This window comes from Larimichthys crocea, unplaced genomic scaffold, assembly GCF_000972845.2.
Source record: "Larimichthys crocea isolate SSNF unplaced genomic scaffold, L_crocea_2.0 scaffold131, whole genome shotgun sequence".
Lineage (NCBI taxonomy): Eukaryota > Metazoa > Chordata > Actinopteri > Sciaenidae > Larimichthys > Larimichthys crocea.
The window spans coordinates 24,476-89,245 of NW_020851796.1; the positions used below are offsets into that span (position 1 = coordinate 24,476).

The window sequence follows — 64,770 nt, forward strand, 5'->3', positions numbered from 1 at the left end:
AAGACCTTCTGCACTAACTGTGCAACCCCCAACTGACATTTGCAATTTGGCACCCCATGTTTGAGAGTGCAACACCACTGTGGTAAATATGGACAGCTCTACACGTGTTTGTCATGATTACATTACTTATGATTAGGGCTGCTCGATTATGGAAAAAATCAATATCACGATTATTTTGGTCAATATTGTCAAGTCAACAATTATTCAACTGATTAATTTTCAGTTTCACAATGCATTTATTCATCATTTCTCTCTCTCTCAAAAAACACTTTGTTATTGATTTTTTTTTTAATGCAAAATATTCAAATTGAAAATAAATTTTGGCTACAAATATGTACTTAACAGCTGTTTTGCAATGTATAAAGCATTAAATCAATAAAATAAATATACTTTATGGAACATTAAATAAGGCATAGAAAAACAAATGTATTCAAAATAAACTATGGATCCAGCTGCTCTGCAAATTCTCTATTTATAGAACAAAATAAATATAATAATAAGCTTAAGCATCAATAAGCAATAAGCATCTTCTTGAAACCCTCACCCTCGACTGTATTAATGGGTTGCATATCTTTAGCTAAGAAATATCCAATGGCAGCTGTTAGGCCCCGTTTACACGTACAGAGAGACATTTCCCTTCGTTCGTACCGATCTTTTACACGCAAATGGTGAATTCGCCTCTGAAAACGAATCGAGTTTTAGGCAGCAGATGCGCCAAAAGTGCGACCAATGTTTACCTTTCACTATGATGATGATCATAGAAGCAAGCCGCCCATAGGCTTGGCGTAGTTATAATGGCGCTCGATGGCGTGGTTGCGATGCAGGTTGATGTAAACGAAAACTTTTTTAAAAACGATGCTATGTGCACAATGTTATTTTGGAAAACGGAGGGAGGAAAATATTCATTTCTCACATACCCAGCTATGTGTAAACGTAGCCTAATGTCTTGTGCCTCTCCGAACTTGTCGGATAAGGAGTCGCATTAAACAACGTGTCTGTGATCGATGACTGAGTTTGCGTTGACGTCTTGCTGGTTGTGGCACTGGCTTTGTCTTTTTGTTTCTTTATTAATTCGTCGTGAGTGACTTTGTGCTTTTGTTTGAGATGGTTGAATAAATTTGTAGTGTTACCAAGAGGAGCAGCTATTACCTTGTAGCAAATCTTGCACATTATGTGCTGCTGCTTCTCGTCGGATTCTTCTCATTCGCTTTCACTCTCACTCACTGTTTTTGAACACCAAACGACACACCTCCTCACTCTTCAGCTGCGTGAGGGAGTATGGGCTATCCTGTCAGTCAGCTGGGCCGCGTGAAATGGAATGTATTGCGCATGCGCGTCTCTCGGAGATTGTGTAATGAAAAGTGGAAAATAAATCGTTTAAACTCGATTATATGATTTTTGAGATTGTTTGACAACAAAATCGAAATTTTGATCAAAATTCAATTAATTGCACAGCCCTACTTATGATCAAAAGCTAGCAAGACAGCAGCTTTTCTTATATCAAGCAAATACAAGAATATATATTATAATTAGGGCTGTCAATCGATTAAAAAAAATTAACTAATTAATCGCAAAAAATTCTGTAATTAATCGCGATTAATCTATCAATAAATGTATCAATAAATTAAATGCATTTTTCTGAGACTGAAGCTTATAATGAATATTTATTTATGTAAAATGATCAAATTAATGTAGAATAAACTCAGATAAAGTATATGAAATTCATTCATGTTATTGGCTTAAGGTGCACATATGCACAGTGCAAACAGAGGAAATATACTGAGGAGTGCCACACTCCTGTAGTGTAGACTGGGTGTTTTGCTTTGAGGTGATATGTTAAAGTCGTGTTACTTCTGTGGAATTTAAATTCGTCTTTGCAAACTGTGCAAATTGCCTTGTTTTTGTCCAACGAGCCATCGGGCAACTTTTTAAAATGAAATGTTCCCCCTAAAAGTCCTTATGCATCTTTACACCACAGACTCTCCTTTAGTTAGGATAGATCATAGACAAATATACATAGACTCTCCTTTAGTTAGGATAGATCATAGACATATATACATAGACTCTCCTTTATTAGGATAGATCATAGACATATATGCACAGACTCCTCCTTTAGTTAGGATAGATCATAGACATATATGCACAGACTCTCCTTTAGTTAGGATAGATCATAGAACCAATATACACAGACGCCTCACTGAGCAGGTTTGGTCCGTTGCTGCGATACGTTAACGTGTCGCCATATTGGATGTGCAGATCTGCCGTAAACAATACAAGCAGGGCCGGTTTAGCTATGGGCAAGTGGGGCGACCGCCCAGTCTGGCAGTCCTCCGTGAGGGCTTTAAGTTAATGCCTCTTATACACGCATTCACACACACACTAATATATCTGGGAAACAAAGCTCTACTTTGCCACATCCAAAATGGCGGCCGCCACCGGAAGTAAACAAAACCGCGTTAATTGCGTTAATTTTTTTTAACGCGTTAATTCTTTAAAATTAATCGACAAAATTAACGCGTTAATTTTGACAGCACTAATTTTAATTAATATATATTATTACTTACTTATGTCAATGACTAAAAAACAGTAATATTTACATTTATCCAGCAGCTTCATGCTCAGTTGCTCTCTTTTTCCTCTGTCATCCTCTTAGGGCAGCTATATCAACCCTAACCCCAAGTCCAGTTGAAGTGTCGTTATCATTAAACAAAATTTAATATCAGACAAAGATAACCTGAGTAAATGAAAAATGCAGTTTTTAAATGATGATTTCACATCTACCTGGTCCTATGTGAAAAAGTAATTGTGCCCCTTGTTCATGAATCATGAATTTACTGTGATTAACCAAATTTTTTGAAAAGCTTTTTTTTTTTCTTCAATTTCACTATCCAGATTACTGCCAGACCTGTTAAATATAGAAATCACTTAAATAGAAGCTGATCTCAAAAAGTAGCCCATCATGCCACGATGTAAAGAAATTCAAGAACAGATGAAAAACAAAGTCATTGACATCTATCAGTCTGGAAAGGTTACAAAGCCATTTCTAAGGCTTTGGGACTCCAGGTAGGTAGGTTTGGAGCTGTTTTCCTTAAATCAATGTAATCATCATTTTGTATTCACTCGGGTTATCTTTGATTGATATTAAAATTTGTTTGACTTTTTTACAGCACTACAGATGATGTGCGAGTTATGAACAGACGTACTTTCTCTACCCTCTTGGTATAATCCTTCCTTCTTTCTTTCTTCAGGACAGGTATGTATGTGCAGTAACCAGAGACGTCCTTGGCAATAGTGTTCCCTGCGCTGTTCTGCGAACCTCGTGAGTGCCAACATGTATACCTTCACTCAGATATTAAGATGTTATGTGTTAACTGTGAGGACCCTAACTAACTACACTCTGTCCTATATTCAGGGGTAATGTGGTAACTCAGGAGTGTGTAGAGAAATTGATCAAGAAGGACATGATTGATCCTGTGACTGGAGACAAACTGTCAGAGAAGGACATCATACCCCTGCAGAGGGTATGTGTTTACTTTTTATGGTGGAAATCAGTTCTCATAAGAATCAGGAATTATCTATGATATTGAATGTTTTCATAAATTGGAAAAATAGTTTGTTGTACATTGGATTTAATCATTTCTGGGGTGAGGAGGCTGACATAGGGAAGATTCAGACTGAATCAGGCATTGCTGTAAAAATGCAGGCTTTTCCATTAATTTGAATGTATATTGCATTTAGGCTGCACCGGTGGGGGCTGCAGGGCATGCAGTGGCCTCACACCTGTGGTACCAAAAAAGCAGATCAATCAGAGAAATTGTTCTTTTCTTTTTTGTTCGTTGCTGCTGTGGTCCTGCATAACATCCACTGCACATATTACCACTGTCATTATTGCTACCATTTTTCCATTACAGTTTATAGTTAGTTTATGATTTGCTGCTGCTGTGCATCTGTGTCTCTATCTCTATCACAGGTTCCACTGCTACTGTAATCATTTTATCATTCATTGTGATTCATTGTCATTTTGTCAGTCATTGTAATTCATTGTCATTTTGTCAGTCATTGTAATTGTACAGTATGTTTGTGTTGATTTGTTCTGTACACGTGACATCTATTGCACATCTGTCCGTCCTGGGAGAGGGATCCCTCCTCTGTGGTTCTTCCTGAGGTTTCTTCCACCTTTTTCCCGTTAAGGGTTTTTTGTGGGCAAGTTTTTCCTCACTCGAGCCGAGGGTCTAAGGACAGAGGGTGTCACTCCATGTGCAGATTGTAACGCCCTCCAAGGCAAAATGTGTTTTGTGACTTTGGGCTATACAATGAAATCTGATTTGATTTGATTCTGATTGTTTCATAGCAAGTTACATCCATCACAATTAAACACACCCACACCTCTGCACAGTCCTGTGTCTAATCACTGCAATGTCTGATTGGGTCTAAATAAGGCCTTAAGGTGTTATTGGTTTCTGCTACCACTTCCATTGCTTCCGGTGTTGACAAAATGTGGCAGCCATGCTGCTGAGGTTAGTGTCAGCAGCATGCAGATAGTGTGCTGTGAGTCAAAAAAGACATTGCCTGATGGCAGACACATTGGTCATGGCTTCCTGGCTGATTGCAAGCTGTAATCCACTGCTGTTTACTGCTGTGTGCTATATACTTATGTAGGAACACTACTAATTAATTTAGTCTCACAAACTTCTCCAAACTGTATTCTTACATAGTGTCATAGTGCTGTTGTGGTGCTGATGGTTTGTTATATGTTCTAACAGGGTGGAACTGGCTACGCTGCCTCCGGGGTTGACCTCCATGCCAAAGAGGCTCGTCCAGTGATGCAGGTGTGAGAAGATGTAGGACTGCACTGCAGTTTCACATTAACAGATTCCTCCCAGTGTGTCGATAACTTTCACATAATTTGATGCTCTTTGTTGTTTGATGGCATATTTTCATGTTACATTGCATTTTTTTGTTGAACTCGATTTTTTTTTCATTCATGTGAAATACAATTCTTTAAAAAAAATTATGTTTCACTGACTGTGATCAGACATAATTATTCTGTTCATTCTTTCAGCAGAGCTAGTTGTTGGAAAAAATACAGCTTTGACTTTTCTTTACTATTCACTAATAAAGATTTTGCATAAACATTATCTTAATGGTCTACATAAGAGAAGGATCAAATGATTGATCATGCAACATGTGAATGAAGATTAAATTAACAGGACCTGGTCTAGGTGATATTAAAGCCTTTCCAAATTTTATATCTAGACAAGATAAATGTGACCCGGTTTGGTTTTCTGCTGTATGTGATGACTCGGTCCAAACTTTAACATGTAAGCAGGTAGTTTTCCATTTTACTGTCTGCTTGTTACTGCGTGTCTTGTATGCATTTCTGTGACTCATTCTGCATTTTTGGCTGCATTCAGCAGTGATATTACAGTAAAGCACAGATGTTAGAGATCACATCCAGAGCATTTATAGTCACTAGTGGAAACCAGTTGCTGGCTGTTTTTATTATATGTAGCTTCAGAGATAAAACTGTGTCCACACCAATTCCAATGACTTTTTATCAGGTTTATATTGCCTAATTTGAATATAAGCTCTTTTGTTGGCCAGTTCTGCTTAAGAGGATGTCCCTAAATTTGTTCCAAGGTAGAAATATTTGTACATAATAAAAACATAATTCCTCCTGTGCTCTGGTAAAATTTTTCATAGCTCATCGTGGCCATCCACTGTCATGCCTCCATAGTCGGTAATGGTGCTGGTCTTGATGTAGTCCATCTTGTCAAGCAGCTCAGATAGAGTCAGACGGCCGTCCTGACAGGAGGACAGGAAGGGACATGAAAATAAATATACATATAATATACAGTACATCTGGCTTTTTTGTACATATCAGGGTGACAAGCAAAATAGATTAGTGCAGCAAAATAACTAAAAATTAAAAATCTGACCACAGAGGAACACTTTTATTCTGCTCCAAAATTAAAATACTTGGAACTACATCACTAGACCCAGTACTTTAGAAAATGTACACAGGTTACAAATAAAAAATAAAAACTCCCATACTTCCGTAGTAAAGTACAAACTAGTAAATCAGAGAATTGTTTACCTTTCAACATGTTTGAAGTACAGTCACATTTCTACAGGGTCTCTCCACAGAAAATTTACATTATCGGCTGCAGTTATTACATTTTCAAAGGATTTTTTTAATGCTACGCCAATAACATAATAACCAGCCAATAATAGTAATAAGTAATAAGTTATTAAATTATAAGCTCAAAAACTTTATTACCTTATTGGTATGTTATCACGTTATTCGCTTTATTACATTTAAAACTGCCAAAATTATTTTGTTATTGGCAGGTATTACAATATTGGATGTTACATTATTGGTTGCCACAAACGCCCTTGTTTTACCATCTACTTCTGACCATGAAGGAGACACTATGGTGACTACATAGGGTGGAACAGACCCCATCTAGAGCCAGTGTTTAGTTTGTCCATCCTGGGCTCTAATTTTCATTTCTGCCATATTCTGTAAACAGAGCCCCTTAAATCTGGCACACTGGACCTTTAATTAAACCCTAACTGGATAACATTCCTGAACATGGTAAATGGACTTAACTTAAAAAGCCCCTTTCTAGTCTTCCGACCACTCAAAGCGCTTTACAGTACATATCTCATTCACCCATTCAAACACTGATCGGCTGCCATGCACTGCACATTCACACACCGATGGCACAACCTTCGGGAGCAATTTGGGGTTCAGAATCTTGCCCAAGGACACTTCGACATGCAGACTGGATGGGATTGAACCGCTGATCTTCTGATTGGTGGACTCTACATCCGAGCCACAGCGTGCCAGTAAATTCACCAAAAAAAATGTGTGAAAAAGGAGAAATTGGCGGTTATAGACAAAGCTACTAGAAAGCAAAGTTCTGCATAGTCAGGCTTTTTTTTGTATTAGCTGGCTCAGCTAAACCTATCACAATCAACTTTCTTTGTTAACACAGATTTTCTTCATCAGGCTTGGTGCGCATTCTCATAAAAGGGGATATGTGGCATGACATTTGACTCTTTATCTCCACAAAATGCATACAGTTTAGTTAAATCAAGAGGAACATGACATATTACGGGAGAGTTATGAAGAAAAAGTCTTAGAGAAAAAAAACAGTACTGTGGCTGCAAATAAGGCAAAAGAGGAATGTGGGCAGATTTTTGTTAATTGGGCATGTACTCATGGTGTAGGATCTATCAGTCACAGATGTAGTGTTACTAATAAGGCAAATGAAATATATTATTTTTACACTGTTTACATGTTCTTTAACAATTGTATTACTCATACTGTTAATATTTCATATTGTTTAATTAAGAATGCATAATAAGTTTGCAATTACATAACAAGGACATTGCCAGACATTTTTCAATCAATCATTCAAAGTTACATTTATACCATTGTTGCTTTTGAATGACCTCTGTTATTTCTTCCCAAGTGATGAGGTTAAAACTAATTATGTGAAGCTTCCATTCAAAGTCGGCGGCGAAACAGAACCCCAAATTGCTCCTAAAGCAGTTGGCACCTTGCATGGCAGCTGATGCCATCAGTGTATGAATGTGTGTAAATGGGTGAATATATGTAGTGTAGATATGTAGTGTAAAAGTGTTTTGAGTGGTCGGTAGACTAGAAAGGTGCTATATAAGTACAGTCTGTTTACCAGTTATATTAAAGTCATTCCAAGTTTGTACAAATAAGCACTCCAAATTGATACATATAACATAAAAGCTTGGATGACCTGCACTTTTCTGATGTTAAACTCAAACAAAACCAAAAGTTAGTCAAAGTTAGTCATGGAGTTCCACAAGGTTCTGTATTTGGACTAATTCTATTCAGCTTATATATTATTCATATTAGGCAACATTATTATCACTCCATTAACTTTCATTGTTATGCAGATGATACCCAGTTGTATTTATTGATCAAGTCTGATGAAACCAATCAGTTAGCTGACCTTAATGTATGCCTTAAGAACATAAAAACTTGGATGACCTGCAATTTTCTGATGTTAAAATGAGAAAAACTGAAGTTCTTGAAAACAAACACCTCAGAAACTCTCTTTCTAAAGAATCTTGGAGTTATCTTTGATCAGGGTATACCCTTTAACATCCACATGAAACAAATTTCAAGGATAACCTTTTTTCACCTATGTAACATTCTGCATGCAAAAATCTGCCGTAAATAGTTGTAGAAAACTAGTCCACACATTTGTTACTTTTCTCTCTTTCTCTCTCTCCAGTGTACACATTCATGTCCCATGAATACATGTTACTAACTCAACTTCATCCTCTCCATTTCTGCTTTCTCCTCTTATTAGGCCTGTCCTATTATATGAACATTATATATTTTTTATTGATGTTATAACATACATTAATTATTTCTAACTACTCATCCAGGTTGTGAAAGTGTATCTGTAGGGCATAGATGTTGATTTACTGTAGCCAGAGCCAGGAAGTCAGTTCCATTCTGTCACAATATGTTTTTAATCATAATCTTTGTTTTCCAGTGCTTACTGAACCCGAACAGAGCATGCTTTTAATATTTTGCCAACCCATTTTCATTTTTGGGGCCCTCTGCAGTCAGTCAGTCAGTGGTTAGGGTGAACAGGTCAACAAACTGTGATTTGTTAGTCCATTCTATTTTCAGCTAATATTCAGTGCTCCAATTGCTCCAAGACTAACCTTCTATTTCTTTTCTGAAGTTCTACGAACAGCTTTGCTTAAGCAACATGCTGTAAATTCTAGCTTGTTAGAGGCTTTATTGTGAAAATTATTGGCGCTACTGAAATGTAGAGTTAAATGAAGTTCTGATTTGACTGGATCTTTGTATCTTTCTTCCCTTTCAATTAATTATAAAAATCAGTTTGAACCATTGTGAAGGGTTTTGTTCTCCATGTACATTACTTCCTCTATTAAAACCTCTATTTGTAAAGAGGACTTTTACAAAGCAAAAACATGAAAAACATTTTAAACTATAGACTGTAACAAATAAACTTAGGCACTTATTTTTTTAAGATTATTTTGAGGCTTTTTGATCTTACCTTCATTGACAGCTAAGACTGACAGGAAGGTGAGAAGAAAGGGGGGATGACATGCAGCAAAGGACCACAGATTGGAATCGTACCTTGGGCCACTCCAGCAAGGCCTGACTCTGTACGTGGGTTTCAGTATCATTTTATAGCAAATACAAAATAATCAAGGTGATGTTTTTAACTTTTATATGTGTAAAACTAACTAACTAACTAACTGTAAAACTACCTAATTCTGTTAGGTCACAAATATAACTTGAGCCCAACACCTTCAAACTACATATAACGTCTTATTGTAGGCAGGAAGTTGTAACAGAAATCTAAAAGAAACCAGCAATACACCACCTAAACAAGTACAGAGGTTCACTGTTGTATTGATAATATTTATCTGAATTACAATTAATTACAATATATTACAGCAATGTACAAGTGATTAGTGCAAAAAGAAAACTTGTAGAAAAAACAAGATTTTATTTAATATTCAAACTCCAAAAAGTCAGTAACACAGCCCTTCAGTCACAAACTCAGCCTTTAGTCTGCAAATTGTGCACATATTTTGACAGCAAATGTTCACAAATGTTTACATGCCTTCTGACATATGTAACCATGTGTTTCTCAGATAAAAACTCCTGATGTTGGCTGTTTTTTATTATATAAGAACAACTGCATACCCATGTGTACATTAGTACCTCTTACCTCATAGACAAAGAGCATTGTTTCAGCTGGATGCCAGTGCATATTGGACATTACCACACATTGTAACTTTGATATTTTGGAAGCCAACATCAATATCTTTATCCGTGAGGACATACATCTCTGTTCAAAATCAAAAACATGTGTAATGAAACAAAGAGAGAATGCTGTGTGTGTAGCATTATCAGTATTATCTGCATTATTTGCATACACAGTATGTGAGTGCATGCTTAATTTGAATGGATTAGCCCTTCTGTGTGGATGTGGCTATGTGGGTGTGTATCTGCATGTGCAGGGTCCATGATAGTCAGAACCTTACTTCACTGACTTTACTGAGTCCCATTCTGTATCCCAAAACACCACCGTAACTGAATTCTCCATAGTACTGAAATATACTCCCAAACAAGCTTCTAACAGCTCATCAAAGTTCATCGTGTCTCTTTGTTAAATCTTCACCATAATTGGTTGCCTGGCTGCCCACAAACATGTTCCAGTTGGCCAGAATCTCCTTCTTGGTTATTTTCCCGTCCTCCAGTTTGGTCACCAGATTCCATCCAACATTGGTTTATTGGTTTATGATTGAAAGCCGTGTGTGAAGGGGGGGGGGGGGGGGGTTGGCACACAGAGAGAAGCTTGTTAATAATTAATAATGAGATATCCCACAATTATCCCACAGTTATCCCACAATTACACCAATTAAAAGCAAACCAAAAGGGATGGACTGCCAAGTTAGTGCCTGTCTGTTAGTACTACATTATTATACTGCTGTGCAGCAATGTGCATAATGTGGCTAACTCATGTGTTTTAAGACAACAGTGGACCTTTATGGCACAAAGTAAAAGATAGACAATACTTGCCCCTGGCGCAACTGTCAAATCGCAACTTATTGCAACTTTCACTTCCTCCCGCAAAAAATTTTAAAAAGCACCGCAACTTTTACCACAATTTTTTTGAAAACCTCATGCAACATCAGGCATTTTAGGCCGCAACTATCTCAAAAAAGGCCCGCGAAATCCTGGTGGGACTGGTTAAAGATAGCACATGTGTAGCAGCCAATAATGTAATAACTTATTACATTATTAGCAAAATATTATTACCTTATTGGCTCAAAAACATTATATTACTGGCATGCTATTACATTATTGGCTTTATTACATTTAAACCAGCCAAAATTTTTACATTCTTGGCAGGTATTACATTATTGGACGTTATTACTTCATTGGTTGCTACACACGTGTATAGCAGAGGGTTTGAGCAGTGGCAGGTCTACCTTGTCAGTGTCCGTCTCATGGATCAAGTGTTTGGCTTCATTGTCAGCATGGTCAACCTCTCCTGGCAGAATCCAGTGGGATACCTCACCAGTATCTAGGTAGCCGTCCTGCATAACACACAACTGTATTACTGAGGGACTGTAAGAACAGAGACACAATAATAGATCCAGCTGAAAGCTGAGGAAGAACCAGCAGTCAATGATTACAGGAAAGTAAACCCCAATCATGACTTTTGCCTGTTTGCTGTTGAGATTGCTTTCTCTGTGAGACACAGTGTCACCAGCTGCTTCTTCAACAATGAGCTTCACCTGGAGTTTTTCTAGAGTTCACATGCAAAAACATGGACACCTCTACATGGTAAAAGGTAAATGGACTGTACTTAGCGCCTTTCTAGTCTTTTCTACATGTCAGTTCCACAAAATTTAAGAGATTTCTCTGTATTATGGTGGAATCTACCTGGTGGGTTCTAATAGAAGACTTTTGATTACAAGATATCTTGGTTTATGCTTCAAAAATGCTATGCTGGACTATGGTTTAAAAATGCATAAACTGATTTTTTTTCTTCTTTTTTTGGCCGCTTGGGGGCAGCAAAAACCAGTTGTGAACACAATATTGGCACCACCTTTTAAATTGATATGGTGAACTTGAGTTGTTTGTTTCCACCTGATGAATACAAATCCTTTGTACACTGTCTTGTAGCTCTAGTTTAGTCTCTACAAACTCCTGCAGGAAATATCCGCTTTTTAGCTTTTAAATGCCCAGTTCATTAATCACCACACAGATGTTAGCTATGTGTGTCTCCCCATGCCCAAGTTCTCACTCTAACCTGGGACTGAAACTGAAATCTATGTTGTTGAGAAAGTAATTGATAAAACATTCTGATTCTGAATAGCTGAGCACCTTTTACCTTGTTGGCATCTCTGAACTCAGAAAAATGTTTCCTCTCTGTCTTAACCCAGTCAGGCTCACTCTCCCCGTTCTCCGGTGTATACATGTCACCTGTGGAGCAGCAGTACACACACATTTAGCACACATCACCTCCAGATTAAGAGTGTTAAAAGATAAAATTTGAGTCACATACCAATGTATTCATCTATGTCGATCTTGCCATCCCTGTTCTTATCAATGTCTTCCAAAGTTTCCTAAGCAACAAAATGAATTTTTAAAAAAATGAAAAAATGCATTTAAACATGTCCACCAGAACACAGCAAGCAGTACATAAGTACAAGCAGTATAAATACACATTTACAGTTCATTAACCACATGATATATTATGTGGTGACAGATGCTTTGTACTTTTATGCAGCTATGTTATGACTGTTCAACAACTGAAGCTGTGATCTGATTTTCTACCTGTGTCTGCGGCAGAACCAACAGAAAGATATGTGTAAACTCTATCATGAATTAAGCTGCATTTAACAGTTCACAGAATAAATGCAGATTTCGTAATCTGTGTGCATGATTTTCCAGTCTGTTTACATGGATTCTACGTGAATATTTTTTTCTACCATTTGCCCTGTGGGACACTCTCTGCCAAGATGGAAACCAGACTAAAAGGTGCTCTCAGACAGTAATGGTTTCTGTAGCCTAGCACTGGTGTTACTATATTTTCATTGGCAGCATGGTGCAATGCAGCTATGGTGGCTACCTCTGATTTGAGCAGCCTGTACACCACAGGTAGACAGTTACTTGTTGTTGGAGGTTGGAAGTATTTTAAAGCGAACAGGACATTGACACAATGGCAATGCTAACATACCTGCAGGTAGTAGTATAAGCACAACGTACCTTAGCAGGTATGATATTTACCATCTTAATTTAGTATCAGCATGCTAACATTTATTAATCATTAGTAAAGGCTAAGTATAACAGGGGCTGATGTCAGGACCAAATTGATGGATTGAGCAATGGCATTGCAGAACTGCGTAGCTAAAATACTTGTCTAATATCTAATACTAATATCTTAAATTCCTGGTGGTAAGAAAGTAGATTCTACCTGCACAACCAAATCTCTCATGTAATCAAACTCCTCAGGGTGAAGGAAGGCAGTGAACTCCTCACGTGTGGCAATACCATCACCATCTCTGTCAGCTGTCTTGAAGCGTCTTTCATCCCTTGTGAGCATGGACTTATAGGTGGCCTTGTCTTCAACATCATCAAACTCCTCATCTGAAAATAAAGCTTTAATATTCAGCACTACATTCATTCTAGTGTTCATTATAGACAGTTCCTGATATATTTCCAGACAGCCATCTGTTGAAAGAGATACACATCTATTCCTAAAAAGGGTTTGAGGGTTTTGTGTTCACTTTATTATTATTAAGTCCATGACAAGCGAGCATGCTAGTGAAGATCATACTAAAGATCCAGACAACAAATAAATTGATTTTGGTGATTTTGTTTTAATAACTTTTTCCAGTTGAGCCTGAATGTTCATTCTTGACCTTGGGATAAGCATGAATGACCAAATAATCTGAACTCAGTGTTGTCTGTTCAATAATGAGTGTAGTTTTAAAAATGTCAGGAGGAGATGCCAAAAGGAAACCTCCAAGTCAATTCATTTGTTTTGATGGCTGACACAGCAGCACTAAAATCAGTGTCTAATGTCACATAGAAGGAGGTAGTAAATAAAATAAAACTGTGAACGAAGAAATAAATGAAGAACTAGTGAAAGAAATTACCCAGATAGTAGCCGTAGGTGGTGTTTTTGTACTCCTCCCAGGCTATCTTGCCGTCTTGGTTCTTGTCATAATCATTCCAATGTTTGTTTACATTCTCCTCAATGTACCTCCTCTGCCGGTGTTTGATCCAATGGTGCAGCTCTGTATGAGTGACGTAGCCATCCTTGTCAGTGTCAATGCGGTCCACAATCTTTCTGTGGGGAGAGATGGGGTTAGGGTTACTGATAAGGCTTACTGAAATGAAACCGTTTCCTCAATCCTTTTGGGAAGAGACCCTCAAATTCTACACATAGTAATAACATATGTAGTCCAAAATCAAATCAAATAAAAAACTGATGAATTAATACAAACAAATAAGTACACAACTACAAGTTTTAGAAGCAGCATTTTTTTTTTTATAACTGTTGCTAAGGCAGATTGGGGCAACTGTGTATAGTTTATAAAGAGTATGCCCAGGGTCAGTGACACCTACGCCAATTTGTCTTTGCTCTCCTCAGGGGTCAGCTGGTCAAAGGTCTTGGCCTCCTCTTTGCCCAGGAAGGCCTCATGGTCATACTGAAAGCCGTGAGCATCATTGTGGATGTGATCACTCAGATCAGCATTGTGATGGATGCGCTTCTCCTGAGCGGGAACAGCAAAGGCAACAGCAGCCAGGATGTAGAAGGATGCCAGTGACTTCAGCAGCATCATGACTGACTGTTGGGGCATTAGCTGGAAACAAATTGCAGAGGTGAGCATGGTGAGCAAAGCAGAAGGGATTAGAACTTTAACGTAAAAGACTGCAGCGCCCCCCAGAGGTCTCAAAGTGAGGTAATACAGAAAGAAATGTCTCCTTCTCTCCTTCTGACTGTACATTCAGCTTGTCCAATAGTCTTCTGAAGAGATTAAATGGTTTGTGCATTTAGTAATATAAGTTTAAACATGTTTGGTATTTTCATTTACTCAAATGGCAATCAGAACTTTACCAAGATATTTGAAACTTTATACGACTTCAACTTGTTCAAGTACAGCACACCCTGTTCAATTCAACTTGGCACAAATCATTTTTTGTATATTATTCTTATGTCATAATTTTGCACCTATCCATACTGCTGCACGTTGTAGAACGTTGTCTTTCTTTCTTTCTTTCTTTCTTTCTTTCTTTCTTTCTTTCTTCTTTCTTTCTTTCTTTCTTTCTTTCTTTCTTTCTTTCTTTCTTTAACCCCTCGTGTATGCTCCCTGGAATAATTTGACACTGACTATTACTAAGACTTAGTCTTAGTTCTATGAAAGAACAGCATGAGATAAATGGAAAGATGTTGGACATGTAATACAAATATTTGCACCATCTCAGCACAGGTGCACACATTTGTTTGAGTGAGACAGTGACTCTCTGCGGGGGAGATAGAAAAGATACAATCACAGTACACAGTCAATCACTATGAACCCCAAGACTACTTTACTGTTATAGGACGCTTGTCATCAATTCACAGAGATACTGTTACAGTGCGAGTGAGCATATAAGTGTTATTTCAGCCGAGCCCAGCAGTCTAAATCAATCCCATTATTAAACATACTTTCAGACCGTTTCCTCCATGTTTCTATACGTTTCTTTACCTAAGCTTCATACGGGGATAACAGTTGAGTCTCTAAAGCTTGAACAAACGTTATACGCCAGTGTTATTCTAATACTTTATTTTGAAATAAAGAACTCACCAGTTTCTCGGCGGTTTCTCGCGACACCTCCCTTTGTAGTATGTGAACACGAGAGAAGTCCGCGTTGGCACTCTGTACCTTTAAATAACAATGTCAGAGAGGTGGGCCTTGTTGTTCAGCTAACCAATCACCAACGCCCTAATGGGTATTCTAACCAATAAAAGGTTGTAGTAGTAGGAGAGACAACGCTACAATGCTTTCTGATAAATTCTTATTGGCTGCTAACCGCCACGTTGTCACGCAATAGCGCATAGCGCACCACTTTGACGGGAACAATTATTTATGGTCACATTACACGTCCGCCCTGTGAGGATTCACTCCGATTCAAATTCAGATGTGTTGTTGCACACACACACGTACACATACACACATTAAGCGCATCTAAGCAGGTCAGAGTACACCTCGGGCTGCCAATAGAAACACTGACGCACTTTTTCTTGGAAATTGACGCATACTCTTCTTCTCCTTCCGGCTTTTCCCTTCAGGGGTCGCCACCGCGAATCAGTTGCCTCCATCTAAAGGCCAACTAAAGGCCAACTCACACCGGGCGCGGATCAGAAGCGGCTCTCCGCGCCACGGCGCGAGCTTTCCGCAGGATTTCTATTTTTTCCGCGAGCCGCGGCTAAACCTCGTAAATTTCAACAGAGCACTGCGCACCAGACAGGAAATCAGACACAGAATCAACATAATAAACTTCCGCCCCCCTTCAAAATAAAACACAATACGCAGTTCATGTAGCTTTTTACAACTTCACATCAACGTGACGTCATGACCGGTGGCACCAGGTGATCAAAGATCGATCAAAGGGTCTCAACGAGAGACTAATTGTTGAAGTGGAACAACACACAATCCTTTATGACACAACAGATGCTTTTTATAATCTCCTCCACGTCGGGGAAAGTCAGCTGTTTGTTGTTTTCTTTATACACAGTTTATCGCGGGGTCTCGGGTATGTCCAGGATTCTCGCGTGATCTCGTGATCTCGCGTGAATACGGCTGGCTCGCTCCGCTTCCGTTCCGCGGCTGATCTGCGTCCGGTGTGAGTTGACGCCGGGCAAAGTACCGTTCCGCTTCCGTTCCGCGTTCGGTGTGAGTCCCATGTAACCCTGTCTTCTGCATCCTCTCCTCTCACACCAACTACCTTCATGTCCTCTTTCACTGCATCCATAAACCTCATCTTTGGTCTTCCTCTAGGCCTCATGTCTGGCAGTTCAAAACTCAGCATCCTTCTACCAATATATTCACTCTCTCTCCTCTGGACATGTCCGAACCATCTCAGCAGTGTTGGGCAAGCTACTTGTAAAATGTAGTGAGCAGGGATGTAGTGGTGGGTAAACGCACGTAAACGCCGTTTACCCACCTCCAGATTTTTGGAAATAGCGTTTACGAACCTCTAAATATAGTTTACGCACCTCTAAATACAGTTTGCGCACGTTCAATCATAGTTTATCCACCTCTACATACAGTTTACGCACGCATGTCTCTTGTTTTATAAACTACAGATATTAATAACGCTTTCCCGTTATTTTTCAATTGCCTACAACTAGTAGATCCTGCAAGCATGAGTTCTTGTGGGTTTTATCACTGCGTAGCCTATACGCGTAGTAATTCGCCCTCTTGCGGGAGCCAGCAGACTGCGAGATTTCATCCACACGTTTACATTAGCTTCGCTACCAACTACAGTGCTTCTATCCACAAGACAGAGCACCTTGCATGTTACTGATTACGTACGTGTGTGAAGTTATGGTGAAATGGATATTAGGCGATTTCTAAAGCGTCGAGGCAGCAATCTTCCAGCTGAGACCAGCAAAATATCTCGACACAGTGAGTCCAAAAAGAATCCTAAACTTCACGTTTTTAGGATAAACTCCCCATCGTTTTGGTTTGTGGACCATGCCACTAACTAACGTTAGGTTGTTAACTCGTGCCAACAAATTAGCCTACCTTTCTGGCAGACAATGGCGTTGTTAGTGCAGTCTAAAGTTTTTGGTAATTATCATATCAACATAAATTCAGTATTTGTAGCGCATTATAAGACAAATAGTTGCCATTTCATGTTAATCTCGAAGTCATTATGACAGCATGCTAACTTCATGTCACGGATATACTGTAATAGGCCTATAGAGAACTTAGCCTAAAGTAACGTTAGGCAAGTCACTCCTCCCCGCCCTTCTCGGTGTGTGGGTGTGTGTTTATTTTTTATTTGTTTTTTTAAGAAGGCTATAGCATTCAGATTGGGCAGAAATACTTGTCCACATGTGTACTTAGCCGTTTTAATTTAATTTTACAGATAGGGGTGGAGAGACAGACACTGTTGCGGGGCCAGGAGAAACAGCAGGAGGAGAGACAGAAGGAGGAGATAGTGAGACGAGGAAAATAGGGCAAAGAGAGGATGAAGAAGCAGCCTCAACTACAAGAGAAGAAAAGGGAAGAAAAGAGAGAAGGCAAATAGATGGAGCATCAGATAGGCCTTTAAGCAAAACTTTGATAGAGGAAACTGAGGGAGAAGCAGGAGAAACAGAGAGAGGAGAAAATGATGGAAGAGAAACAGAAATAGACGGAACAGAAGGAAGAGAAAGTGAGGGAGGAGAACTTGACAGAGAAGATGCAGAGACAGACGAAATGGAGGCAGAGGAAACTGAGACAGTATCAGAAAGCATAAGATGCCATCCACACATCTGGACTGAAAAACAACATAAGCAATTTAAAGAAGACAATACTTGGCTTGTTGTCCGTGGTGAATATCTTGGCTGTGAAACATGTAATCATGTCAAGTCCCTTGGAGTGTTTAAAGAAGCAGGAATGTCTCTTTCAAATGAATGGTCTCAAACAAAAGTGACATACAGCCACAATGGCAATCGGCAGTATCAGCTATCATGCTTGAGAAGCAAAATTTACAAACACTCATACACACACAATCCTATGTGTCAGAAAAGTTGTTTCATAAAATACACATCGTAGCCTCCTTGCGTCATGCTTGCGTCGACTATGAATTGGCCCTTACAACGTCGTGGTCCCCCGATCCCAAAATGTATAGTTTACCCACCTCTTTTTTTACCACTACATCCCTGGTAGTGAGCTAAGCTGTCAGTTACTCAACAATAAATTAAGCTTCACTACACACAAGCTACCACCTCTAGAAATATAGCAAGCTAAGTTACACAAATGTGTCAAAAGTAGTTTAGCTACTTCATGTTGTATCAACCTAATGTCAGATCAATTTAACATGAGTCAGATACACTGGTTAAAACATTTATTTAAGATCAGCCATTGATCCCACACAGTGTAGACATTGCTTTATGGGCAATAAAATAAAAGCTAAAATGATTACTGCTAGAAATAATAATAAAAAAAAAGGTATTGGCCTAGTACAGCACTCTAGGAAACAAAAAACTGTATGTTGAACCAAATTAAAAGTACCGTGTAGTGTTATACACATCTAGACATGGCTTCAAGTTACAAATGAACTTTGTGTTTAAGAAATGTAAAATGTGTTTACAAAAAACGTAACTAATTTTACATCAACTGTTAACACCATGGGGTAATGGCACATGGATCGGCCCTTATTGTTCTAACAAGAGGTGTTTGTTCACACGGCACAAAAGAAGCTTTTCAAAAGTGGCATCAGAAAGGCGGTTCCTCTTTGGTCTGAAAATGTCTTTCCCTACGCTAAAGAGTCTTTCACAGGCTGCACTTGCTGGGACTCCCGTGTTGAACTTCAGAAAGACTTTTTTCATTAGTGGCAGATTTTGGAATGCATTTACAAGTTTGGTTTCAGATGACTGCAAGTAGGAGTCTACTTCGTTCAGGTCTATGGCTGATCTCAGTGACAGGAAGTACCCCGTCACCTCATCACCATCATCAGCTGGGTTGTCATCTTCGGTTTGCCTGTGACCTGAAGACTGGGTTTCAAGCAGGTGTACTTCTGCTTTCAGATCCGACACAACTTGAGCTTTCTTGTCACTGGGAATGTAGGTCAGTCTGAAGCTGGCCCTCCCGCTTCATCTCTTCCATCTTTTCAAGTAGAATCGAGATGGTTGGCACCAACACTCCCGAGAAGCCCATTCGGTCAGACTGTAAGACATCCAGGGCCTTGGCCAAAGGCATCATAACCTTGGAGTACAGTGAAAGAAAAAATATTTACTTCACATCACATATTGTTAAATTATTTTTTGTCATACAACTTAGTTGTTATCATTATGATCATGATTATTATTATTATTATTATCTCCGGCAAGGAGGTTATGTTCTCTATCACGTTTGTCTGTTTGTTTGTCTGCAAGATAACTCAAAAAGTACTGCACAGATTTGGATGAAATTTTCAGACAACGTGGGTACTGGGACAAAGAACAGATGATTAAAACAGATGTTTTTCTAGTTACTTTATCCCATATTAAATTCAGACTATTATGATAGTTTGTTGTCATTATGATCACATGCTATTGCACATTTGTCATATTTACCTTCACATACTCCTGTATGAATGTGAATTCTGTTGATTTGAATCGTGCGACCTGCAGCTTCTCACATACTTCATAGAATTCTTGCTGTTTTGTGAGGATACAAGTATTCAAGCGCTCCATGGCATGGTAAGTGGAGTTCCACCTGGTTACATTGGGCACTATCAGCTGACAGCCAAGCTTTTCTTGAATGGTGTCAGAGGCCTGGGTGCTCCTGTGTTGCTTGTTCCAAAGACCCTGACATTTGGCAAGTGTTGATCTCGATATTCTCTTAAATGGCTCTGACTGGGTCAATGCATGCTCAATGTCTCTTGTGGCAACAAGATTGAGAGTGTGACAGGCACAGCGCTGGTGAGGAGGGAGGCTGTAATCTTCCTGTGTTTCCTCCAGGATGTCTGTGAGATTGATGAAGACAGGAGGATCCTCCTCATCCTCATCGTCTTCCTCCTCCTCCTCTCTGTTGTCCTCGATACTCCTCTGAACTTCTGCGAACATACTAAATGCCTTTATAAAATTAGAACCATTATCTGTGGTTGTCAGAGTCAGCTTGTCTTTAATGTTGAATTCTCTGTGAATTCCTTCAAGCATCTCGGCCAAAACATCAAAAGTGTGCCTCCCTACAATTCTACGACAGGCTATTGCCCCAGAGCGGATGTTCAGGGAGTCCTCATCTATCCAGTGGATACTGACACCAAGGAAGCTCCTATTATTTGATGACCAGGCATCTGTGGTGGTGCATAGGTGACTCTGTTTAGACAGTACATCAGTCAAAGCACTCTTCATGGAAGAGTATTCCTTGTCAAGAAGTCGCCCTAATGTTCGCCTTGACATCAAATGCCTTGAGGGCAGAATTTCACCAAATAATTGCCTATATTCAGGTCTGTCCACAGTGTGGAGGGGGTGCATTCCTTGAACTATGAAGTTAAGAATCAGCTTATCTAAACGTTCCTGAGATATGATGTGTACGCCCCCCCTGAAAAACTGTGACACACTGGGTTGTAAGTCATTTTCTTCATCATCCACAGGTAACGATGGACATCTTCGTTTGGCCTGAGCACGCTCCTTGTCCAGGCAATCCATTTTATTTGGGTGGACCCTCTACAGAAGAAATAATAAATTCATAATTATTTTTGTGGTCCCCAACTCCTTAAAAGTAGCTGTTGTCTGTGTAAATAAGCCTTAAAACAGATTTGTGTAAACTTCCTGTCTGGTAAGCTAGGCCATGAAATGACAATATCCAAGTTATACTGCTCTCTAATGAGAGTTGATATTATTAGCACTCATCAGATATGACTGTAGCTATGGAAAATAAAGAGGCCAATAAAGTTATAGCTGAAATATTTTTCTCAACAAATTTAGTTGACACTTGTCTTGATAGGGGTCCGTGTACCTTCCGTTTATTGAGAGGCGAAAACACAAGTTAAATCACTAAGTAATTATGTTGGTAGGCTTACACGATTAAAACACTATGTTTTTGGTCTTTTGACCTACACGCTTTTGATTAAAAAATGATCATAAATAATGTAAAAAATAATGATAATAAATAAATGATTTCACTTGCATACTGCAGGATGGAAATGAATGATTATTCACCTGAATGTGGGTTCGTAGGTTTGTGTTCGATGTCTTGGATGTGGACAACAGTTTTGTTTTTGGCTGGCAGAGCAAACATTTAAACACGTATTTTTTATCTGAAACTTCGGTAAGTCTCATATATTTGTTAAGATAAGGCCACGGTGATGTAAGGTCAGTTGACTCTTGGCGGTCACGTTCTCCTCCCGTCTCCTCCTCTTCCATCCTCTGTATTGTCTATTGTGTGTGTGTGTGCATAGGAAAGAAATGTGTGTCGTTCTGCGAGCTCAGTTCCACTGCCGTAGGCTGCGCATGCGCATGATTCAATAGGCAGACACAGACAGTGGAGGCAGAATGGAAGGTCGTGCATGAACATGACTAACAACCTGAAACTTTATTTCACTGTAATTGTTGTTTCAACAACATAGGCATAACAAACACGTTTTCTGTTCTCAGTCATATCCTGGTATTTGTAGCTTTTGCGGACGCTACGTCGCTACTTGATCAAAAAAACAACTTAACTACAGGAAAGTTACTTGATTCATAAAGCAGCGACGCTACGGCCAAGCTACTGGAAAATGTAGTTTAACTAATAGCTTCGCTACATGTAGCGGCGCTACTGCCCATCACTGCATCTCAGTCTGGCCTCTCTGACTTTATCTCCAAAACCTCTAACATGTGCTGTCCCTCTGATGTACTCATTCCTGATCCTATCCATCCTGGTCCCTCCCAAAGAGAACCTCAGCATCTTCATCTCTGCTACCTCCAGCTCTGCCTCCTGTCTTTTCCTCAGTGGCACTGTCTTTAGACCAAACAACATCGCTGGTCTCACCACAGTTTTGTACACCTTTCCTTTCATTTTAGCTGAAACTCTTCTATCACACATCACACCTGACACTTTTCTCCACCCGTTCCAACCTGCCTGCGCACGCTTCTTCACCTCTTTTCCACACTCTCCATTGCTCTGGACTGTTGTCCCTAAATACTTAAAATGCTCCACCTTCTTTATCTCTTCTCCCTGTAACCTCACTCTTCCACTTGCGTCCCTCTCATTCACACACATGTACTCAGTCTTGCTGCGGCTAACCTTCATTCCTCTCCTTTCCAGGGCGAACCTCCACCTCTCTAGCTTCTCCTCTACCTGTTCCCTGCTCTCACTACAGATCACAATGTCATCTGCAAACATCATAGTCCATGGAGATTCCTGTCTAACCTCGTCTGTCAGCCTGTCCATCACCATAGCGAACAAGAAGGGGCTCAGAGCTGATCCCTGATGCAGTCCCACCTCCACCTTGAACTCCTCTGTCACACCTACAGCACACCTCACCACTGTCTTACAGCCCTCATACATGTCCTGCACCGCTCTAACATACTTCTCTGTCACTCCAGACTTCCTCATACAATACCACAGTTCCTCTCTGGGCACCCTGTCACAAGCTTTCTCCAGATCTACAAAGACACAATGCAGCTCCCTCTGACCTTCTCTGTACTTCTCTATCAACATCCTCAAAGCAAATACTGCATCTGTAGTAGTCTTTTTTGGCATTAAACCATACTGCTTACAAATGCTCACTTCTGCCCTTAGTCTAGCTTCAACTACTCTTTCCCATAACTTCATTGTATGGCTCATCAGCTTTATTCCTCTGTAGTTGCGGCAATTGACGCATAATATTAAGTAAAAAGAAAACACATAAGTGGTCAATCATGTACATAGATATTAACTAAGGTATAGGGCTGTTTTTATTTGAATCAGACTCAGATTTATTGCCAAGTAGGTTTGCACTTACAAGGAATTTGACTTGTAGTTGGTGCAGAATAAACATAAACAAAAAAATATAGGAAGATAAAAAATCAAGTGTTAAAAAAACAATATAAATATATATAAACAATGTGTTCTAAAACGAAACTGTTTTGTAGAAATGTGCAAGTATATGAGTGGTAAAAAGAGTGAGAGTTCACAGTATAGTTACAGAATATTATAAATGTGTAGGTACACAAGTGGTCCCAAATAAATAAAGGCTACGCGTTAATGTAACACAGTAGTCTGTAGATGCCATGTTAATGTAGCATGTATTTGGATGGGGAGAGGAAGAGAGTCAGTGTCAGAGGGGGCCCTGGGCCGTGTTGATAAGGCTAGCAGCGGATGGGAAGAAACTGTTCTTGTGGTGTGAGGTTCTAATCCTGATGGACCGCAGCCTCCTGCTAAAGGGGAGTGTCTCAAAGAGTTTGTTTCCAGGGTGGGAGGGATCAGCCACAATCTTTCCTTCTGCTTCTCCTGAAGCAGAGCTGGGATGATGGTGTTGAAGGTAGAGCTGAAATCCACAATCCTGGTGCAGGTTTCTGTGGAGTCCAGGTGCTGGAAATGAAGGGCCATGTTAACTGCATCGTCTACAGAGCTGTTGGCTCTGTAGGGACACTGCAGGGGGTCCAGGAGGGGGTCAGTTATGTCTTTGAGGTGTGAAAGCACAAGGTGCTCAAAGGACTTCATAACATCAGAGGTCAGGGCGACAGGTCTGAAGTCATTAAGTCCTGTGGTCCTTGGCTTCTTGGTAACAGGAATGATTGTTGAGGTCTTGAAGCAGGCTGGCACATGACATGTCTCCAGTGAGGTGTTGAAAATGTCTGTGAACACTGGTGCAGTGGGTTCTGTCTTCTGAAGAGCTTGTTGACGTCCCTCTCTTGGAGAGAGTCATTATTGAGGTGTGTGAGTTGGAGGGCCAATAGTAACATTTTCAAAATGGAGAAATTAACAATAAAAGTTACATACAAATGCACTGACTTATCTCTATAAATTTTGTTTTCATTGTCACAATTATCTTTTTTTTTTTTTTAAATGGCAATGTTCTTTCACATCTGAAGTCAGATAACAAAGAATTAATTGTATGGAATACGTTAAACTTGCATTAGGTTGATACAAATCTTAAGATCATGTTAATTTTTAAACATGACTAACATGACATGAGTAATGCAAAGTCTATTAACATTTAAGATCACGGTATTGGTTGAAGATGCAGTTACATCTACTTTTACTGAAAACTCTCTCTCTCTCCCGCTCTCTCTCTCTACCTCCATCACCATCACCACCACCATCTGTAAACATACATTAATCTCATTAATGCATGTTACTAACTAAACTTCTTCCCTGGAGTTTCTGTGCTCTCTCATCCAGCAGGTTCTCATGGATCGTGGCTGCTGCTGTGATCCTGCACGACGTCCACTACATATATTGTTACTGTCATTATTGCTACCATATCTCCATTACAGTTTATAGTTAGGTTATGTTTAAGGTCTAAGGACAGAGGTTGTCACTCCCTGTACAGATTGTAAAGCCCTCTGAGGCAAATGTACTTTGTGACTTTGGGCTATACAAATTAAATCTGATTTGATTTGATTTGATTAAGTTGATCTTGTCTTTCACAAGATTATTCAGAAAGTAATATTTTGTGTCACATCTACAGATATATAACACCAGTCTTTAGAAATTAACATTTAGTGCATTCAAATGCTTTATTATGTCAACCAAAAAGCCAAATCTTCCAGCCAGTATCTGACAGTCCTAGCAGGCCATAAATAATATAAAAATTAAGCTTTGGGCCGCATGAAATCTGACTGCGGGCTGTGACTGGCTCTGGGCCTCTTTCGTGAAGTTAGCGACACCGGCGACATCGAGTCTTTTTTGAAACTGCTGGCTAAGGATAAGCGTAAATACAGTAAGATTGTTATTCACGTCGGCGGTAATGACACCCGGTTACGCAAATCGGAGGTCACTGAAATTAATGTTTCATCGTGTGTGAATACGCCAAAACGATGTCGGACTCCGTAGTTTTCTCTGGTCCCCTCCCCAATGTGACCAGTGATGACATGTTTAGCCGCATGTCGTCATTTCCCCGCTGGCTGTCGTGGTGGTGTCCAGCAAACGATGTGGGCTTCATAGAAAATTGGACACCTTTCTGGGGAAAACCTGGTCTGATTAGGAGAGACGGCATCCACCCCACTTTGGATGGAGCAGCTCTCATATCTAGAAATATGGCCAAGTTTATTAGCTGACCAAAACCATGTCGACAACCCAGAGTTGAGACCAGGAAGCAGAGCTGCAGTCTTACACGCTTCTCTGCGCCTCCATTAGAGCAGCTGCCCACCCAGTCCTTTAGTATAGAGACTGCGTCTGTCCCCCGTCCACCTACATTATTTAAAGATAAAACAAACAGAAGAGGAGTTCATCATAAAAACTTAATAAAAATTAAATCAACATCTCCAACAGTCCAAAATAAGAGAATTAAATGTGGACTATTGAATATCAGGTCTTTGTCATCTAAAGCTGTCTTAGTCAATGAAATAATATCTGATTATGATATTGATTTGTTTTGCCTCACTGAAACCTGGCTGCAGGAGGATGAATATGTTAGTTTAAATGAATCCACTCCTCCCAGTCATTATAATACTCATGTTCCTCGAAGTACTGGTCGAGGTGGTGGAGTTGGAGCCATGTTTGACTCAAGTCTATTAATAAATCCTAAACCTAAACTAAATTATAATTCATTTGAAAGCCTTGTTCTTAGCCTCACTCACCCAACCTGGAAAACTTCGCAGCCAATTTTATTTGTTACAGTATATCGAGCTCCAGGTCCTTATTCTGAATTTTTATCTGAATTTGCTGAATTTGCATCAGGCTTGATCCTTAAAACAGATAAAGTAATTATTGTAGGTGATTTTAACATTCATGTGGACAACCACAATGATAGTCTTAGTACTGCTTTTATCTTTCTATTAGACTCAATTGGCTTTTGTCAAAGTGTAAATAAACCGACTCATTGTCTGAACCACACTCTTGATCTTGTTCTTTCATATGGCATTGAAATTGATAATATAATAGTCTTCCCACAGAATCCTCTTCTGTCTGACCATTTTTTAATAACTTTTGAGTTCATACTACCGGATTATAAGCCTTGGAAGAAGCTTCTACAGCAGATGTTTATCTGATAGTGCTGTAGCCAAATTTAAGGAAGTGATTCCTTCAGCATTGAATTCAATGCCATGTCTAACTGTAACAGAGGACTTGTCTACTTCCTTTAGCCCCTCACAAATAGATCATCTTGTTGATAGTACTACAGGCTCATTACGGACAACTCTAGACTCTATTGCACCTCTGAAAAAGAAGATAATTAAACAAAGAAGACTAGCACCATGGTATAGCCAGCAGACTCGTAAATTAAAGCAAGAGGCACGTAAATCTGAACGCAAATGGCGTGCCACTAAACTGGAAGAATCTCATCTAGTCTGGCAAGATAATCTCAAAACATACAGGAAGGCTCTCCATAATGCCAGAGCAGCCTATTACTCTTCTTTAATTGAGGAGAATAAGAACAACCCCAGGTTTCTCTTCAGCACTGTAGCCAGGCTAACAGAGAATCACAGCTCTACTGAACCATCTATTCCTTTAGGTCTAAGTAGCAATGACTTCACGAGCTTCTTTAATGATAAGATTATAACTATTAGAGACAAAATCCATCACCTCTTGCCCTCAACAGGCATTGATCTGCATTCTGATACAGCAAGTTTTGAAACAGCTGTAAAACCTGTTATGTATTTAGACTGTTTTTCTCCCATCGACCTTCATCAAATAACTTTAATCATTTCTGCAGCTAAGCCGTCAACCTGTCTCTTAGACTCCATCCCAACCAGGCTGCTCAAGGATGTTTTACCTGTAGCTAGTAATTCGTTATTGGATATGATTAATCTGTCTTTATTATCAGGATATGTACCACAGTCCTTTAAGGTAGCTGTAATTAAACCTCTTCTTAAAAAGCCCACTCTAGACCCAGAGGTCTTAGCCAACTACAGACTGATATCAAACCTTCCCTTTCTGTCTAAGATACTTGAGAAAGCTGTAGCTAATCAGCTGTGTGATTTTCTCCATAACAATAGTCTATTTGAGGATTTCCAGTCAGGATTTAGAGTGCATCATAGCACAGAGACCGCATTAGTCAAAGTTACAAATGACATCCTAATGGCATCAGACAAAGGACTCATCTCTGTACTTGTCCTGTTAGATCTTAGTGCTGCATTTGACACCATTGACCATCAAATTCTTTTACAGAGACTAGAACATCAAATTGGCATCAAAGGAACCGCCCTAAGCTGGTTTGAATCGTATTTTTTAGATCGATCTCAGTTTGTTCACGTCAGTGATGAATCCTCCATGCAGACCAAAGTTTGTCATGGAGTCCCACAAGGTTCTGTACTTGGACCACTTCTATTCAGTTTATATCTGCTTCCTTTAGGGAACATTATTAGGAATCACTCTATCAATTTTCATTGTTATGCTGACGACACCCAATTATATTTATCGATCAAGCCTGATGCAACCAATCAGTTAACTAAACTCCAAACATGCCTTAAGGATATAAAAAGATGACCTACAATTTTTTGATGTTAAATTCAGACAAAACTGAAGTTCTTGTAATTGGACCCAAACACCTCAGAAACTCTCTTTCTAGAGACTTAGTTACTTTAGATGGGATCACCCTGGCCTCCAGCTCCACTGTAAAGAATCTTGGAGTTGTTTTTGATCAGGATTTGTCCTTTAACGTCCACATAAAACAAATTTCGAGGACTGCATTCTTCCACTTACCTAACATCGCTAAAATCAGACGCATTGTCTCTCAGGCGGATGCAGAAAAACTAGTCCACGCATTTGTTACTTAAAGGCTAGACTATTGTAACTCTTTGTTATCAGGCTGCTCTAATAAGTCTCTTAGGACTTTGCAGTTAATTCAGAATGCTGCTGCACGTGTTCTGACAGGAACCAAGATCAGAGATCACATCTCTCCCATTTTGGCTTCCTTGCATTGGCTACCTGTTAAATCTAGAATAGAATTTAAAATTCTTCTTCTTACTTACAAAGCTCTTCATGGTCAGGCACCATCGTATCTAAAAGAGCTCATAATACCCCTCTAGAACACTGCGCTCTCAGGACGCTGGGTTCCTTGTGGTTCCTATAGTTTCCAAAAGTAGATTGGGAGCTAGAGCTTTCAGCTATCAGGCTCCTCTTCTGTGGAACAAACTACCTTTCTGGGTTCGGGAGGCAGACATGGTCAACACCTTTAAGAATAGACTTAAGACTTTCCTTTTTGATAAAGCCTATAGTTAGGGCTGGCTCAGGTCATCCCTTAGTTATTCTGCCATAGGATTAGACTGCCGGGGGACTCCACCCCCCACCCAGGGTTATGCCTAGCCAGGCACGGTATTGGTTGAAGATGCACACATCTCCCTTACCGAAAACCCTCTCTCTCTCTCTCTCTCTCTCTCTCTCTCTCTCTCTCTCTCCCCCCCTCTCTCTCTCTCCATCTCTCTATCTCTCCATCTCTCCATCTGTGGACATGTCTCATTAATGCATGTTACTAACCAAACTTCCCTGGAGTTTCTGTGCTCTGTCGTCCAGCAGGTTCTCGTGGATCGTGGCTGCTGCTGTGATCCTGCACGACGCCCACTACATATATTATTACTGTCATTATTACTACCATATCTGTTACTGTAATCATTTTTATCATTCATTGATTCATTGTCATTTTGTCAGTCATTGTAATTGTACAATATGTTTGTGTTAATTTGTCCTGTACACGTGACATCCATTGCACGTCTGTCCGTCCTGGGAGAGGGATCCCTCCTCTGTGGCTCTTCCTGAGGTTTCTTCCACATTTTTTCCCTGTTAAAAAGAGTTTTTGTGGGCAAGTTTTTCCTCACTGGAACCGAGGGTCTAAGGACAGAGGGTGTCACTCCCTGTACAGATTGTAAAGCCCTTTGAGGCAAATGTACTTTGTGCCTTTGGGCTATACAAATAAAATTGATTTGATTTGATTTGATTTGATTTCATTCAGACACAGGAACCATGGAGCTTTAATTTATAGAGCTACAGAAAGATGGTTCCCTCATACAGAGTCTCAACACTCTCCTGGTTCCACCGACCTCCCTGCTGCCAGCCAACACCGGTCAACCTCCAAATTCCTCCATCAATCAGTGGCCCCACTTTCTACCTTCATCCCTAAGGCTACCCTCCATCCTTCTACCATTATCCCTTCATTCCTTTATCCCTCATCCCTTCATCCCTCCTAAAGCACTTCATCTTGGGTCACCCTTATCCATAACATGCAATAAACCTGTCCAAACTTAAACTTGTTATTGACTTGTCTACTGTATTACTACAACAAAGATTGTATTTTCCAGTTAAAGTCTTATAATTAAAATATTTATTAAATGCCTTTCTCCATCTATTCTTTGTAATAAAATTACTTTTTTAAAAATTTTAATAGAATATAATAATTTTTTATTATTATTTTAATTTTATAGGTGGAATGGGTGCCTGCTGCTTTTACTGTCAGGTTACGGGACGTCAAGAGAGCCGTCTTCGACCAGATGGGATAGTCTAGCAACAATAACTGTCACGGTTCAGAGTTACCAAGCTGGAACCCAACTGACAAACTCAGTTGACTTGATAAGACCAGCAATCATCACTGTGTGATCATCTTTGTGTCAAACTTCTTTTGTTCTTGGTTATCAAATCAGGAGGAATGTGCTTGAATAGCTGCTAACTTAGAGGTAGATTGCTTATTTTTCAAACATGATGTCCTTGCACCTTGCTCCATTGCACCTGCATAGTTTTTACAATTTTAACTATATGCAATCACCAGTAACTCTATCCAAACTATGTGGGTGAAATTAATTATTTTGGTTATCGAAAATGATCACACGCCATTTGTAAAAGTTTTTGGCCAGGTGTCAGTTTTGAGCATCCGCACACACTGGGCAAGCAAGTAAAAGGTGGCTGCTTTCTTTCTAAATAAAATTTGTGTTGCTTACTTTGCAGATTTCCACTGGTCTTATATCAATTCCTTGTCTTACTTGGCCTACGCAGTGCACGTCTCCTTGTTGGTTTCCCCTTATTAGTGGTTTCTTTGCAGCAGTTCAACCATGAAGGCCTGATTCACACTCTCTTCTGAACAGTTGATGTTGAGATATGTCTGCTACTTGCATTTATGTGGGTTAAAACACTGCCCTGGTGCAATGTAACTGATGTTTTCAAAATGTATTAAGAATGCAAGAAATACCAAAAGTTACCTTTTGACAAGAAACACCTTTGAACTAAAAATTGTTCTACTCAGTGAATTCAACTGCATGTGCAAAGCTGTCATCAAAGCAAAATGGACTTTAAAGAATTATTTCATTCTATATATTCCCCCTCCTCACCACAATAAGATCCAACATTTCACTCTGATGAGTTTTTGTCAATGTGAGTAGGAATTTGTTGTTGGCATGTAGGTTAGAATTTTTTTATGCAGTTTATCAAATATTAGAGATTTAGATTAGATTATTTAAACCATTTATGGTACTTTCACTCCAGTTAGAACTTTTGTATTCACAATAGCTGGAATATTTAAACCATGGCACTCTATAAATATTAGTATTAGTATCAGAAGTAGTATTAGTTATTTAAGGTGATCCAATGTGTGTTTAACTTTTTGCCCTTCCCTCTCACAGTCCAAGACATGAACCTGAACAGGTTAACTGGTTACTCTAAATTGTCCGTAGGTGTGAATGTTTGTTTGTCTCTATGTGCCCGGTGATGAACTAGTGACTTGTCCAGGGTGTACCCACCTCTCGCCCAATGTCAGCTGGAATAGGATCCAGCTCTGCCATGACATTAGTGAGGATAAGTGGTTACAGATCATGTATGTATGTAATAGCATAATTCAAGTATAACAATGTGATAGAGAGTGTCTATTGTGTTTTCTTAATTTTAATTGGAGAGTAGCCAGGATGCAAGTATTTCATTGTTGCAGAATGCACTGATTGCATATGACAATGATTAATTTTTTTTTATCACTCAATAATAATGAATTAGTTACAAAGTTCTTCACAGGCCAGGAAATTATTGGCAAGCACCATCGAAAGAGTAAGAATCCTCTAGGTCAGGTACTTTTAAAATCTTGTAGTATGTAAATGGACTGTACACATAGCGCCTTTCTAGTCTTCCGACCACACAAAGTGCTTTCACACTACATATCTCATTCACCCATTCACACACTGATGGCACAGCCTTTGGGAGCAATTTGGGGTTCAGCGGTGGCGTCACTAGGCCTATTTTAGGGGGGCTGAAGCCCCCCTAAAATATTCTCAAGCCCCCCTAAATAATTTGGTGGTGTTTTATTATTATTTTTATTTATTCAATTTTTTTTTTCACAAAAAAATGCCTATTTATGCAATACAAAGTGGCCAGAATATGAGTTTAAACCAATAATCATATAAACTGTCATTATTCACTTAAATATGATCATAAATCTCATTTCATCGGGTACAGTAGAGAGAGCCCCTTCAGTGGGTCATTATACAATCCATTCCACTTTTTCATATAGAGAACGCCCACATCACTGAAATTCCAGTCCATGTTTTCCATTCACTGCCGCTTGCGTGTTTACCTCTGAAGTACACAGAGCCGAACCTCACAGCGGCAAGAGCAGAGCGCGAACGCATGGGTGAAGGATGGACATTAGAGCCTTTTTCAAGAAAGTAAGCATTCATCACTGCAGGTAGTAACACTTAGCTAACAGCTAACAGATATTTTTCATATATTGTTAATTTGTGCTTTGATTTCTAAATTCACACTTCCTTTGTTCCATACTACATCATTGCTATTTGCATTAAAACTTGTCAAAAGACCAATATGAAAAGGTGTCAAGGATATCCTTCTTTGCAATTATGCTATTGTCTACTGACGATTTATAACAACTTGTATTTTAGGTTACACCATATTTTATAAGAAAATCTATCAAAGACAAAGCCGGTGCAGGACACACACACACACACACACACACACACACACACACACACAAAGATGGAGAGAAACATGGTTATTGCAAAGCAGTAGTGGACATATTAAAAAGTAATGTAAAGTGAAAAGGTATATTGCAAATAATGGGCAAGACATATGGGGGTTGAGACCAAGTTTTCATTCCTGGTTTAATGGCTCCACATTGGTGCAGATTTCTAGTTTTCTGGCAGGTGGAGGGGAAAATAGGATGGGTGAAAGAGGGGCAGGGGAGTTAACCATCGTGATGGCCTGGTTTATGAAGATGTTGGTAAGTCTAGGGTGGTGGTTAGAGAACAGTCTTCTCCTGTATAATGTTTCCATGATGATGAGTTATGAAACACTTGCCCTCTTCATTTTGTGCAGGTATGTATGGCACCTGCAATTGTTTTTATTTGTATTTTAGCACAATTTAACTGGTGTTGTTTAGCTGGTAAAGCAGCTGAAGGTGTATGGAGGCGTCATCGTCTTAGATTAATCAATTGATTGACAAAGCTTTAATTGGTGCTCTGAAAAAATCTTCGGCGCGCGCATTGCGCGCAATAACTTTTCTCCTCTATGGGCTAAGCCACCCCAGTTTCTTAAACCTAGTGATGTCCCTGGGGTTCAGTATCTTGCCCGAGGACACTTTGACATGCAGACTGGAGAGCAGCGGATTGAACCGCTGATCATCTAATTAGTGGACGACCTGCTCTACCTCCGAGCCACAGCCGCCATTCTCTACCAGCAATTCATTCATTCATTTTGTCACTACTGTTCCCAAAATTACCTTTCACACTCAAGAAATAAGAACTCTACTAAGTTACTCAAAACTAGATTTATTTATCACAGTACATAGACAACAGTTAGAAACATCTAAAATTACATCAATAATCGTCTATGTTAGATCACAAGTGCAAATGGTTAATGTTCAATTGTTTAAAGGTCATTACAGATACTAACAAGTACTGACTGACAGACTGGCACTGTTGTCATCACCATTGTATTGCTCAACCCAAACACCTACAACTGAACCCTACTTACTTCACATTTACAGACAGACTTAGCTGGAACAGATTTACAAATAAAAATGGCATTTACAAAGTATTTTATAAGGTTTGTGCTGTGAAGTTGCTGTCTCATTTCGTACATGGCACTGTTAGATGGTTCCCCAGGTAAAAAAGCATTATATTATGGGATTACACATAACTTTTTTGCTGCTGACGTGATGCAGAAACATTGTGTGGATGGACTTCTTTTGATCAAATCTTTGTGAAACATGAAAATAAAATGAACATGTTTTTAGACATGGGACAACTGATATGAAGCTGTTGTTCAAAAGCAAAGTAAATGTGTTCAGAATTTTTGTTGAATTAACGTTACCAACACATGCTCTTATTTGAGGCAGTAAAAACAAAAACAAAAAAAGCACATTTAAGCACATTTTCATAATCCATTTAAGATTTTTTTTTAATATTTCAAGCTGTAGTCATTTTCTTTTAAGAGCAACACAACAGTCAGAATCATTACATTTCTAATGGACGGCATTACATGACATGCAGGCTGGTATCTTAGCTCTACTGTGTGTTCCTACAGAGAGTCATCACTAACACAATTCTGCCTGCCTTCTTAAAATAAGAACACATACTAACTATAATCACTTCAGTGACTGAGAGTCAGGTAGTGGGTTGATGTTGGCACGAGCAATAAAAGAAACTGTACATAAGACTTTGTTCTGAGCCATTAAGAGGTCAACAAGGAGTTTTATTTACAGCTATCTCATGCTGTCCATATGTTAAAGGAACAGACCCTTTTTTATTCTGAGCACAGACCACTAAACCTGAGACAGTAAAGGGTGTGTAACAGAATCTGGTGAATTTGACATAATGGACAATCTGTCATGACTTCTGCTATTCAAGTTGATCTATCTATCTATCTATCTATCTATCTAATATATATATATATATATAATTATATACATATATATATATTTATCTATATGCGTCATCATTGCAGTCATTTCAATAGATTTTACAAAAACATAAAAATTCCATTAAATTGTTTTTTCAGGTGTTTCAGGTATATCATCATTATTTCTGACTAAGGAGATAAAGGTCACTGCCTGGAGTTTTCCTTCTTCCATTCTGGATTGACAAAAGCTCATATTTTGTCAGTCAGGTTCCTTCGGGGTTGAGATTTATTTGTGCTGGTTCAACACATCATTGAAGATGTTAAGGAAGAGGTGAACATGGTACTCCTTAAAAACCAGTGCTGGACGGAAACGGATTGATCGATCCCCACAGCCTCCCAGGAGGACACCTGTCAAAGTCAAACACTGTTACTAGATATCCACACACTTCAATGATAATCAATTATCTGTCTTCCACATTCATGTGAATGTTAATGGTTAAAATACCAATTTTTATAATTTTTATTTTTACATTTTTTTTAATGTGTGTATGTGGACCAGAATTACTAAGAACTTGATGAGATTAACAAAGAATTCTGTAGTGACATTGAAATTGACAGAGATACAGGCCTTTATACACTGCAGTTTTTGCATGTGACACACCTGGCATATACAGGTTTGCTATATTTTGAGGAAAAAGCAGGATTCTTAAACATATTAATATTACTAATATAATATGAAAAAGGGTGGTTCTGTGCTTGTGCACAGGGAAACAGCAGAAATTTAATTGAGTGTGAAGGCGCACACTATATGTTATCCACCGCGCTTATTATTATTGAGTGTGCATGTAAGGCGCACACTATATGTTATCCACCGCGCTTATTATTCTTACGCATTTTTTTTGGCTCGCTAATCCTCCCAGAGTTTTTGTCGCACATACACAAAACTGGTATCAAAACATGTGGCTCGGCCGGGAATCGATTGCTATGACTTTTCTAACATGTGGCTCGGCCGGGAATCGATTGCTATGACTTTTCTAAGAGTTTCGATTTTGCCAAAAATCGCCAAAAACGCCCAAAAATGAATGGGTGTGCATTGTGAGAACTTTCGAGAACTAGAGTGGAGAGGAGAGACAACAATCAGTGAAATCAGTGAAAAAATAAAATGTATTCGACTATCGTGGCCTCAAATGCACCACTACAGACACGATTTATACATAGAAACGTAGGAAAATTTGTCGTCTTACTCACATTCGCCTGCTAAAGCTGTCAGATATATCGTTTTGGTGTGAGATGCAAAGATGCGGCAGCAGCACCCACCAAGAGCCTCATACACTCCCATGTTAAAAAGGCGGGAAATTTTCTGGAGTAAAGCAGAAGTAACGTTTCTCTGAATTGCTCCCAAGGGCACATTTCTTCATTTATCGACACAAAACGACTATGTAGACGTTCAGGAAGGGCACAGCCTGCTTCAGGTTAAGCCGGTTCAATGATTGGAAATATGGTTTTTGCCTGAGATCCTTCCGTTCGAGGGAAGGTCTCAGCATTTTCTCTCAGTCTCTGTCAGGATTTCCAACTGACATTCTAACAGGTGCAGATTAGCTGCTGCTGATTAGGGCCTGGTTGCTTGGCAACCTCAGCCTGCTTGAAGGAGTAGAGGGGGGAGAAGCCGAGCGGTGGCCATCTTAGCAGTTTTGGCACTTAATTAGAACTTGTCTGTCTAAAACGACAGACAGAGACAGCAGAGCAGTAAAGACATGCTATTTGCTAACATTAACGACCAACTAACATGCTAATGCTAAAATGCTAATGTTAATTTGCATTAGCCACTAAGAATCAAATACATGCTAATGGTAACATGCTAATGGAAATTGCTAGCGCATCAGCGCTAACATGATAATGCTAACATGTTAATGATAATTGCTAGCGCATCACCGCTAACATGCTAATGTTAACATGATAATGGTTACATGCTAATGTTAATTGCTAGCGCATCAGCGCACCAGTACTAACATGCTAATGTTAACTTACTAATGCTAACATGCTAATGTTAATTGCTAACGCGTCAGCGCTAACATGTTCATGCTAAAATGCTAATGTTAATTTGCATTAGCCATTAAGAATCAAATACATGCTAATGGTAACATGTTAATGGTAACATGCTAATGCTAACATGTTAATGCTAACATGCTAATGGTAATTGCTAGCGCATCAGCGCTAACATGCTAATGTTAACATGTTAATGTTAACATGCTAATGCTGCTCCTGTGTCAAAATAAACATGTTAAAAATGACTATTTGAGGTGTGCTTTTTTACTACAGCCCACTCGTCACTCTCAAAATTTCTGCGGGAATTTTCTAGTACTGAATTTGCTGTGCAGTGTCAGTAATATTGTATGGGGGCGACGGGGCCAGAGTCAGGCACACTCAAAATTTCTTTAGAAATTTTCTAGTATTCTGTAAACTACTCAACAGTGTCAATGATGTATGGGGGAGAGTCACGGACCAGAGTCACGCACACTCAAAATTTCTTTAGAAATTTTCTAGTTTCTAATAATGTGACACGTAGCATGAAGAATTTGCTGCCACCAAGATGATGAGGATCAGATGCAGGTGGATCCAGACTGTCACTTGCTTCCAGAGGAGGAAAATAAAGGTATTGGACCGGCACGTCTATCCACCTGACAAACGTTTGCTTTCTGGTCAACAAGATGGATGAACTGCTGCTCCTCAACGCAACACAAACAGACTTCAACAGATCTGCTGCCTTGTGTTGCCACCGAAACCTGGCTTACTGAGCACATCTCTCTGTGCATTCAGGTGCTGACGTGCTGACGTACTATGGTAAGCGTATTCTGTCACTTCCGGTTATCGGTGACGGTGCTCTCTGCTCTGCTCACTTAAACAGATTTTCTCACACCAGTGAGTATCTCTACACTATCCTTAGGAGGTAAAGGAGGTTAGCACCATGGTATAGCCAGAGGATTTGCATATTAATGCAAGAGGCACGTAAATCTGAACACAAATGGCGTGCCACTAAACTGGAAGAATCTTGCTTAGTCTGGCAAGATAATCTTAAAACATACAGGAAGGCTCTTTGTAATGCCACAGCAGCCTATCACTCTTCATTAATAGAGGAAAATAAGAACAACCTCAGGTTTCTCTTCAGCACTGTTGCCAGGCTAACAGAGAATCACAGCTCTACTAAAGCATCTATTCCTTTAGGTCTAAGTAGCAATGACTTCATGAGCTTCTTTAATAATAAAATTACAACTATTAAAGACAAAATCCATCACCTCTTGCCCTCAACGGGCACTGATCTGCATTCTTACACAGCAAGTTTGGAAACAGCTGTTAATCCTAATATATATTTAGACTCTTTTTCCCCCATTGACCTTCATCAAATAACTTTAATCATTTCTGCAGCTAAGCCGTCAACCTGTCTCTTAGACCCTATCCCAACCAGGCTGCTCAAGGATGTTTTACCTCTAGTTAGTCATTCTTTATTGGATATGATTAATCTGTCTTTATTATCAGGATATGTACCACAGTCCTTTAAGGTAGCTGTAATTAAACCTCTTCTTAAAAAGCCCACTCTAGACCCAGAGGTCTTAGCCAACTACAGACCAATATCAAACCTTCCCTTTCTGTCTAAGATACTTAAGAAAGCTGTAGCCAATCAGCTGTGTGACTTTCTCTATAACAATAGTCTATTTAAAGATTTTCAGTCAGGATTTAGAGTGCATCATAGCACAGAGACCGCATTAGTCAAAGTTACAAATGACCTCCTAATGGCATCAGACAAAGGACTCATCTCTGTACTTGTCCTGTTAGATCTTAGTGCCGCATTTGACACCATTGACCATCAAATTCTTTTACAGAGACTGGAACATCAAATTGGCATCAAAGGAACCGCCCTAAGCTGGTTTAAGTCGTATTTCTTAGATCGATCTCAGTTTGTTCACATCAGTGATGAATCCTCTATGCATACCAAAGTTTGTCACAGAGTTCCACAAGGTTCTGTACTAGGACCACTTCTATTCAGTTTATATATGCTTCCTTTAGGGAACATTATTAGGAATCACTCCATTAATTTTCATTGTTATGCCGATGACACCCAATTATATTTATCGATCAAGCCTGATGAAAGATTGGGAGCCAGAGTTTTCAGCTATCAAGCTCCTCTTCTGTGAAACAAACTATCATTTTGGGTTCTGGAGGCAGACACGGTTAACACCTTTAAGAGTAGACTGAAGACTTTCCTTTTTGATAGAGCTCATATAGTTAGGGCTGGCTCAGGTCATCCCTTAGTTATGCTGCCATAGGACTAAACTGCCGGAGGACTATCTCTCTCTCTCCCTCTCTCCCAGAAGGAGATTGTGGACTTCTTCTGGGGCATCATGTACGAATACTTGCATGGATTTTCACGTGAAACTTGGCGTACGCCAAAACCCGGAAACTGTCATACGCACAAAAAAATTCAGATGTATCAAAGTGTGCGTACGCATGGATCCAAGCACGTTTCTTTTGTACATCCCAATCAACGTGGAATTGAGTGCACATGCAACTCCTCCCTGTCCACGCCCCCATTTACATATGCAAATCTTAAATAGGCCCTGGACCTGAGATTCACCTCTTTGTCCGATCAGATAACGCAATGAACAAAGGAAAGAAAGGAATTTCACAGAGTCTAAGCTAGAGATTCTAGTGAATGAAGTTGAGATTATGTTTGGTACCCTGTCAACAGGGATAAATATGACCAAAAAAAGACGTGAGTGGGAGTGTGTGTGTGAGGTGTAAATGCCGTGGGATCCGAGCAGCGCACACACACAGGGAGACAATCAGGGGCTTGTTAGAAAGTTCTGTAGCTCTAATTTCACCAGCAGAAAATAAAGAAAACCGAAAACATGATATTTGAATGCACACATGCCCAAATGTGCATTGCGCTGGTTTACATACGGGACAATTAAACGAATAGAAGCCGCCCATCACGCACCGTACCAGCCTCCAGCCTGTTCCCAACCATGCTGTTAGTCATAATGAATGAGGCATGCATTGAACCAGGCCACCTTGCCACAATGTTAGTTAGTTAGTTAGCTGCATTTGCGCATCACATATGAGTTGAACATTGATGGAATGAAAATGTTTCCTTTAAACATGAACAAATTCATCCTGTGGTTTTATAGCAATGTGTGTGCAGTCAGCTCTGATTACATTAGGGAAAACGGCTCTCGCTGCAAATTGCGCTTTAATGTCGGCCTGTTCAACAGCATTGTATGGGAATTTGATGTACCTGGAAGACATTCGGATGATTCCGTACCACAGAGCTGGCATAGCTCAGCTCAGGGTTGACTGGCACACTACTGACCGATCAGCCAGCTCCCGCTGGAATGCCCCTGTTGCCAGGAACCCCAGCGTAGTCAGCACAACCCCTGGCTCCTCGGCACCCTAGAGTGCTCCCGTTGCGCTCAAGGGCCACGTCATGTCCTCTGATGTGCACATCACTCTGATGACTACTTGTTTTCACATTATTAACAGTTTCCCAGCGTCACCTCTAAGTGTTGCCAAAGGAACAATAGCTGTGGAAACGTGCGTATGACAGCTATGAAGTTGGCGTGGGGCACGCACATTTCTACGATCATTTCACGTTTGATACATCTGAACGTGAGTGTGGGAAAGGACGTACGCCACTTTTTTGTGCGTACGCAAGCTTTGTACATGAGGCCCCTGGTCTGGGCAGCACTGGACACAGGCTTCTGTCCTGCATCTGCCAGTGCAGGAGGGTGGACAGGGACTGTGTATAGACTCTCAGATCACAGCACTCAGACTGCAGACAGACACAAGACATAGCCTGTCTCCTGCTCAGGAAGGCTGAACGACTCGGCTACGACAAGCAGCTGTTCCTAGTCCAGCCTCAGTCTGTGGATACAACATCGTTCTACTGGTCGGTGCTACAGGCCTGGCAGACTCTAACATCTAAACGGAAGACTGGGACCACACCAGGGATGTGGGTCTTCGAAGAGCCGCTCTCATTACCTCTAAGATCCTGTCGTCTGCCAGCCTAAGAGTCAGACTGAGAGAATATGGACTAGTCAATTTGGGTCATCTCATGAAGACGTCTGTCCCTCATCTTGCAAATATGCTGAATGTGAGTACGTCCTTTATTCCCTGGCTGTGTCTCCAGCTGTGGGACAATGGCAGCCAGAAGAGGATAACCTGCTGAGTCTGAAGACCCCAGACAGATTTTGACACTCTGGGGAAGAAAGACCTCTACTTCCTCAGCGTTAAGGTCTTAAACTTACGCTCCCTGGCAAGGGTGAAGGTGTCCAGGTGGACTGAGGTCTTTGGCGTGGGATCCTCCCCAAAGGGCTGTTGGCAGTCCCTGTACAAACCTCCTGTCAACAAATGACAGGAGACCTCCAGTGGAGGATTGTACATGGGGCCATAGCTACAAACAGGTATCTGGTGCACCTTGATCCAAAGACAGGGAGACAGTCTTCCATCTCTTTGTCCAGTGTCCCAGATTAGAGGCTTTTTTCAGGCATCTACAGAGGTGGTTTCAGGGCTTAGGTGAGGTGTTTTCTTTTAGTCTTTTTATTTTTGGACCACGTTATTGCCATAGAAAGAAGGTTGTCCACCAGCTAATAAACTTTGTCTCAGGGACAGCTAAGTTGACTATCTGAAAGACCAGAAAGAACAGGGTCAGAGGTCAGGGGTCAGAGGATGTGGTGTCCATGGTGACCGGGCTGCTGGCAGCTCGTCTCAGGGTAGAGTTCAGTTTTTATAAACTGACTGGACGAACATAGGAGTTTGTAAAGATGTAGGATGTGATGCCTCACCTCTGAGGCAAATGTACTTTGTGACTTTGGGCTATACAGATAAAATTGACTTGATTTGATTTGATTTGAATGATGTTCTGTGTTCAGTTAGAGGGAACTCACTGGTACTGAACTTTTCTCTTTATTTATTTATTTATTTATTTATTTATTTATTTATTTATTCCAACTCCACTGAAGGGACCGTGTAGCGGAGCTTACGAGGAAAATGATGGGAGGCGATTTTTGCATATTATACAACAGCATATTTGCTGAAAAAACACTCTCAGTATAGAGCCCTAGAATAGTGAATGCCTTTTCCCTATTGCTTTTTCACATTCCCGGGACTTGCATCCATAATCTACATTCTACTTCACATATTTAATAGAGCTGAGCCAGATACTCGGCTGAAGCGAGTATCCAGTACAGATAAAGCATTTTTAAGTACGAGTATTATACGAGTAATACGAGTCAATATCTGTGCTTGGATTGAATGGAAATCCTCATTGGGTAGCTGACTGTGTCTGCCTGTCAGGGATTTTTTTTTCTTTTTTAAACCGTCAGCTGGCTCTAACCAGTTTTTTTACTTCATGCACGCAGTGTCTGAAACTTTCTTGCTGTATTTCATTTAAAAAATAATGGTAGTAGTGGTATAAATATTACAAATCAATTAAGCAACCCCTAAATAAGAGAAAAAGAATGAATGGTAATGCACTTCATACCTTTGTCTCTGGCCTTGAGCAGAATGCTGTTGCGTGTTGCATCATCACAGATATCAATGGCACAGAAGGTCCCTTGACCTCGAGCCCGGCTCAATATGCCTGGGTACTGAGCCTGGGGACCAGAAGTTAAACTCACATATTTGATGTCTCATAGTGGTAAATGGCAAATGGACTGCACTTATATAGTGCATTGCTAGTCTATAGATTGTACAGTATTAATGGCGTCTTCACAAATCTGTATGTTATCCATCCATCCTAATATTGTCCTGTATTGTTTTAAATTAAATATGAGGTTTCAATGTTGCACATAATCACATTTGTTTTCTATTTATATTTTAGACAGCATGCCAATCTTTTTTTCTATATATTATACATTTATATTGTACATTTATTCTAAATCACGCCATGTCTATTCTTAACTGCTTATCGACCTTTAACAATATTCTTAGTTTTCAGTTCTTATCAATTGATGTGCAGAAAAAATAATCAGTGGAGACCAGAATAACAATATGTTTCTATTATCAATGTAACAAAATATAGGCAGTTTAAGTTGATGGTTAAATCAATTAAACCCAACTCAATTATCTCCAGAAAGCTAATGTAAATTTCTAGATAAAATAAATAATATTCTTTACATTAAATGACTGACTAACGTTTCAAAAAAAATGTATGATGCTGACAGGTACCATTGATAAAGAGGTGACGGGTTTGATATGGGCTTGTTCTGGAATGGGGGCTGCCTATCAAGATGTTGTTGTTGAATGTTAAGATACTGTATGTGGCTAATGTTAAACAGGCTACAAAAAGTTTTAGTTGCTTTCTGTTGCAGTTTAGGTTGCTCATCACAATTTACTGCAACATACACGCTATGACGGTATGCTCCATATATGTGTATGTGTAGTTAAGCAACTATGCCTTTATGGCCTGTAAAATACAGAGAAGCTAGGCTGCTTGTGACCATAAATTATACCAAAAACTACCTGTAGCGCATAAAGGCCATTTAGCAAGGCTTTCCCAGAACGGGTCACCTCCTCCAGAAGGTTTTCTCTGCGAATCACATTGAGAACCTCGGCCAGGAGCAAGTTCTTTGATGGGTCACCCATCCATGTGTTAAAGATCCGGTATGGCTGAATAAAAATTATACAGAGAGACACAAGCACACCTATAAGTGAAAAATGACCTTGATCTTATAAACAGCTTACTGAAATGGTGACAGTCAAATGACAAAACACTCCAGTACCCTAAAATTTTAAGTTTTGAAAGACATTACTGTGGTCATGCATGATAAATCGTTTATATTGGACCATGTAATTATATCCCATATAAAACTTTATTAATATCACCAATGAATTCCATTCCAATCGCAAACCTGATCAGCCTGTAACTCATCCTTGTGAAAGTAGCCACCAGTCAGAAGCTTCTTGCTGAAGGAGACGATGTCAGCAGGGTCATCCATGCCCCAGTGCTCATGGGCCCAAAACTTTCCTGTGCTCCCTCCACCTGTCTGCACTTCATCCACGTGGAAAGCACAGCCATGCTGGGGAGACAAAAGGTAAAGACACTGAGATATAGTGACCAAGGTAGGACATATCATGAATGCATCTTTGTCAGGAAAGAAAAGGAAACAACTAATGACCACTACATGTACATTTAATTATTTTAAGAAATACATATATTAATTATATTATTATATATTAATAATTATTTTAAGAAATACAAATAGTGTTTGACCAGAAAACAAAAAGATTACTTGATGTGACTTCTTCCATAACAATAGTTTCAAATGACCTTCTAATTGCATTCTCTTTCTAGATCTTAGTGCTGCACTTGATACCACTGACCATCACATCCTATTACAGAGACTTGAACATCTAATTGGCATTAAAGGAACTGCACAAGATTGTTCTCAGTTTGTACATGTTAATAATGAATTCAAAATGCAAGTTGAAGTTCCACAAGGTTCTGTGCTTGGACCAGCTCCAAAAATAAAATAAACTAATAATAAAATACTGAAGTTCTTTGGTCCCAAACACCTCCAAAACTCTTTATCTAGGGAGATAGTTATTCTAGATGGGATCACCCTGTCCTTCAGCTCCACCATAAAGGATCTCTGAGTTATCTTTGATCAGGATATTTCCTTGAATGTTCACATTAAACAAAATGCCTTTTTTCACCTAGGTAACATTGCAAAAATCAGGCATATCGGTGATGGCGGCGCACGCAGTTGCAGCGGCTCAGTGTCTTACTAGTCAGTGGCGCGTTTTGTTGTTTTTGTACTTGTTATGTCTTGTTTTGTTCTCATCGTGTCGGGCGGATAACACCTACAGCCGACACAAACTACTGCATATCGGAATCGGCCAGGGGGGGAGTGTAACCAGCGAGTTTCCCCGATTGCACAGAATCCCGGCGGAAATAGCGAGGAGTCCCGGCTCTCCGTGGATCACCATCCCACGGGGGAGGAGGCGGAGGCGGAGGCGGCGTAGAGAGAGGAAGCAGAAGCGAGGCTGCAGGGCCGGCCCGCTAACTAGGCTACGGAGGCGGCCACTGAGACCACCGCTCCCCAGCATATACCTCTCGAACACCAGATCTCTGGCGAACAAGATGGATGAGCTGAGGCTACAGACTGTCGTGAACAACTACGTCAAGGATGCATGCATTCTGGTCATCACTGAGACCTGGCTCCAACACACCATCCCGGACTCTGCTATTGAGCTAGCAGGCTACACTACACAGCGACATGATCGAACAGTGAACTCCGGTAAGACCAGAGGAGGGGGGCTCTGTGTGTACGTGAACAACAGCTGGTGTACCGACACAGTGATCATGGAGAGTCACTGTTCACCAGACGTGGAATATCTGACTGTTAAATGCAGGCCCATTTACCTTCCGAGAGAGTTCACTGTAGTTCTAATAACAGCTGTGTATATCCCACCGGACGCTAATGCTAACTCAGCTATCGGATTTTTGCATACAAACATTAGCAACAAGCAGGGCATGTACCCGGACGCTGTGCAGATTCTAGCAGGGGATTACAATCATGCGGATTTAAAAGCAGCACTCCCCAGTTTCCACCAGCATGTTAAGTGTGCTACTAGGGGAGACAACACTCTGGACAAGGTGTACTCGAACATCAAACGGGGCTACAGGGCCAGGCCACTACCAAACCTGGGCCAGTCCGACCATCTGTCCTTGCTTTTAATCCCTGCATATGCCCCCCTCAAGAAAACTGCCCCCAACTGCCCCCACTAAGACTGTTACCATATGGCCAGAGGGGGCCTCCCAGCAGCTACAGGACTGCTTTGCTACGACCAACTGGGAGGTTTTTGAACATCAGGACCTGGAATTGTTCACGGACAGTGTACTGTGCTATATCAAGAACTGCATAGACACTGTCACAGTGGTAAAACACAGCCGGGTCTACCCCAACCAGAAGCCCTGGATGACCCGGGAGATCAAGAAGCTACTGAGGGAGAGAAACACGGCCTTCAGGTCCGGCAACCGGGACCTCTACAGCACAGCCCGAGCCAACCTGAAGAGAGGCATCAAAGAGGCCAAAGCAGACTACAGGAGGAGGATCGAGAACCACCTGGACAGTAACAACAGCCGGCAGGTGTGGCAGGGCGTCCAGCAGCTCACCAACTACAAGACCAACCGTGGAGCTGCTGAAGGTGATCTTGCATTGGCAGAGGAGCTGAACATCTTCTTTGCTCGGTTCGAGGTCACAGCACCAGAGGCAGCACAGCTACACCACACAGCCCACAGCAGCACAACCCTCACTCTTGAGGAACAGGAAGTGAGGCGCACCCTGCGGGCGGTGAATCCAAGGAAGGCGGCTGGTCCGGATGGCGTCCCAGGACGGGTGCTGAGGGAGTGTGCAGACCAGCTGGCTGGAGTCTTCACGAGGATCTTCAACCAATCCCTGGCCCAGTCCTCTGTTCCACCCTGCCTGAAGTCCTCCACCGTAGTCCCTCTGCCCAAAAAGCCACACATCACCAGCCTCAACGACTACAGACCAGTGGCACTCACTCCAGTGGTCATGAAATGCTTCGAGAAACTGGTTCGCAGTCACATCACAGCAGCCCTGCCCCCCAGCCATGACTCCAACCAGTTTGCCTACAGAGCGAACAGATCCACGGGAGACGCAGTGGCAACAGCACTCCATGCTGCACTTTCACACCTGGAGCAGCAGGGGAGCTATGTGCGGATGCTCTTTGTGGACTACAGCTCGTCATTCAACACCATCCTGCCACACAAGCTGGCGGTCAAGCTGAGGGACCTCGGGCTCCCTGAGGCCACATGCAGGTGGATCAGCAGCTTTCTCTCTGGACGCAGACAGAGAGTCAGAGTGGGTCACCATACATCCACGGCCCTTAGCCTCAGCACTGGCTCCCCCCAGGGCTGTGTGTTGAGTCCCCTGCTTTACTCCCTCTACACACATGACTGCACCCCTGTCCATCACAGCAACACCATTGTGAAGTTTGCAGACGACACCACAGTGGTGGGGCTCATCTCCGGGGGGGATGAGTCCGCCTATAGAGAAGAGGTGGAGCGGCTGTTGGCTTGGTGCACAGCCAACAACCTTCTTCTCAACACTGCAAAAACAAAAGAACTCATTATAGACTACAGGAGGAAGAAGACTGTGGTCCCACCGCTGCTCATCAACGGGGACAGTGTGGAGAGGGTGGCAGACTTCTGCTACCTGGGAGTCCACATACAGGACAGTCTTTCCTGGAGCGTGAACACCTCGGAGCTACTAAAGAAGGCCCAGCAGAGACTGTACTTCCTGAGAATACTCAGGAGGAATAACATCACACAAAGACTGCTGGTGTCCTTCTACCGTGCCTCCATTGAAAGCATACTCACCTACTGCGTATGCATTTGGTACACCAGCAGTACAGTGGCTCAGAGAAAAACGCTCCAGAGGGTCATCAACAACGCCCAAAGGACTGTCGGCTGCCCTCTCCCAGCACTGGAAGACCTACACAGATCCCATTGTCTCAAGAAAGCCCACAACATCATAAAGGACACTTCACACCCTGGTCACCCCCTGTTTAAAATGCTGCCCTCAGGCAGACGATACAGAGCCATTGGTGCTAGAACAAATAGACTCAAACACAGTTTTTATCCAACTGCAATAGCCACTGTGAATGCTGCTAAAAAATGATGTGCACAATGTTTTAATGTTTTATGTTATGGGTGTATGCTCCCTTTAGCATATTTAGTATTTATTTTGATTTTAGCATATGTTTAATTTTATTTATTTTAGTACATTTTAATGTCTCAGGTATTTTTATTCTTATTTATTCTAGTTATTTTAACAGTCACTAGTCATTTTAATGGCTAGAAGCACTTTCAATCTCGTTGTACCTGTGACAATGACAATAAAGATCTATTCTATTCTATTCTATTCTATTCTATTCTTCTCAAATAGATATAGAAAAACTAGTTCATGCATTTTTTTTACTTATTATACTTATTTTTTAATTATTTAATTATCAGGGTGTCCTAATAATATTAAGACTCTGCAGTTGATCCAGAACGCTGCGGCATGTGTATTGACAGGAACCAAGATCAGAGATCATATTTCTCCCATTTGGGCTTCTCTACATTGGATACCTGTAAAATTGAAAAAATACTTCTCCTTCCCTACAAAACTCTTCATGGTCAGCTGACATCATAAATGTTCATGGTACCCTATTACCCCACTAGAATGCTCTCAGAATACAGGGTACCTTGTGGTTAACAGCCTCAAGCTCTTCTCCTGTGGAACCAGTTCCCAGTTTGGGTCTGCAGGCAGACACTCTCTCTACATATAACAGTAGTCTTATGATGTTCCTTTTTCATAGAGCTAGTCAGGTTCAGGTGAGTTCTGAACCATCCCTTAGTTATACTGCTATAAGCTCGGATTGGTCGTCCATCATGAACTGGGTTGGTTCTACTCAAGGTTTCTACCCGTTAAAGGATGTTTTACCTTTCCCTGGGTCTCTATAAATAAAATTATCTATAAATATTACGTCTATACCTTCTTTATATGGAAAAGATCTATTACAATATAACACAATACTAAATGAAAGATAATGCAACAAAATTGCAAGATTGTTACAGTGATAACTGGATTAAACCATAGCAGTAGCAAGTACAATCACATTATAATATATAGACCATGTAACAATGAATTGAAGATGTTAACTTTACTACTTAAGTTTTTTGAAAAGACCAATGTAATTGGTAAACCCGCCTTTTTGCACCTGCATTGCATTCTGCAACCATCTTCCAGCAGGCTGGTGACTGTATGCAGTGCAAGACATGTTGATCACATTCACTGAATTACACATTCTCCCTACTTAGAGATACCATGGTCCAGTGGTGATACTGGCAACAGGGGAAACCACTTGATAACATATAAAAATATGTACAGTAAAATGTGCACCCCAAAATAAATATTTTTTTATACATTTACATCAGAAACATATGAGTGATGAAAAAACTTGATGCATTTCATGTTAACATTCCAAGTTAAAATTTTTAAAGGATCTGTTGCCATAGTAATGACTGTTACCTTGCGTGCAATGTTGCGGAGGCTTCTGAAGAAGTCTGGGGAGGCATGATTATCACCACCTTCAGCCTGGATTGGTTCAATTACAATCCCTGCCACTGGCTTCCCCTTCTGCCTCCACTTCACAATCAGATCCTCCACCTAGGAAAGCAAATATACACACTTTTCAATTTTGCCATTTTTTTTTCTGAATACTATATAGTATAAAGATAAATGTAACACTCAAATATCCCAATACATAAACAATGTAATGTGCACCACTTCCTGTGTGATGTGTATCTTATAACGCACAAACATGATTCACGGCACTGGAATTAACTTAGTTAAGTAAATACTGACATTGATATAATTGGTCAAACAACCTTTGCATATTGCTATAAATTGTATACCTGGAACTGTTGGTTAAAAATAGAAAACGCTTCATACATAATTTTGGATTGTGTGAACTTCAAATGGGCATTTCGGTTTATAGCTTTAAAGATTTTTGCTAACACTACAATAACCATCATTAATAGATGGTAATGGAACTAAAGTTATTTTAACGTTAAACAATGACATGGTGATCAATTAGTATTTAACCATTAATAAAGTATGATAAACATCAGTTGGAACTTCACAATAACCTCTGCCAGATAACATAATCAAGTCGAGTTAAAAGTATTGATTAACCATTATACAACAAGTAGGTTCGAACAAGCAATTTTATTAGTCAGCTATACATTTTATTGGTCAGCATATATATATATATATATACAGACCCTTTCCAAAAAATTTGAATATCATAGAAAAGTTTACTTATTTCCATATTTCAATTAAAAAGGTTAAACTTTCATAGATTATAGATTCAGGGCCCACAATTCAAACAATTTCAAGTATTTATTTGTTTATTTTTACATAATTTGGGCTTCCAGCTCAAAAAATCCATGAAAACAGGAATTAAAAAAATTTGAATACTGTGAAGAAATCACCACTTACTTCTCAGTTTTTGCTGAAAAAAAGAAAGAAATTAGGATCACATCAAATCAGTCAAAATATGGTACTTTCTAAACGATATGTCAATGTTCAATACTTTGTTGAGAATCCCTTTGCCTTAATCACTGCCTCGATGCGCCGTGGCATTGAGGCAATCAGCCTGTGGCATTGTGGGAGTTATGGAAGCCCAGATTTCCTTGATGCTTGCTGTCAGCTCTTCTTTGTTTTTGGGTCTGGTGGCCCTCATTTTCCTCTTGATAATACCCCATTGACCCGAAGAAACACGACAGTTGTAGCCCATCTCCCGGATGTGTCTGATTGTGGTGGTCTTTGAAGCTGTGACTCCCGCCTCATTCCACTCTTTCTGGATCTCTGCCAGATTCTTGAATCTTCTCTGTTTTATAATCTGCTGAAGTCCACGGTCATCTCTTATGCTGGTGCATCTTTTCCTGACACATTTTGCCCTTCCACTAGACTTTCCATTGATATGCTTGGACACAGCACTCTGTGAACAGCCAGCCTCCTTAGCTATGAACTTTTGTGGCTTACCCATCCTATGGAGGGTATCAATGATGGTCTTCTGGCCAGTGGTCAAGTCTGTCAGGTGCTTTGAGTTTAGTAGATGATTAATGTGTGACACTTAGTTAAAAACATTAATGCCCTGCAAAATTTGGGCTGATTTCTTCACAGTATTCTAATTTTTTGAATTCCTGTTTTCGTGGGTTTTTTGAGCTGGAAGCCCAAATTATGTAAAAATAAACAAATAAATACTTGAAACTGTTTGAAGTGTGGGCCCTGAATCTATAATCTATGAAAGTTTGACCTTTTTAATGCAATTATGGAAATAAGTAAACTTTTCTATGATATTCAAATTTTTTGGAAAGGGTCTGTATAGTATAATATATTATAGATATATATTATATATATATATATATAGATATATATATAAATATATATATAAATAAATGTTATATATAACATATAAATATATAAATGTTTAAATTTATGGAGTGAACCTTGAATATATTGAATGAAGTCTGAATGTATTGAATGAAACCTTGAATATATTACATGAAACTTTGAATATATTACATGAAACTTTGAATATATTAAATGAAACTTGACTGACGTCAGACTTCACGGCATCTTGTATAACGTGTGGATGCTATAGCTAAAAGTGAGTCAGTCCGCTCACAATCTCGTTGCAGCAAATATTAAACTATGAGGACATCATTAACACTGTGTGCACGGGCCAAAATTCCGACGATACCCCTCACCAATACTGTTTTCCTGACAAGGAAGTTCGCTCCCTTTTTAATTGTGGCAAACATAAAACAGGCCAGGCAGCTGCTTATCAGGCCAACCTCAGCATGCCTTCAACCTCACAGGAGTGCCCCACAACACCCAGTGTACAATCTCCACCCGTACACAAGAAGGTCCCAAGACACTGTATGGTTAGCTTAAATAACGTTTTCAGGTGATGAAGGTAAAACACAGTGAATGGCCGTGCGTAATGGCACTGCTCTCTGACGCGGCACTTCTCCAGGATTGGAGGAGATGCTGTGACTACAGGGATTTCATGAACTGAAAGAGAAGCTCTTCATATATTTAGATACAATAAGAATCATCCACATTCACAGACCTCAGGGTGAATATTTAGTTTAGTATTGAACGTATTTTATGATCCGCAACACATTGTCAGCACTGGGCATGTTACTCACACAGCGGACTATGGACAGACAGACAAATGCATAATGACATTATGGCGAAACTTTATGCCTGTTGTAGGCCTGCCACGGTTAAAAATTGAGCGACCTTCTTCGTCAGAAGTATCGGTAGGATTTTGGCATGCATTCGCCAGTGTATTTACCATGTCCTCATTGCTTAATATCGCTGCAACTAGATTGCAGGCGGCCTGACTCATTGTCATTCGCTTTTACAGACTGTTACACAAGATGGCTGCAGGCACTGCCGTGAAGTCTGACGTCAGTGAAGTTTCATTCCATATATTCAGACTTCATTCAATATATTCAGACTTCATTCAATATATTCAAGGTTCACTCCATATATTCAAAGTTTAATTCAATATATTCAAGGTTTCATTCCATATATTCAAGGTTCACTCCATATATTCAAAGTTTACTTTAATTTAATTTTTAAATTTTAATTTATATATATATATAAATTATGTCATTTCCCATCTCTCTTTCCCTGCATTCCTGTCAGTCTTCAGCTGTCTCCATCAAATAAAGCTTGAAAAGTGTAATGAAGTAATATATCTGATTTTAAAATTTCATCTTTCTTTAATAAATATTCTGTGTGTTATGGTGCTGTTAGACCGCCTTGTTAATACAGGTGTGTAACTCGTTAATACAGGTGTGTACCTCGTCAGGTACTGCAGAAAAAATGTTGTTTTTGAAGACTAAAGGAAGTTGGAGCAGGTGGATCCTACAAGGACTTGAGAGACTCATCACCTGGGCAAGGATGAGTTTTAAGCCCTAGTCAAGGTCCATGGTGCTGAAGAAGGGGAAAGTGATTGACAAGTTCCATTTTTCCATCTCAGGAACTGTCATTCCAACCATCACGGAGCTACCTGTCAAGAGTTTGGGGAAACTCTTTGCCTGAAAGACTCTGCCGCCATCCAGAAGTCCAATAAAGAGCTTGAAACCTAGCTCACCAAGACTGAAAAGTCCAGTCTGCCTGGCAGATTTAAAGCCTGTATCTACCAGCATTCCATCCTGCCCGAGTCCTGTGGCCCCTGCTGGTCCACGCAGTCCCAATGACAACAGTTGAGTCCATAGAAAGGAAGATCAGTGGCTTTCTTCGCAGTGGCTGGGCCTTCCACGCAGTCTTACCAGCGCTGCATTGTATGGGACGAGTAATATCCTGCAACTGCCCTTCAGTGGCCTCACTGAAGAATTTATGGTGGTACGCACCAGAGAAGCCCTACAGTACAGGGAATCCAGGGACTGAAAGGTGTACATGTGAAGTTCACGACTTAGGAGCCAAATCTGTCCATGAAAAATCACTTTTTCAGGAGATATCTTAGTCACTGCAAGACTGAACAAGCAAAGCAGTTTATATGTGCGTTATTTATTCAGTTTGGGAAACTCCAGCTTAAGCTTTGATGGGACTAGAAAGCGTCTCTGTTTCTACGTCGTTAGTAAGGCTCGAGCTACTTGCTGGAGTAGTGAACTGGGTTCTATTACATATAGGAGTCTACTGCTGTGACTGACTGTTTTCCTGGTATTAGTCAGATCTCCATGGAAACTTTGATCAGAATGGAAACAGCAAGTAAAGAAATGTATATTTTGAGAGCAAATTTCCCGAAACCATAAATAATAATAATTGTTGTATAATCACAATATTACATTTGAGGGTGTGCTTTAACTTATTATTGGTACTTCAGTGACACTAACAGACCTCGATGCAAGCCCCTTGGTCCTGACCGCATCATTGACGTGCCAACAATGATGTTAAAGCACACCCTCTCGTGTAATATTGCTTAATTTGAACATCATCATCAAAATCATATTTATAGATGATTTACATGCTAATTATTAGCCATTCAGTGTTACATATATATGATCCTTCTATAATGTTTATAAATGTTTTACTAACAATTTCTGAAAAGATAATCAGAAATTGTTGATTACCTTTTGCTAGTGAAAAGGTAATCACTAGTGATTGTTAATTAATTGATAACCTAAAATGTTATGTGTAACATTAAACCATTACTGATGTGCTCAGACTGTAATTGTTATTGTTGCTTATTAGTTATGATACATTAAATAATTTAGAACAATAAAGTAACATAATTAACAGTAAATAAATAATTTGAATGTAGTAACTTACTTATTAGTAGTAGCAACTATCAATCTGTCAATTAAAGCATTAAATATTGTTATGCAACTTGCTATTCTCCTAGCACAACCATGCCAAATTAGGTATTTGAGTCGTAAAGTAAGTACACACAAGTGAACTGTGCTAAGCTGGTTTAGGTATTATTTTTTAAATCGATCTTAGTTTGTTCACATCAATGATGAATCCTCCATGCACACTAAAGTTTGCTTCCTTTAGGGAACATTATTAGGAATCACTCCATTAATTTTCATTGTTATGCCGATGACACCCAATTATATTTACTGATCAAGCCTGGTGAAACCAATCAGTTAACTAAACTCCAAGCATGCCTTAAGGATATAAAAAGTTGGATGACCTACAATTTTCTGACGCTAAATTCAGACAAAGCTGAAGTTCTTGTAATTGGACCCAAACACCTCAGAAACTCTTTCTAGAGACTTAGTTACTTAGATGGGATCACCCTGGTTACTGTTATGGAATTTTCTATCCTTAGGTTACTTGAGGTCACGTGTGAGCCTTGTAGTCCTCGGCAGTATTAATTGTTTGTCTTTGACTAGGTGCCACCATATCTCAACACTGTGGTGGCCAGGGTCAATGAGACCTGTTGCTGCATTCCTAGACATAATAGATAGCTAACTGTTGACGTTCCATTAGCATGAACAGACAACAGTGTCTCCAGACTAGAATGTGTTGAAGGTGAACACGAACATGGGTAAATGCATTGCCTTTGACTATTTTGGGCGTAAAGTATTTGTGGCATCATCTATGAGGGTTTAAAGTGTGACCACCAGCATGAGTTCATCAGAATGCGAGACCGACTCAAGCACTTTAGGTGTACTTTGAGAGTGTGTCTAGTTCTCCTTGGCCAAGCGTCAATAAGTAATACAGCATAAGACATCAGAGGCTCCTGAACACTTTCTTCCCTCCTGACTTCACCATTGACCTTTGACTTCAGCAATTTCTCCACAACAGTTACTTAGATGGGATCACCCAGCAGTGCAGTTATAACTCAAATAAAGTGACAGCTGTACTTCATGACTGTGCACAAACACCTCAGATTAGCACACACACAGCCTACCTCCTCCAGACAGTGAGCCTCTTCCTGTGTATTTTCTTTGGTAAATTCCTCCAGTGGGTACTGCAGTCTGGGGAATGGCGCGATTGGCCAATCAAATGATGGCACATCCAGCTTGTGGATTGCTTTGGAGTGTGTTGTTGCCAAGCAACCTTAACAAGGCAAAAACTTTCTTCAGTTACAAAAAGAATTTCAGAGCAGCAAAGTGTTGAGCATGAGATGACTCTGTTGTTGGACTGATAGACACACTTTGAATTTCATTAATCCCTCAATGCAATGCTTTACGTGTGTGTGTATGTTTCAAACTTTCTGTCATGAATGCGCTTCATTCTGGCTCTATTCACACATACCAAGACAATTATGAAAAGGCTGCTATGCTCTCATGATATTTGCAATCTGGCACAGATGGGGAGTTTTGTTTTTCGGTGGCAGCACTACTGGAGAACTGAAGAGTTAAGTTTAGATATTTAACATACCCAAGGTTCTTCCATGGAAAGCTCCCATAAAAGATAAAATACTGAGCTCTGGACAACCTGGAGCCTGATACAGAAAGACAGGAAGATGAAAAGAAAGAGTAACCAAGAAACAAATAACATAAAAATGCAAATATTTAGTACAATATAGCTGGAAATCACAAAATGTTACGATAAAAAGTGAAATTTCTTTCACCCACCTGGTTTATCATGCAGGTACTAAGATCGTCACCAGATGGTGTGTTGTGGCCTCGTTCCTTGTTCTATAGCAAAAGCAAACACGCTGTTAGGACCTCACACAGATATGAAGCTTAATTAAAGCTGCAAGCAGCGATGGTCGGGCCCTCGCACATGTGCGCACGTCGAAATGTGCGCATGTGGAAATGGCCACACCGTTTCCCCAAAATTCATCATTTTGATAACTGTTACTCAGGAAGTCTATGTGAACAGACCTACCAAGTGAATTGGATGAAATCCCTAGGACGAGTTCGTTCAAACATGACCCCTTGTCAAATCAGACCAAAAGTCAATGGAGTCTTGTTTTTTTGTGGAAAAATCAGCAGCGTGGAGTTTGACGCTCCGTCACGGCCACGCCCTCTGATAAAAAGTTGTGAATTTGATAACTTTTGATTGTGGACGCCTTGAGAACACACACGGCAAGTTTCAAGCATATTGGATGAAATCCCTAGGAGGAGTTCGTTCAAATGCGACCCCTGGAAATGAGGCAAAAACGGGAAAAGGCCAAATCTGAGCAAAATTGGACGCCGTACGCTTCACTGTCGCCCGGGGCACCAAGAGACTTTTTTGTGCGTCTGGGCATGTTACATACTCCCACCGTGTTTCGTGCACGTGGGCGAAACCGTGGCGAGGGGCACCGGCAAAAACGCGCACCTAGGTGGCGCTCTGGAGGCGTATGCGCGCGTGCATGTGTGAGACCTCCAAAATACGTAATTTTACGCCTGACATTGGGGGGGTAGGCAAATTTTCGTGAGTTTTGGGGGGGATATGGGCTGTGGAAAATGCGATTTACTCTTAAACGTCGTTCAGCGTTCGAAATACAATAGGGCCTCGCTGTGCTCGGGCCCTAATTATACCAGGTGTTCCGACCAAGCTCAACACAGACACACTTAGAATGTGCTTAAATCAGCATGACAGCACACCTGACTCATCTCTAAAAATATTATTTGTCATTGTCATTTCCATGGTAACATTATAACTGCCAGAGCTGATGTGCTGAGTGGCTGACAGCACTAATATCTTAAAATACCTGTGAAGTTCACAGAAGTAGTAGCTAAATCTGTTCGTAGTAGGTTGCTGGGGTAATAAACTACTACTGATTGTTTTTCAGTTATTAGCCATACCCTATGGATACGTTAAGTGTTAACGTGTGTCCAAACATTTGACTTGGTGTCTTGTCCTCTTGTCATTTTCCGACTTAAATAACTCTGCTTGGTTACAGGGCTCTGCGTCTGACTCACATGTCATAAATGGCTGAAAAATGCTTGGATCGCTTATTTCTGTCTTCCTTTATTCACAACTTTTTTTTTAAAACAATGCAAACATTTATTATTTAAACACACACACTATCTGTCTATTTTGAATTTTTATGTCTCCCAATGTTTTGAGGCTGCAGCTGTTGACTTTGTTGTGTACAGCTGTCATGATTACAGGACTGTTTTTACTGTCTCTCAGATATAGTTTCTTTTTTTGACTAAGGTCTTCCACCACCATGACCATGACTAAGACCATGGTAACCAAGTAACCAGGCCCCAATGTGAACATACTTACCCTGTACCAGATAAACATTGCTTTGTACGCATTCTCGTTGGAGCAAGAGCCACAGGCCATCGTCTGAACACGAGTCATTCCACTGGGTGCCACCTGACAGGAGGGAAGACAAATTGTAGTACTGTTGTTTAACAAAGCATTATAAATAAAATATTCATAAAATTACATACAATTTTATTACAACAATTATAAATGCAACAATAATAATTGTGCTTGGTAATAGGGTTTTGAATTGTGGTTAATTTGTGTTTGTGCGTTACTAACTGAGAGAAGACTTTCTGTAAGCTTGTCTGGAAAGTTCTCAGGTGGCAGGATTCCCAGGGCAGGTCGGTTCACAAGTGTACTCTGAAAAACAAGAATAAAGCATGCGCGCGCGCGCACACACACACACACACACACACACACACACACACACACAATATGGTTACCAAAGCACAACCTGAACCTTTATTAAAAACACTGAAACACAGAAAAAATAAAGTATCAATTATGGTCCTTAAAATGTTTTTACTTTACACAGTAAACAGTTGGCGTTTGTGGTTACACTGTACTATATCAGTGGTGTATATTGTACACCATAGTGCAGTGGTGTACACTGTACTATGCTGTATGACATATGTATGACATGATAAATCAGATAAAGCATGTTTTCCGTGCACCCACCCATCAGACAGAGGGATTTCGGAAAAACTACTGGCCCAATTTTAATGAAAATTGAAACAATGCAGCATTGGCCAAGGAAGAACTGACAGCAGACACAGCAGTTGTCTACAGCAAAATTAACTGAATTATTGGTGCATGTGCAAACTAATTGTAATTAAAGTGAATGATTTGCTGTGACTAAACATACAACAAAATGTAAATGTAGAGGAGAAGAAGAAACAACTGTGAAAATTTAGTTTACTACAACTTTACTGAAATACACATATCATTCAAAACAAACCAGAATTCATGATATAAATGATCTTGTATGCAAAGATGACCTACCAGATGGTTGGGATTGGCCATCAATTTGAGAAGAGCAGGATGGTTATAACCTGAGGGAGGACAGAATGGGAATGGGACAGATGAGGTTTTTCACATACTGTATATAATCACATACTGGAAAATAATTACTAAATTAAATATAAGGATCTATCTAACCAGTGGTTTTAAAGGCCAAAACTAAAACAGTCAATGAATAAAACATGTTGCAGGTATGTGTGTATGGGTTAGATGCTGGCACTCCCTCTATTGCAATCATTGTCCATTGCCCACTTTAAAAATGTTGCATGCAGTACTAATTACATTGAAGGGGAAACTAAGTATTTTTCAACCTAGATCTTTCTTTTTTTCCAAAATAACTAATGAGGCAATTATTATTTCCTTTAGTCTACTAGTAAGCCAGAGCAATTGCATACCATCAAAATATGTAATTTAAAAGTGCTTAATTTGCTAGTGACCGGTTTAGATTGTTATTATGTTAAGTGTCTGACTGCATTATGGAAAGAAGAACAGAACATTTTTAACGTTTTCAACGTTTTACCTTTCACTTTAATTGGCTTGTGAAAGCTTCTCTGGTGGCTGGGGTCACAGCACTACAGGAACACCACTCGAGCTTCACAGCCCTGCAGCAGCCTGGTCACCCTTACTGGCTATTGCCTCTCTATCCCCTTGTCAAAATTTCGGTGGATGTATAATAAGAGCTGGATTCAGCCTTCCATCCAATTTGCCCAGTGGCCACTTTGTCCAATGCAAACAAAAACAATCCCATTCCTGTGGCCCAATCCCATTCCTGTGGCCCAATAAGCATTTTCTTAACAGACCACTATTATAAAAAGAGATCCCTGCAGAATTGTTTACTGCAAACAGGGTCAATTATGACTCTTTATAATCTGATTTTTTTCATCCATGGAGATTTTATATTTGTAAAACATTTTACTTGAGATGATTATAGATTTAAAAATCTGTGACGTCATCACAATGCAAAGTCTATCTGCTTTGCAGGAACTCATTGCCAGTGGGAGACACTCTACTGTCTACTTATTGACTTAGTCAATCACTTAAACAGGAAGTAAACCCAGAAACACAGATACAAAACTTATGTGCCAGGTAATCAATTCTCACTGGACCAAATAGGCAGCATCGTGGGACCAGTATCTAGTTTTACAATATATCCACGATTATCACACTCATGTTTCCACTCATGTTGACCTCCTGCAACAAGTCACCTCACCTCTTCCAAAATTTCAGGATGAGACTGCTTGAGAGAGATGTCTAGACACAGTGGCTAAAGCAAAAGGAAGAGAAAACATTTAATTTCTCTGTAGGCTTGTGTTATCAGACATTTGGTAATAAACAATAACGGTGATGATAATATAGCTCAGAATACTCCCAACCTTTTGCAAGCTCTTACACAATGTAGTCTCACAGCTGCAGACATCGCAACCACAGATCATCCTCCTTAGACCATGCTTCCTTGTCCTCCACTCTGTCCACCTTCACTTAGTATGTCAAATGTTTTGAAAACCACAGACTGTATCACTGACTACATTAACCTCCTTACAGAGAACATAGTGCCCACCAGGAAGGTACAGTGCTTCTCTAACAACAAAGCTTGGGTGCCCCCTGAGTTAAAGCTGAATAAAAAGAAGAGCTGAGGAGATAAGGAAGGGCAAGGCCATGTATAGAAGTTAGAGTGCAACACAAGAGTGTTCTGAAAAGACTGAAAACTCGTTGGCCACAATAATAACAGTGAGAGGACCCCAGTATCTGGAGACAGGGAATGGGCAAACAAGCAAAATTTGTTGTTCAATAGACTTCTGTTCAATTTGACTCTAGCCCCCTCATTCTCCCACCCACCCATGTATAGAACAGTCAGTGTCTCAACCAGACTCTTTATGCCCACTCATTTATCCCCAACATCCCTTCCCAGGACATCTGGGACATCAACACTACCCTTCTCATACCATTCTGCTCTCCACTCCACACCTCAACAGGTACCACCACAAACTTCCCTCTCAGTTTCTCCATGACAGCTGACCAGGGTTGTTTTGTACATTTTCAGCCCGGGGCTCAGTCTGGGAAGAGTTCTGGTCTTCTGGAAAACCTAATGTGTGGTTCCAGTACCAAAAACTGCATACCTCAAGGAACCCAACCACTTTAGATCTGTTGCCTTAACTTCTCACATGATGAAGACTGTGGACAGAGTTATTCTGAACCACTTTAAACCTCTGGACCCCTTATTATTTATTAGCCTACCAACCAGGGATTGTGTGATGCAGTCATCTACCTTCTACACAGATCCCTCTCACACCTGGAAAACATTGGAAGCACTGTGACGGTCATGTTTTTTGACTTTTCAACTGCTGTACTTCGTGCTTTCAACACAATACAGCCATCGTTTCTGAGGAGGAAGCTAAAAGGGGCTAGAGTTCACTGCTACTTGGCTGCGTGGGATATTAACTGCCTCACCAACAGGCTTCATGACTGTGTGTCTGATGTGGGGATTTGCAGTACAGGGTACGGTGCTCTCTCCTTTTCTTTTCACCCCGTACACATCAGACTTGAGACACAACACTGACAACCATTGCCTTAAGAAGTTCTGGTGATACAGCCATAGAGGGACATGTATCAGGAGGAAATGAATAGAAGTAAATGGTAAATAGACTGTACTTATATAGCGCCTTTCTAGTCTTCTGACTACTCAAAGCACTTTTTCACTACATATCTCATTCACCCATTAACACACATTCATACACTGATGGCATTAGCTGCCATGCAAGGTGTGTAGCAACCAACAATGTATACCTGCCAATAGGGGTGTAACAATATATCGTGTCACGAAATTTCGCGATACAAAAACGTCACGATACGTGTCGTGGAGGTGGCAAACTGTAGCGCGATATTGGGACAAATTTATCCAGTCAATACAAGCAGATGCTGATTTCTTTTTCAATGCAGTGATTTTGTTTTAACACAAGAGGGCGCTCTGACTAGTGGGTGACTAATCTGCGTTGTTGTTTGAGTGGGGTGTGTGCGTTAGGATTTGCAGTCAGAATGGAAAACGAAGTAGCTATAGAAGACGCCCCTGCCACATTTAAGTCACCGGTGTGGCGGCATTTTGGATTCCCAATTGTGGATATAAACGGCGGCAGAGTGGCTGACAAGACGCAAACAATCTGCAAACATTGTAAGAGAACCCTACCCTACACCGCAGCTAACACTAGCAACATGCAAAGCCACATGCAGCGCCATCACAGCGAATTACAGTTAGCGGTGCCTGGGAAGAGAGTAACGTTACTTAAAGGTCAGGCAACACTGACAAGTGCCTTTGGTCCTAAACTGTTACCATCGAGCGCAAGAGCCACTGCAATTACGAGGGATATTGGCATTTTCATGGCAGTGGATATGAGACCATTTTCTGTTGTGGAAAATGAGGGATTTAGGCGACTACTCCATACGCTGGAGCCAAAATACACAATCCCGTCACGCGTCCATTTTAGTCGGACAGTGCTCCCTAAACTGTACGAAGAGTCAAAGGCCACTGTTGTACAGACCCTAAAAGAGGCAGAAACGATCGCCATCACCACAGATGGTTGGAGTTCAAGGAATACCCAGAGGTACATCACAGTAACGGCACACGTAATCAACAATGACTGGGAAATGAAAAGTGTTGCTCTCCAAACGCGTCCACTTTTCGAGTCCCACACAGGCTTAAACATAGCCGAAGTTCTTACTGCAGCTGTCACTGAATGGGAGCTTCAAAGGGCAAACCATGGCATCGCTATTGTCACTGACAATGCTCACAATATGGATGTGGCTGTACGTGAGGCAGGCTTGGAGCTTCACATCAAGTGCTTTGCACATACGATAAATCTGGCTACTCAGGCTGGCCTTCGTGTTGTGCGCATCAGCCGTTTGCTCGGAAGAGTGAGGCGCGTGGCTGCTTTTTTCCATCGGAGTACCACAGCTGCTGCAGTGCTCACCTCCAAACAGAAGCAGTTACAGCTGCCGCCACATAAGCTCATAATGGATGTTATAACTCGGTGGAACAGCAGCTTGGACATGCTCGAGCGTTATCTGGAGCAACAAGAAGCCATCGCAGCATCTCTCGCTAGCCCGCAGATCAAACACAACGCCAGAGACATTGATACTCTTGACAGCAGCTATATCAGAGTTGCAGAAGACCTGGTGAAACTCCTCAAACCCTTAAAAACTGCCACCACAGTCTTGTGTGACGAGAAGACGCCCACCGTGTCTCTCATTGTGCCACTGAAGAGCATGATCCAACAGGTAGGCCTCTTTATAAAGTATAATATCAGTGCTTTGTTTATTATTTGTTTCCCCTATTGTTATTGCCCCTTGTTGTGTTGTCTATATTTTGTGTTCTACTCTACACTCTATTGTAGGAGACTTTGGGTTATTAAAAAGTGCTATATAAATAAAATTGATTATTATTTTTAACAGAGCATGGCACCAAACGAAGATGATTCCACTGCCATAGCCAACACAAAGAGCGCAATCCTCAATAATATCTCAGGCAGATACAGTGAAGATGTGTACCACTGTCTGCTGGAGTGCACAGCGCTGGACCCCAGGTTTCGGGCTCTCCCCCAGCTAGACCATGGCCAGCGTGAGGCTGTCTTCCTCAGGGTGCAGGACAAGGCAAAACAGTTGGAGCAAAATCAGGTACGCCCATATGACTTTCTTCCTTTCATCTTCCACATAATAATTGAAACAATTCCTGTGTGTGTGTGTGCACGCGTGTGCCTGTGTGTGTTTTAGAAATGGCATCAGAATGAGTGTGTGTTGAGAAGGGGGGCTTTGTTGCTTATTTAAAGGCTCATTCCACTTTATGCTGTTAGATCACAGATGAGGAGACTGGTGCCAGGGGAGCAGCAGGTGAAGATCCCACAGATAAAGAACAGGGGGCTGCGAGAGCTGAGCTGCAAGTGGAAGAGCCTTCTTCCAAGAGGACAGCACTTGAAGATCTACTTGGGGACTCATTTTCTGCTGAGCCAGCAGATCAGTCCATACAGGGAGTAGAGAGAGAGATTGATATGTACAAAAGAGAGGCCTCTATCCCACTCACTAGTTGCCCTCTGAAGTGGTGGAGAGACAACCGTTCTCAGTATCCTTTGCTGTCTCAACTTGCCAAAGCATACCTCTCCATCCCCGCTACCCCAGTTCCAAGTGAACGTGTGTTTTCAACAGCAGGGGACATAGTTACTGCCCAAAGATCCCAACTGCTGCCAGAAAATGTGGATATTCTAATATTCTTGAAGAAGAATATGTCCATCTCTTAGGCTGGGAGCATGTGGCTGAAGCTCTTAGCTCTGTGATGAGCTAAATTACTCTCATGTTTGCATTTTGAGTTTGGGACTTTTCATAGTTGATTATTTACTTTTATTTATTTATTTAATTTGAGTTTAGTTGTAAAATTTCTTGAAAAGAAAGAAAAGTCAAGTTATACATGAGAGAAACTATTCAGTTTGTGTCAAAATATTTTTACTTGTAAGGAAACTGAAATGCATATGATGCATACCTGACATTTACTTTTCGTTCAGTTTGTGGAAAATGGTTGGCCTGACTTGCCCTTTAAGAGTTAAAACAGTTATAAAGCATTACAAACTGTAACAATAGGGTAAAAGCACAGCATTGTTTTGCATTTTGTGTCTTTTAAATAAAAGACCATTTTTTCCAGTCATATGTTCCTCATTCAAGGCTGTTAAGAAATACCGTTATAATATCGTATCGTATCGTTATCGTGACCTCAATATCGTGTATCGTACCGTATCGTGAGATTAGTGTATCGTTACACCCCTACCTGCCAATAATGTAATAATGTTGGCCATTTAAAATGTAATAAAGCCAATAACGTTATAACATGCCAGTAATGTAAGAAAGTTTTTTAGCCAATAACGTAATAATATTTTGCCACTAATGTAATAACTTATTACATATGTAATAACACTACATTATTGGCTGGTTATTACGTAATTGGCATAGCATTAAAATTAAAATGTCTTTGAAAATGTATAAACTGCAGCCAATAATGTATTAATACATACAGACTGAATTTCTTTAAAATAAAAGATTACAGTTGTCCCTCGCTATAATGAGGTTCACTTTTTGCGGACTCACTGCCAGTTTATGATTCTTTTTTTTTTTTTTTTTACAGCTTACTGTACAGTATGAACGTGCATTGTGTTCGGCACCGTCACAGGAACTGTGAAATACGCATGAGTTACTGGTAATAATTTCTTATGTGTCAAACCTCGTAGATTGATCATTAAAATTAAATTTGTTAAAAATGTTTGGCCTTGAAAACAGGTTTTGATCTTTGGTTACATTTACTAATATAGTATTGTACTTATTTTTGATAAATCTGCGAACGTTTGAACTTTGAGAGTGTTTAAATAAGAGAGAAATGTGAGAAAATGTTAATGCCTGTCTGAGAAAAGTGTGTGGTTAGGGGTTTTACGGCCCTAAAACATGTATAACTAGAAAATTCCCCCAGAAATTTTGAGAGTGACGAGTGGGCTGTTGCTGGGGGTCTGTAGTCAAAAAGCACACCTCAAATAGTCATTTTTAACATGTTTATTTAGACACAGGAGCAGCTAGCGCTGCCGCGCAAGCAATTGACATTAGCATGTTAACAATTACCATGTCTTTAATTTTTAGTGGCTAATGTTAATTAGTATGTTAGCATTTGCATTAATTTTAGCATTGGCCGCTAATGTTACCAGTTAGCATGTCTTTACAGCTAGCGCTAATGAGCTAGCTGCTCTGCTGTCTCTGACGTGCTAGCAATTAACATGTATTCTTACTGACTGAAAATGAGTGGCTAGCATTAACGTGCTAGCAGTTAACATTAGCATGCTAGCATTAGCATGTTATCAATGAGCATGTATTTAATTCTTAGTGGCTAATAGTAATCAATTAACATTAGCATGTTAGCATTGGCATGTATATAATACTTAGTGGCTAATGATAATGTGTTAACACGCTAGCTGCGCTGCTTCGGTTATTAATCATTTCAGACAACAATGCGCTAGCATTACATTAGCATTTAACATTACATGTTAACATTAGCATGTATTCTTAATGACTAAAAATAGTGACTAGCATTGACGTGCTAGCAAATTAACATTAGCATGTTAACATTAACAGGTATTTAATTCCTAGTGGCTAATATTAATTAGCTTTAGCAGGTTTAACATTAACATGTTAACAATTGATCATGTATTTAATTCTTAGTGGCTAATAGGGATGTAACGATTCACTCAACTCACGACTCGATTCGAGTCCACGCTTTTTGTTTCACGATACGATT

The 64,770-nt window shown here is 40.2% G+C and overlaps 3 protein-coding genes across 5 annotated transcripts in view; 1 reads left to right on the top strand and 2 right to left on the bottom strand.

Annotated features, from left to right (window-relative positions):
* Nucleotides 1-5,678, top strand: part of nosip (nitric oxide synthase interacting protein) — a 22,128-nt gene extending 16,450 nt beyond the window's left edge. Inside the window, exons 8-10 of the mRNA XM_019267755.2 lie at nucleotides 3,249-3,319; nucleotides 3,413-3,521; nucleotides 4,764-5,678. Of these exons, the coding sequence (XP_019123300.1) occupies nucleotides 3,249-3,319; nucleotides 3,413-3,521; nucleotides 4,764-4,835 (252 nt within the window). The 3' untranslated portion in view covers nucleotides 4,836-5,678. The remainder of the gene's footprint in view (nucleotides 1-3,248; nucleotides 3,320-3,412; nucleotides 3,522-4,763) is intronic.
* rcn3 (reticulocalbin 3, EF-hand calcium binding domain) lies at nucleotides 5,465-15,938 on the bottom strand. Of its 3 annotated transcripts, XM_019267754.2 has the most exons (10): nucleotides 15,840-15,938; nucleotides 15,409-15,486; nucleotides 14,186-14,424; nucleotides 13,714-13,907; nucleotides 13,029-13,201; nucleotides 12,117-12,177; nucleotides 11,943-12,034; nucleotides 11,035-11,142; nucleotides 9,084-9,193; nucleotides 5,718-5,805 (listed from the first exon to the last, which is right to left on the bottom strand). In XM_019267754.2, exons 1-9 carry the CDS (start codon nucleotides 15,921-15,923, stop codon nucleotides 9,086-9,088), a joined length of 1,137 nt encoding a protein of 378 aa, XP_019123299.1. In that variant the 5' UTR covers nucleotides 15,924-15,938; the 3' UTR covers nucleotides 5,718-5,805; nucleotides 9,084-9,085. The 3 variants fall into 3 exon arrangements, with proteins under 3 accessions (XP_019123298.1, XP_019123299.1, XP_010754282.2); XM_019267753.2 differs by lacking the exon at nucleotides 9,084-9,193 and having other exon boundaries at nucleotides 5,465-5,805; XM_010755980.3 differs by lacking the exons at nucleotides 5,718-5,805; nucleotides 9,084-9,193 and adding an exon at nucleotides 9,523-10,293.
* An 18,327-nt stretch (nucleotides 15,939-34,265) lies between these two features.
* Nucleotides 34,266-58,691, bottom strand: abat (4-aminobutyrate aminotransferase). Its single transcript, XM_019268879.2, has 12 exons — nucleotides 58,669-58,691; nucleotides 57,441-57,490; nucleotides 56,718-56,798; nucleotides 56,454-56,546; nucleotides 54,866-54,928; nucleotides 54,669-54,732; nucleotides 54,196-54,344; nucleotides 48,285-48,422; nucleotides 43,095-43,262; nucleotides 42,706-42,852; nucleotides 41,726-41,837; nucleotides 34,266-34,599 (listed from the first exon to the last, which is right to left on the bottom strand). The coding sequence occupies exons 2-12, from the start codon at nucleotides 57,459-57,461 to the stop codon at nucleotides 34,478-34,480; spliced, it is 1,158 nt and encodes a 385-aa protein (XP_019124424.1). The 5' UTR covers nucleotides 57,462-57,490; nucleotides 58,669-58,691; the 3' UTR covers nucleotides 34,266-34,477.
* Between the last annotated feature and the right edge of the window lie 6,079 nt (nucleotides 58,692-64,770).

Excerpts from the sequence above, each read along its gene's own strand:
- abat (XM_019268879.2), bottom strand. The coding sequence starts at position 57,461 with ATGGCCAATCCCAACCATCTG. Across the intron at positions 56,799-57,440 it reads TGGCCAATCCCAACCATCTG|AGTACACTTGTGAACCGACC; the intron begins GTAGGTCATCTT and ends CTTGTTTTTCAG. Across the intron at positions 41,838-42,705 it reads ATGGCCTTTATGCGCTACAG|GCTCAGTACCCAGGCATATT; the intron begins GTAGTTTTTGGT and ends TCTGGTCCCCAG.
- rcn3 (XM_019267753.2), bottom strand. The coding sequence starts at position 15,923 with ATGGAGGCAACTGATTCGCGGTGGCGACCCCTGAAGGGAAAAGCCGGA. Across the intron at positions 15,487-15,839 it reads GCGTCAATTTCCAAGAAAAA|GTACAGAGTGCCAACGCGGA; the intron begins GTGCGTCAGTGT and ends TGTTATTTAAAG. Across the intron at positions 5,806-11,034 it reads ATGAGACGGACACTGACAAG|GACGGCCGTCTGACTCTATC; the intron begins GTAGACCTGCCA and ends TCCTCCTGTCAG.